The following is a 72,089-nucleotide window of genomic DNA, read 5'->3' as shown; positions in this document are numbered from 1 at the left end:
AACCCCCAAGGTTCACCAACACGGTGAGTCTTGGGGGTACTATTGATCATCATCATCCCGCAAAATGATACAAACAAGACAAAAACATAGAAAAACATATCATCCAACATACATGATAAACCCCCAAGGTTCACCAACACTAGGTGGCTTTGGGGGTCTAGTGTGTCATCATCCCGCAACAAGCAATACAAACAAGAAAAAGGAGTGCCAAATGACGCTTCCTCTAGCCACGGGTCTCCTTCCTTCAAATTGTGGTAAATCTCCCATTGAATGATGTTGCCTTCTTGCCTTGATAGTCTTGGACCTTGGGCTTGAATGATCTTCTATCTTCCTTGCCCTTCTTCTCCTTCCCAAGGTCACCCAAAATCTCCCAAGTGATCTCCTCAAAATCGGCCAAGAAAAGGTCCAGCCAAAAAAAGTCCCTTGTTCTACCCTAAAAGTTGGTATTTATATCCCCCCGAGGCATACTGGGTCGTATGGGGGTCTTATGGGGGTCGTATAGCACTCAAAAACCCTAGATTCACGATCCATACGGGGTGCATATGGCCACCATACTGGGTAGTATGGAAATCTGGGCAAACACTCCAAATCATTCCGCTGCTACAGTGTATATGGCCCCTATACTGGGTAGTATGGGGGTAGTATGAAATTCCTGTTTTCTTCTCTTTTCGCCCAAATGATATCTTCTTGTTCTCCATGGCTTCCTTATGACCCTACAAAGCAAATAATAGACGATTAAGCTCAAAACGGGCATTAAACCTCACAAAATACATGCAAAGTGAATATGATATATACATGAAAACATCTACATTTAGACACTTATCATGCATGTAGGGTTGTGGAGACAATTATGAAAGAATGAAACCAAAAGTATATCATGACTGCAAATTGTTGATGAAATATTGGTGTGAACAAACGTGAAGACACAAGTTGTGCTCAAAGACATGTGAGTGTGTGCCAACCTCCGTTGTGCTCGAGTGAATATGGAAATTGGAGGGGCACAAAGGTAGTCACGCTAATGTGTTTTGACTTGTGTAACGCTGGCAAGATCTTCGCCAAATATGATTTTATTGAAGACCCAACGAGATCTACATCATGGATGTGTGCCCATTCATGTGGCCTCGATCAAAAGTGTGGATTCGGGAGCATTTTGGTGAAGCACTGTAGCAAATAACTATAGCATTTACTATTCATAGTGCGCAGAAAATTCAATTCCTGGAGATTCACACGGGTGTGTGGCAACGGCGCCATTTTTTTATTTTATTTTTTTTTATTTTATTTTATTTTATTTTTCAATGAATTGAAAACAAGAAACAACTAAGTAGTCCCTTAAACGTCGAACTTGAGTTTCCACAAGGTTTAATGAGTAAGTAAGTAGTGCAATAATTGTCAATCAGGCAAAAATTCCTAACAATTCAAGTAAAATCTAGAGCATGAGAACATTCAATGTTAAAAATTCCCCTAAACTTAAGAATACAACCATTGCATCTAAGGTGAACCACCATTCGCTTACATGAGTATGAACAATGAAAGCATAAGTATAGAACATGTGTTATGTGAACTCCCTCCCACAGTTGAGATGTACATTACCCTCAATGTATGCATGCAAGCACAATAAAATATAACGCAATCAAAAACATATATGGTGGTGGGCAATTGAAACAATACTACCCTGAACTCCTAATGGTACATTTGATGGAGCTATATTCATTGAGAGTTGAGTTCCAATGGGTTGTGAAGCACACACAACCATGTGAATGTCACAATGACCGTGTCTATGACTAGTCCTCAATTTCCATACTTACACGACCACCTGCACGTATACACAAGGGGGTTCAGTGAAGCTAAATCAAAAACAAAATAAACTCGAGTATATATAAAGATATAGAAATGAAATACAACTCAAGACAACTGAAAATAAAAGATAAACTTAGAAGAAAAACCTTTCTAGTGGTACAAGTCCAAAATATAATACAGAAATAAAATACGAAAAAATAAAAGCAATTAAAGTAAAGACACATCAAGAGTGGATGTCATTTGCGGTCTCTGCTACTACTGCTGAAGAAGTAGTGATAAGTATCTAAATGTATGTATTTTAGTATATGTATTTGCTATTGTTAGCATGTACTTTTATAAGGATTGATGCCCGTTTTATGCTTAATCACATATTATTTGCTTCGCAGGGCATGAACACGCCATGGAAGACACTGAGATATGATTTGGGCAGAAAATGAGAAGAAAACCAGGTCACTGTACCGTAGTGTATTTAATGCAGCAAATACTATAGCCAGAGCACTGTAGCAGTGGCACTATAGCAAGATCACTGTAGCATCTGGATGATTTTTGAGGCAGGAATTAATCCAAGCCATACGGCCTCAATGTTGCCCGTGATTGACCCCGTGATGAACACTATAGCAAAAGAAGATGTGGTTTTGCTTGATTCATACTGCCTCAATTAGGCCATCATAGACCCCTTCATTAACCCGATATGGGCCCCCTCATTGACCCGCTATGGATGGCTTCTGGGGAATTTGGAGTCTCATTTTTGAGCCTCATACGGCCTCCACTTGCGCGGTATGCTTGGGGGGTATAAGGGAGCATTTGGAGGTTTATATTGGGGACTTTTGGCAGCCAACACTTGGGAGGAAGAAGGAGGAGAATGAAGACATCTTTAGAGAGCTTTGCTTGAGGTTTGGAGGTGATCAAGGGCTTAAATTTCAAGGGATGATCTTCATCATCAAGCGAGGAAGAGCATTCGGTATTCATTAGGCTAGAGAAACCATCATTCGGCCGACATTGCTCTTCTTCATCATCATTCAGACTAGGGAGTGCCGCTTATACATTTTCTTGTTTTTATTGAGTTTGTTATACTTTTTGGTATGATGGCACACTAGACCCCCAAGTCCACCGGATGTAGGTGAACCTTGGGGAGTTTATCATGTATTTTGGATGCTATACGCTTATATGAAATTCATTGGGTTGATTTATATTTGGCTTATTGTTCTTCATATCTAGAACTAGTAAATATAGAGATCCTTAGTTTTTTGTTGAGTTGTACATGTAGATGTGACCTACTCACACGTACTAGATCATTAATGAGCTAAAAGCGGTATTCTTGGATCGACATGCTGAGAAATTGGATGTCGGTAGCCCCTTCGAACCTTAAGGATAGAGTTAGGGTAAGTATGTCCTTATTGCGGGATTTCCCTAGACTTAATGCGATCATAGGAATGTGATTAGGGAGAGATCTCTATTGACATTTGTATGGGATTAGGGTTCAGTCACCGAGAAATTAGGATTGGACCAATCTTGAGATCCTTCGGTATAAATCACCCATGCCTTGCTTTTACTGTGCATCAATATATCATGATGACCCCTGAAGGGGATCCTCATCCCTAGACCTCTGTATCTCATTATTGCTCTTGTGATCTCTTATGTTGACTGTACTATTTATTCTTGCAAGTTGTTTATATTATTGCACTTGTTATAGTAGTAAAAGATGCTTAAATTGTAAGGTCAGAATAGGTGATGGAGGAGTAATAGGAGCTCCTTAGCCCCATGGAATACGACCCCTATGTCACTCATACGGGTATTACTTTGCGATCCCATACACTTGTGGGCAAGTAATCAAGTTTTTGTCACCGTTGCCGGGGACATTAATCAATTCTAGGAAACTTCTAGCTTATTGCTCTAAGCATTTTTCATTTCTTTTATTTCTTATTTTTATTTGTTTTATTTCATTTTGAGCTTAACTTTTTATATATTTCTTGACTTTGCAAAGGTATAGTGGATGACACGAGCGAATCCATCAAACCTAGTCGCACCGGATAGTCAAATTGAAAGGAACTTGCATCGAAGATTAAGAGAAGTAGGTGAAGGCTCAAGTGAACGAAATATTGAAATTGAAGATAGAGAATCTATAATCATGGGTGAGGAAAGATGTCCACAGTTCATGGCCGAAGAATTCAGTGTTCAAGCACCATCCATCGCCACAAACAATTTTGAAATCAAGGCCAGCACCATTGGCATGATCCAGAATTCAGTCCAATGAAGACGCTCATGATCATCTTTTCCATTTTCACCAAATCTGTTCTATTTTCAAGATAAACGCGGTGACATACGACGTGATCCAACAGTGACTATTTGATAAATGTCTAAATGTAGGTGTTTTTGTATATATATCGTATTCACTTTGCATGTATTTTGTGAGGTTTGATGCCCGTTTTGCACTTAATCATCTATTATTTGCTTTATAGGGCATAAGGAAGCCATGGAGAACAAGAAGATATCATTTAGGCAAAAAGAGAAGAAAACAGGAATTTCATACCACCCCCATACTACCTAGTATGGGGGTCGTATGCACTGTAGAAGCGGAATGATTCGGAGTTATCTGCCCAGATTTCCATACTACCCAGTATACAGGGCCATATGGAGGCCGTATGCACCCCGTATGAAACGTGAATCTAGGGTTTTTGATTGCTATACAACCCCCATATGACCCCTATACGACTCGTATGTCATGGGGGGTATAAATACTGACTTTTAGGGTAGAACAAGGGACTTTTCTGGGCATTTTTTAAGAGACCACTTGAGAGGCTTTGGGCGACCTTGGGAAGGAGAAGTAGGGCAAGGAAGCTAGGAGATTATTCAAGGCCAAGGTCAAAGACAAGAAGGCAACATCATTTCAAGGGGAGATCTACCAAGATTTGAAGGAAGGAGACCCGCTTCTAGAGGAAGCATCATACGGCATTCCTTTGACAGGGAAAGCGCATTTGGCACATTTTCTACCTCCTCCTCCATTATTTCATCTAGGGAGTGTCATTTATGCTTATCTTTTATGTTTTACTTGATTGTATTGCTTGTTGTGAGATGATGACACACTAGACCCCCAAGGCGACCGGGTGTTGGTGAACCTTGGGCGGGTTTATCATGTATTTTGGATGATTACTTGTTAATTCCATGCTTGGGTAATTTTGAGATTTAATCCATTGTTTTCATGCTAAGTGCTACACTAAGGAGAAATCTGTAGCTCTTTTATAAGTGATGCATGTAGATGTGACTTGCTCGCATGTATTAGATCATGAATGGATTAGAAGGGGATACTTGTATCATCACACCGAGAAATTGGGTGTTGGTAGTGCTCCTTGTTAGGTTAAGATGAAGAAGAGTAGGTTTACTCCTATTTGAGATTTCCTTGTGTTTAATGCAATCGTAGGAATGTGGATTTGGAAGAAATTCCTATCTATGTTCTTATGCGATTAGGATTTAATCACCGAGAAATTGGGGTTGTTCTAATATAGAAATCTCTTGGCCCACTTTATCCTTGCATCGTTTTAATCATCATCCATGTTTCATGATAACCCCTCAAGGGGATCCACATCCATAGGCCTTTGCATTACATTGAATTTCTTGCTTGCTCTTTGCTTGTTCTGTCTAACTTGTTAATAATCTTGTTTTAGTTTTAATTCCACCTACTAAAGTAAATTCCATCACTTGAGATCTTAGGCTAGATAATAGCTCGAGAAGGAGTAATAGGAGATCTTTAGCCCCATGGAATACGATCCTCGTGTCTTCGCATGAGGTATTACTTGGTGATCCCGTACACTTGCGGGGAAGCAATCATTATTCACATTCAGTTTGAGAGATGGAGCATACCGGTGGCTCACATCCTTACCATCGGGATAGATCCAAACATAGAAAGATATGGTTGAAAAAAATTTTTTTGAGAAGATACTTTCCTCCTAGCAAAGTGGCGAAGCTAAGGCAAGAAATTTCAGCGTTTAAGCAAGGAGAGTCGGAAACATTATTTGAAGCATATGAGAGATTCAAAGACCTCCTTCGAAGTTGCCCCCATCATGGTTTTTGCTTCTTGGATGAGGGTTCAGATCATCTACAATGGGTTGAACTATGCAACTCGTCAATTAATTGATGCTGCTGCAGGTGGATCTCTTAACAACAAGTACCCCAACGAAGCCGAGCAACTCCTTGAATCAATGGCAAGCAATGAGTATCATTGGGCCTCAAGAGGTGCACCACATAAAGGGGCTGAAATTTATGAAGTTAGTATCAATGATGCTCTTGCCGTAAAGGTTGATGTGTTGTCTCGGAAGCTAAACATGCTCATGGATAGTAGCTCGAAGTCAGAGTTAGTGATGAGTTATAGCACTTATGGTGGAGGGCATGGAGTCGCCCAATGTCCTATTGCTAGCTCCTCCGTCGCCCCAATTGAGAATGTTGATTATATTGGGGGACAAAGGCCCCAAGGAAACCCTTACAGCTCAACTTATAATCCAGGGTGGAAATATTGCCCAAACTTTTCATGGAATCAGCGGCAACAACAAAAAGCTGCACCACCTCCACAAGGTTCCCAAATGCAACAACCAATATTGGAGAAGAGATTCACTACTAAAGACATGCTCGCCAAGTTCATGATTACCACTGAGTCAAGGTCTAACAACATAACCAGCAATATGGATACTCAATTCAGTAAGATGAATGCTCAGCTTGCTCAACATGCCGGACAGTTCAATGAGATAGGCTTCATTTTGCATAATCTTTAAGCTTCTGTACAGTCCCTTGAGCACCAAGTGGGGCAGCTTGCTAAAGCAAACTCTGAGGGACCTTCAGGCAGTCTTCCTAGCAACACTGAGGAGAACCCAAGAGAGCACTTGAAGGCCATTGCCCTTAGAAGCGGGAAACAGGTTGACACAAGGGTCGAAGTTGAGCCAAGTGTTAAGGAAACTAGGGTAGCCGAAGCGGAAGACCCTAACATAGATGAGAAAGTTACTGGGAAAGACAAGTAAGGTGAAAACAAGGAAATTCTACCAAGGGTTCATCAAAGCCACCTGAATACAGACCTCCAATTCCCTATCTGGCCAGATTGAAACAAGATAAGGAGGATGCTCAATTCATAAAATTTATCAATATCTTCAAACAACTCCACATAAACATCTCGATAGTGGAAGATTTAACTCAAATGCCCAAGTATGCCAAGTTTTTAAAAGAACTACTTACAAACAAGAGGAAACTGGAAGAAGAGGGCTCAGTTGCCCTCATAGGGAATTCTTCAACCATTTTGGAGAAGAATCTCCCATAAAAATTAAAAGACTCGGGAAGCTTCATAATTCCATGCGTACTTGAAGATGGAATTCAAGAAAATGCCTTAGCAAACTCAGGAGCGAGCATCAATGTTATGCCCTATACCATGTATTTGAAGCTTGGTCTAGAAGAACTTAGACCCACGAGAATGATTTTGCAATTGGCAGATTGATCAAAACGGAAGCCCCGTGGGATTGTGGAGGGTGTGATTGTCTGGGTGGAAAAAATTTTATTCCCAGTGGATTTTGTCATGATGGATATTGATGAAGACGTCGAGACACCATTGATTCTTGGTTGGCCATTCCTTACTAACTCCGGTGCTCTAATTGAACTTAAAGGAGGGAAATTAACATTAAGGGTTGGTGAGGAAGAAGCAGTATACACTCTACCGGCGGCCATGAAACACTCATAAGACCATGATGACATGCTTTATTTTATTGATGAAACTGAACTTTTAATTTCTGATTGTGTGCAGGATGTGCTATCATTGAACCCATTGGATGAGTACTTGGGAGAGCTAGGAAATGAAGATCAAGAAGAACCTCACCCTCCTCTTCCAAGCTCTAATTTAAAGAAGCCAAAGGAGAAGGTTATGTGTATAAATGCTAAAGAAAAAAAGAGAAAAAAAGATTCAGAAGAAAGGTATCACTAATTCTCATCCAACACCTCAAGAAAAGAAGATACAATCTTCACCTCCCTTTACTCATGAAAATTTTGAAATTCATTCATTGATGTCATTGAATTTACTGGGAAGAAACAACAATTCAAAGATGACCAGGGGCAATTTCAAACTATTCAAACCCCCATAGGGTAAGTGATAAGGTATGTCAAGCTCGTGACGTTAAACAAGCACTTCTTAGGAGGCAACCCAAGCATTCGGGGGTTTAATTTCATGTTTTTATGTTCTTTATGTTCATGATTAGCATGTTAGTGTTCTTTTCATATTTTCTTGAAAGTTTTGAATTTGAATAAATCCATGCTCTAATTACTTTGTATATTATCATCATCATCTATGTGGTTGTTTACTTGTGTTCATTGATGAGAAACACTTGTTTTGGCCATTATTTCATGCATTTGATCAAACTTTTGAACCATTATTTCATGTTGGAGATGTTTGTGGAACACTTTGTAGCCATGCCCATGTGTTTGGAGAAGTACTTGAAGCTTTAAAGCATGATTTCAAGGGTATACGTCCTCAATGAGGAGCTCATTGAGGCCTTCTGCCCCACACAGAGAAAAAAAGCCTAGGGCATACGGCCTCAATGAGCTCCTCATTGAGACCGTATAGAGTCAAATTTATCATGCCAAACTTGCAACCTTGTCTCTCTCTTCACTACTCTTCTTCTCCAACCGAGCTCCAACCTTCATTATCCATCAAACCATGGCTGGATCTCACCATTTCATGCTCTAATTTATCTCCTAATCTCTTTGAGAAGTCTATCTAGTGATTTTCTCCAAGCTCCACTCAAGTTTTATCAAGCTTTTGTTGGTAAGAACCTTGATGGCTTAACTTTACTTTCTCAATTTCTTCTTGCTTTCTTGAGCTTATTTGTAGATTGTTTCAAGCTTTTAGCTTGTCTTGTGTGGTATGAGCATCATGGTTATGAATTTCCTTGAATTTATGTACAAATATTTCGAATTTCAAGATGATGGGAACCTCTTGCAATTTGAATAGTATCCATACGGCCCCCATATGGCTGTCTGGATCCTATTCAATTGTTTTTATCAATGTTTTACCCATTTTCATACCACATTTTGCATTCTTTTTGATTCCTTTAAGCCTTATTTGATTTATTCTTGATGTAGGAATGCCGAATATTAAGAACTTTGCATCCAAACTTCCAAGAAGCATAATGCCAACTCCGATGAACCTCACCTTAAGCGTGCTCATCATAAAGCAAAGTATGAAGTTTTGAAGACCAAACTTTGAAATCGAAACTCCTACCTATCGCTAACTAACCTTGGATGTTTTGAGCTCTTTCGAAGTGATAAGTGTCTAAATGTACGTATTTGAGTGTATGTATTTGTTACCTCTAGCATGTATTTTCACTAGAATTGATGCCCGTTTTGTGCTTAATCGTATGTTATTTGCTTTGCAGGGCACGGGAACACCATGGATGACACGAGGATATGATTCGGGTGAAAAAAAGAAGAAAACCAGGGCGCGGTACTGTAGGGTATATACTGTAGCAAGATTACTGTAGATGTCACTGTTGCACCTGGAGAGTTTCAAGTCAGGATTTGGATCATGGCATACGGCCTCAATGCTGCTCGGTATAGAGCCCGGGATGATCACTGTAGCTATAATAGAAGATATTTACTTGATGGAGTTTGCCTACCCCAAATATTGTCAATATTGAGCTCCATAGCGAGTGGTATGGCACTCAGGATGGAGGCCATAGCGAGTGGTATAGTACTCAGGATGGAGGCCATAGGGAGTGGTATAACACTTGTTATAGCACTCAGGATGGGCGCCATAGGGAGTGGTATAACACTCGGGATGGAGGCCATCAAGGGGGTATGATGAGTGGTATACAGAGGGATTTTTGGAGAAAGATTGGGGACTTTTTGGCTGGACTTCTTGGAGACTCTAGGGCAGACTTTTGAAGGTTTTTTTGGCAGCCATCACTTGGAGGAAGGGGAGAAACGAAGACACCATTCTTTGGGAGAGTTTGGCTTGAAGCTTGGGAAGATCAAGAGCTTGAACTTAAAGGGGAAGCCTCATCATCAAAGGAGGAGAAGCATTCGGCATCTCTAGGGCTAGAAGAAGCATCATTCTGCCGGTATTCTCTCTCCTCTTCATCATTCGGACTAGGGAGTGTCATTTATGCATTTACTTCTTGCTTTTGTTGTGTTTGAGATACTTATTTGTATGATGGCACACTAGACCCCCAAGGCCGCCGGATGTAGGTGAACCTTTGGGGATTCATCTTGTATTTTGGATGCTACATTTATATTTGATATGCATTGGTGTGATTTATGATTTGGCTCATTGTGTTTCATGCCTAGAACTATTATGTGGAGAAATCTTTAGTTCTTGTTTGAGTTGTACATGTAGACGTGACCTACTCGCGTGTACTAGATCGTTAATGAGCTAATAGGGGTATTTAATGACCAACATGCCGAGAAATTGGGTGTAGGTAGCCCCTCCGAACCATGAGGATAAACTTAGGTTAAGTGTGTCCTTGTTGCGTGATCTTCATTCACTTAATGCAATCGTAGGAATATGACTAAGGAGAGATCCTTGTCATCATTTGTACGGGATTAGGGTTTAGCCACCGAGAAATTGGGGTTGAACTATTGTTGAGGTCCGTCGGTCTAAATCACCCGTGCCATGTATTTTCATACATCCTTATATCTTGATGACCCCTCTTGGGAATCCTCATCCCTAGGCCTATTCTTATCATCATTGCTCTTGTGATTTTCTTGCTTGACTTGGAGTTGTTGCACATGTGTTTTATTTACAATCTTGCTTGTATTAGATTAGTATACCATGCTTGAATTGTAAGGTTAGAAAGTGAGTGATGGAGGAGTAATAGGAGCTCCTTAACCCCGTGGAATACGATCCTTGGGCTTTTGCTCAAGGTATTACTTGGCGACCCCGTACACTTGCGGGTAATCAATCAAGTTTTTGGCGCCGTTGCCGGGGACATTAAGGAATTCTAGGAAACTTCTAGCTTATTGCTCTAACCATTTTTTCTTTTCTTTTATTTCTTCCTTTCATTTGTCTTATTTTTTCTTGATCTTAACTTTCTTTATCTTTCTTGACTTTGCAAGGTACTGTGCATGACACGAGCAAATCGATCAAATTTAGTTGCACAAGACAGTGAAATTGAGAGAGGTTCATTATGGCAGATTTGGGCTTTACACAAGGGCATGAGCGAGCTATGGTTGATATCTGGAATGATTGGGTACCACCTATACATCATTTATTCCACATATAGGATAGTACAATATGTAGATTCAAACCATGGGAAGGCTCCATTACAGCAGCTGAAGACAATATTTGGAAAGCCATGCTTACAGACTTAATGAATTATGGAAGAGTTCCAACGAAAGAAGAAGTCAGTATTCCTACTGATCTAACTACACTAGACATAGCAAAACTACAAGCATATCAGTCAATTCCGGTACACGCACCTAGCAGAGATCAGGGAGAAAACACTAAGAAGATTGTGCAACCTGTGTATGGCATCAATGAGAGTTCCGATGAAAGCTCAGTATTTGCAGAAGAAGATGAACTAGAATATAGTGATGTACTGCTGAATAAAAATCTGCGACCGTCAACTGAGGAAGCACTTGAACTGGAATTGAAAAAGTTGCCTGAGCACCTCGAATATGCATTTCTTGGGGAAGGAACTCAGCTTCCTGTCATCATTGCTTCAAACCTTACGGTCAAACAAAAGCGAGATTTGGTGAATGTCTTAAAAAAACACAAGAATGCAATTGCTTGGAATATAGCTGACATTAAGGGGAAAAGTCCCTCATTTTGCACTCACAAAATTTTGATGGAGGATGATCATAAACCATCAGCTCTACCACAAAGAAGACTGAAGCCAAACATGAAGAAGGTAGTAAAGGCTGAAGTCATCAAACTTCTTGATGCAGGCATTATCTATCCAATTTCTGACAGTGAGTGGGTGAGCCCAGTGGAAGTAGTACCTAAAAAGGGGGGAATGACTGTGATCACTAATGAAAAGAATGAGTTAATACCTACTCGAACAATCACAGGATGGCGTGTCTGCATTGACTACAGGAAATTGAATGATGCTACCCGAAAGGATCATTTCCCGCTACCATTTATCGATCAGATGCTTGAGAGGCTTGCTGGGTATTCATACTACTACTTTCAGGATGGCTTTTCAGGGTATTTCTAGATTCCCATTACGCCAGAAGATCAAGAAAAAACCACATTCACATGCCCTTATGGAACAATTGCGTACCGCCACATGCCTTTCGGCCTTTGTAATGTCCCCGCCACTTTTCAGAGATGCATGTTAGCAATTTTCGAAGATATGGTGGAAGACTTCATGGAGGTGTTCATGGACGATTTCTCTGTTTATGGTGACTCCTTTGTGCTATGCCTCAAGAATCTAGAACGTGTTCTTGCTCGGTGCGAGGAAACCAACCTCGTACTAAGTTGGGAAAAATGTCACTTTATGGTTCAAGAAGGGATTATCCTGGGTCACAGAATTTCAAAAGAAGGAATTGAGGTAGATAAAGCAAAGATCTATGTAATAGAGAAGCTATCTCCTCCGACTTCAGTTAAAGCCATCAGGAGTTTTCTAGGACATGCAGGTTTTTATAGAAGATTCATCAGGGACTTCGCCAAAATCTCTAGACCCTTAACGAAGTTATTGGAAAAAGATGTATCGTTCAAGTTTGATGATGAGTGCATGAAAGCTTCTACCACCCTTAAGGAGAAGCTAACCCAAGCACCCATAATAATAGCTCTAGACTGGGATTCCCCCTTTGAATTGATGTCTGATGCAAGTGATTTTACGGTGGGTGCAATCCTTGGGCAACGAAAAAGACAAGCACTTTCATCCCATATATTTTGCAAGCAAAATGTTAACAGATGCTCAAGAGAATTACACCACAACAGAAAAGGAGTTGCTCGCCGTGGTCTTTGCATTTGATAAATTCCAATCTTATCTAGTTCTTTACAAGGTGGTGGTTTATACTGATCATTCAGCTTTGCGGTACCTACTAAGTAAGTCAGATGCAAAACCACATCTGATTAGATGGGTCCTTTTGCTTCAGGAGTTTGACCTTGAAATCAAGGATAATAGAGGGGCGGAGAATCTTGCAGCAGATCATTTATCCCGTTTGGAGAATCCTAGTCTCGAAACTTTGAGAAAGAGAGATATCAATGATTCATTTCCTGAAGAGCACTTGTATAATATTCAAGTCGTGGAAGAGTCCAAGCCACCATGGTTTGCTGATTTTGCTAACTACTTAGTTGTGGGTGTGATCCCAAAATGGTTCACGCATCAACAACGGAAGAAATTTTTTTCGGACCTCAAGCACTACTTGTGGGAGGACCCCTACCTTTTTAGAATTTGTTCAAACCAGGTCGTTCGAAGATGTGTTTCGCAGTCTGAGGGTCTAAGTATCTTGAAACACTGCCATTCAGGACCGATTGGGGGCCATTACAATGCAAATCGGACCGCAAAGAAGATTCTTGATTCAGGTTTCTATTGGCCGACAATGTTTCAAGACACCCAAAAGTTCATACAATCATGCGATAGATGTCAGAGGGTAGGTAACATTTCTCGCCGAGATGAGATGCCCAGAATTGGAATCAAGCTTGTGAAATTTTCGACGTGTGGGGGATTGACTTCATGGGGCCATTCCCAAGCTCACATGGTTGTAAGTTCATTCTCGTGGCAGTTGATTACATGTCTAAATGGGTGGAAGCTCAAGCCCTACCAACAAGCAATGCCAGGGCAGTGGTAAAATTCTTAAAGAAGCTTTTCTCCCGGTTTGGAACACCACGAGCAATCATTAGTGATCGAGGCACTAACTTTTACAATGCTCAGTTTGCAAAAATTCTAAAGCGCTACAATGTCTACCACAAACTTGCAACACCATATCATCCACAAACTAGCGGGCAAGTGGAAGTTTCCAACAGGGATTTAAAAAGAATTTTCGAGAAAAATGTTGCTCAGAATAGACGAGAGTGGGTAGAACACTTAGATGACGCTCTGTGGGCTTAAGAACAGCATATAAGACTCCTATTGGGACCACCCCGTATAGATTAGTCTATGGAAAAGCGTGTCACCTACTTGTAGAACTTGAGCACAAAGCTTATTGGGCTATTAAATTTCTGAATTTTGATTCCACTCTTGTAGGAGAGAAGAGGAAGCTTCAATTAAATGAATTGGATGAATGGCGCACCACGGCATACGAAAATTCCAAACTTTACAAAGAAAGAGTGAAGGAGTACCACGATAAGCATATCAAGCATCCTAAACAATTGTGAGCAGGGGATCAAGTGTTACTATTCAACTCGAGGCTAAAGCTATTCCCCGGGAAGCTCAAGTCACCATGGTCAGGTCCATATACAGTCACTCAAGTTTCCCCACAAGGAGCAGTCGAGGTAACTCACCCCGAAAAAGGTACGTTTAAGGTGAATGGCCAAAGGTTGAAGCTCTATTTTAACACCAACAATTCAATGATGACCGGGGGAAATTTCAAACTATTCAAGGCCCCATGAGGTAAGTAACAAGGTACGTCAAGCTCGTGACGTTAAACAAGCGCTTCTTGGGAGGCAACCCAAGCATTCGCGGGTTTATTTTCATGTTTGTGGGTTCTTTGTGTTCATGTTCTTGTTATTTTTCGTATTTTCTTAGAGTTGTTAATTTGAATAAGTCCATGCTCTCATTATTTTGTTTATCATGATCATTGTCCATGTGGTTGTTCACTTGATTTTATGGTGGAGTTGCACTTGTTTGGGCTATCATTTTATGTGTTAGATCATAACTTTGAGCCATTATTTCATGGTGGAGATGATTTTAGAACCTTTTCTAACCATGGCCACGTGTTTGGAGAAGCAAAGGAGCCTTTAAACCAAGTTTTTAGGGCCTCAAGATCTCTATGGACTGCTCATAGAGGCCTCGAGAAAATTCCAGAAATTTTTAACTACTCCTCGCGGGCTCTATGAGGAGTGCATAGAGACCATCAAAACAATTCAGAAATTTTACACTACTCCTCGCGGGCTCTATGAGGAGTGCATAGAGACCATCAAGACTATCCAGAAACTTTTCACTAGGGCTTACGGCCTCAATGAGCTCCTCATTGAGGCCGTATGCACTGTAGCATGTGCTATATCTTAGCTTTATGGCCACTTTTTCTCACTCTTCTCTCTCCACCTTTTTCACCCGATTTTCTCTCTTCTTTCCCCACCATTCCTTGGCCAAATACTCTCATTTATTCTCCTACATCACCTCCTAAAATCTTTGAGACTTTGATCTAATTATTTACCAAAGGTTTAACTCAAGTTTTCTCAAGGTTTTTGTCGGTAAGCTGTTTAATGCCCTAGTTTTATCTTCTTCATTCTTCTTGCATTATTGGAGCTTATTTATGGATTTTATCAAGTATTTGGCTTGGTTTTTGTGGTGTGATTATTGTGGATGATGTCCCCCTTGAATTTATGTAAAACTTTTTCGATTTTCATGTTTATGGGGAGGTTCTTTCAAAGTGAATAGTACCCATTACGGCCGTATGGATGCTATTCATCATGTTTTTCATTGTTTCTTCATCTCTTACACCAAATTTTGAATTATATTGGATTCCTCTATGCATTGATTGGGTTTTCCATGGTTTGTAGGAATGATGTGGATAAAGAAATTGGCAACAAACATGGAGATATATTTTCACCACATGGGTGACCACATTTTTGGACAAAGAACACCATAGAGCAAGATGTCATTGTGTGATGAGAAACCTAATTCTAAGGACAAGGGCTAGCATGGACACTTTGTTTTATTGTTTAGTCTTTATTTCTAGTTTTTGTGTTAGTGTTTGCATGATTACTCCCCATCTCTTCTTTGTAAATATTTGTGGAATGATGATGTCCCCTTTATGCCTTGCATGGCATTAAAGGGAGCTTGGTGAGCCCTCCTTCCATATTTCATGGAAGACGGACCCGACATGCAACGCTTGCAACACCTTTTGTTCGGGTCACATCTCGCCTGTGCACAAGATTTAACCGGGGAAGTTTGTTCCACCCTCTTCCATTATTTTCATTGCACATATTATTTTTTTTTTTCATGATTAGTGTACATTGGGGACAATGTACATCACTATGTGGGGGATGGGTGTATTTTATGATCTAGGTTATTATTTGCATGCTAGTTTACCCATGATGGCTTGTTCATTATTGTAAGACTCTTATAGCATGGATTAATGATTGATTTGAGTTACATATTTGTTGTTGTACTCTATTGAATCATGTTTCACCTCTAGTATTTTCTTGTGCACTGGATCTTGTGTTGATGCCCTGGGAATAGCCAACATGACTACTCTATCTCTCTTGATTGCTTAACACACAACTTTGACTACATGGCCTTAGAATTCTAAGTTCTTTCTTTTTATGAACTCTTAAGAACTTCCGAGTCCTGTTGAGCTAGCCCTAGTTTTGTGGCTTGTAGTGTAGTCTGAAGGCGTGATCTAGGGTGATTGTGAAAAATGAAAAAAAAATGAAAATGAAAGAGAAATGAAAAAGTGAAAAGAGTAAAAAGAAAAATGAGTCTATGTCAGTATTCCTCTGCTAATGAAGCATGAATGTGTCTATGTAGACTGTAATCGATTAGTTGGGTAGCTCTTGTGCCTAACCAGCATGTGCACCCTCCAGAAAGATTTTTAGGGCAGTCTATGTTAGTCGGACTCGAAAAAGAAAGAAAATAAAATGGAATGAAAATAAAAACCCTAGTGATCTTTTTGGCTACCTACTAGAGGTTTTGAGAAGAATAGGGAATTAATTCGAGTTCAAAACTTGGAAGGATCTTACTTGTTCATTGAAGTAGTGCTTAGCATTTTAGGACTTAATACTCTTTGAAAGTGGAGTGATTAGCATCTAGAGCTGTACTCATTGGAGTCAGTCGACTAGACCAAGTCAGGGTAGATGAAATACAAGGTTCACACACATGGCACAGACATATACGAGGTGAGACAAGATCTTTCTGTTGTGCTTACTGCGCGTAACTCATCATCTAGTTATCATTTTCAATGCTTGTGGAGTCTTGTATTTATTTGAGCCGGAGGTGATACACTTAGCCACTTATCATTATCTTTGTTTTTCATGATGTGTTTGCCTAGGGACAAGCAAATGCCTAGGTGTGGGGATATTTGATAAGTGTCTAAATGTACGTATTTGAGTGTATGTATTTGTTACCTCTAGCATGTATTTTCATTAGAATTGATGCCCGTTTTGTGCTTAATCATGTGTTATTTGCTTTGCAAGGCACGATAACACCATGGATGACACGAGGATATGATTCGGGTGAAAAAGAGATGAAAACCAGGGCGCAGTACTGTAGGGTATACAGTGGAGCAAGATTACTGTAGCTGTCACTATAGCACATGGAGAGTTTCAAGTCAGGATTTGGATCATGGCATACGGCCTCAATGCTGCCCGGTATAGAGCCCGGGATGATCATTGTAGCTATAATAGAAGATATTTACCTCATGGAGTTTGCCTACCCCAAATAGTGTCAATGTTGAGCTCCATAGCGAGTGGTATGACACTCAGGATGGAGGCCATAGCGAGTGGTATAGCACTCAGGATCGAGGCCATAGGGAGTGGTATAGCACTCAGGATGGGGGCCATAGGGAGTGGTATAGCACTCAGGATGGAGGCCATCAAGGGGGTATGATGAGTGGTATATAGAGGGATTTTTGGAGAAAGATTAGGGCCTTTTTGGCTGGACTTCTTGGAGACACTAGGGCAGACTTTTGAAGGTTTTTTTGGCAGCCATCACTTGGAGGAAGGGGAGAAACGAAGACACCATTCTTTGGGAGAGTTTGAATTGAAGCTTGGGAAGATCAAGAGCTTAAACTTAAAGGGGAAGCCTCATCATTAAAGGAGGAGAAGCATTCAGCATCTCTAGGGCTAGAAGAAGCATCATTCGGCTGGCATTCTCTCTCCTCTTCATCATTCGTACTAGGGAGTATCATTTATACATTTACTTCTTGTTTTTGTTGTGTTTGAGATACTTATTTGTATGATGGCACACTAGACCCCCAAGGCCGCCGGATGTAGGTGAACCTTTGGGGGTTCATCTTGTATTTTGGATGCTACATTTATATTTGATATGCATTGGTGTGATTTATGATTTGGCTCATTGTGTTTCATGCCTAGAACTATTATGTGGAGAAATCTTTAGTTCTTTTTTGAGTTGTACATGTAGACGTGACCTACTCGCGCGTACTAGATCGTTAATGAGCTAATAGGGGTATTTGTTGACCAACATGCCGAGAAATTGGGTGTAGGTAGCCCCTCCGAACCATGAGGATAAACTTAGGTTAAGTGTGTCCTTGTTGCGTGATCTCCATTCACTTAATGCAATCGTAGGAATATGACTAAGGAGAGATCCTTGTCATCATTTGTACGGGATTAGGGTTTAGCCGCCGAGAAATTGGGGTTGAACTATTGTTGAGGTCCGTCGGTCTAAATCACCCGTGCCATGTATTTTCATGCATCCTTATATCTTGATGACCCCTCTTGGGAATCCTCATCCCTAGGCCTATTCTTATCATCATTGCTCTTGTGATTTTCTTGCTTGACTTGGAGTTGTTACAGTTGTGTTTTATTTACAATCTTGCTTGTATTAGAGTAGTATACCATGCTTGAATTGTAAGGTTAGAAAGTGAGTGAGGGAGGAGTAATAGGAGCTCCTTAACCCCGTGGAATGCGATCCTTGGGCTTTTGCTCAAGATATTACTTGGCGACCCCGTACACTTGCGGGTAATCAATCACGAAGCAAACCAAGATCACCACATCAACAACGTCTACCGATGACTAGTTTGACATTTGAGCATGGATGCTTGCTTTATTTTTGTAGTTTGTTATTTTGCTTTACTTTCAGCATGTGTGTTTGTTTGATTTTAATAAGTTGAAAAGGGTTATGCCCTACCAACCTTGTGTAGAGCCTTCTTTACTTTATCTAGTTTGTGTGATTGACTACTCCCTAATTTTTAGTTTTCTTGCATTTAAATTTTTGTTTTGAATGATGATGTCCCTTTATGCCTTGCAGGGCATTAAGGGAGCTTGGTGAGCCTCTCCACATTCCATGGAAGCCGGACCTTACATGTATCACTCGCCATACCTTATAATCGGGCCACATCTCGCCATTTACACAAGATGAATTGGGGAAGTTCATTTTCATTCTCCACTTTTGTTTTCATTGCATATATTGTCATGCTTTTAATGATTAGTGTACATTAGGGACAATGTACAACACTAGGTCTGGGGATGGGTGTATTTTGTGTATTAGGGTCATTATTTGCATGCTAATGTTACCTATGATGGCTTATTCATTATTGTAAGACTCTTCTAGCATGGTTTAATTATTGATGTGAGTTACATGTTTTTTGTGCTCTATTGAATCCTGTTTCACCTCTAGTATTTTCTTGTGCACTGAATCTTGTGTTAATGCTCCTGGGAATAGCCAACAAGACTACTCTAACTCTCTTGTATGCTTATGACACGTCCGAATATGCATGTAAACCACAAGTGCATGGGTGTCGAAGTAATGATTACCCCGGTGAGTGGGTAGTCGAATCCACATGGAATGGAAGTATTAGTATTAACCAATTCTTAGTTATCTAGTAGAAATCAATGGATGTGATGAAATGAACTAATTGCAAGAGAATTAATAAGGAAGCAAACAAGCAAGAAAACAAGTAAAGGAGATCTCTATCAATAAAGATGAGGTACCCGGACAATGCTCCCCCTCAGATCTAACATGAAGCTCATGATTCACTAAATAATTCTAAACCGAGTCTAATGAGTCGAGGTAATCCAAGAACTATCGGCCTTTGCCTCTAAACCACCGGTACTAGTCCCCTACAAGGTCCCGGTGGAGAAATCTTTCAATCTCACGCCTCACACCCCATATAACCGCAATACGCTCTGGGGACAACTAAGACTGAAACCTATTTCTAAAGATAGATCCAACCCTAATTCCCGATGAAGGATCTCTAATCCCCTACAAGGTCCCGCTGGAGAAATCTCTCAATCTCACGCCTCACACCAAATATGGTTGCATAGAGTTTAGGGAATATGGAGATAGGAAACACTCAATCGGAAGGGAAAGGGGACACTCCACTATCTCATGACTCACCCTCTCAACCCTCTTTAACCTTGAAGTTCTAACTCTAATGGAGACCTCTCTCACATCAAAGTAACAATTCATGTGAATCCAATCAACCACAAGGATTAATTAAAGAAGCAAGCAATGGGATCACAAGATTAAAACTCAAATCAACTCGGATTTAATAAAAACATAAAGCAAATCAATACAAAAACATAGATCCTAGGGTTCACATGCACAAATACCAACTAAGGTTTAGCCCTCCATGGAGCAAGTTACAAAACAATGATTAATACAATGAAAAGCAATGAAAACCATGAAGTAAAAACCCCCTTAAATTCGTGATGATGGCCTTGTTGGGTCGCCCAACATCTTGAAGAATCCTTCTCCGAAGCTAGGTTGCCGAAGGCTCCCTCTATGCTATGACAGAGAGAAGATCGATCAAAGTTGGTGATGGAAGCCCCCCAATATCGCCAAAGACCTCTTCCAAACCCCTAGCCGCCTTGCTTTCAAAGTGCTGCTGAAAACCCTCGCCAAAAGTCCCTCAAAAATAGGGCAAATGGCCTATTTAAAGCCCAAAAGCGCGCCTGTCATGTACCCTCACGCGCTCATGTGGATTTTCCACATGGCCGCGTGGGCTGCAGGAATTTCCATGCGGACGCGTGAACAGTAATTTTGCTACAGTGCTGCTACATTAAAATTGCTACACTACTTTTCACAAAATGCGATCCAAACACTCTTCTCTTGAGGCCACATGTCCGGGCACATGTCCATGTGGTAGGCTATAAAACTTTTCTTCATTGACGTATCTTTGAGAGGTCTTGCAATCTTCACAAAGAGAAGGAACATGAAGATGTGACTGCTTTTGTGCCCTTCCAACTAGTGAATTGACATGAATCTTCTTGGAAGTTGGCACACATCTCCATGTTTATGAACTCCTCTCATGTCTTGGTCTTTTAATTGAACAAGAACTCCCAACATTGTGTCTTTATAGCCTATATTTGCTTCCTTTTTACTCTTCAAGGTATTCACAACCTATATGCATAAAAGAACACCAAATACACAATATGAGACAAAAACCATAGTAAAAATGATGCTCAATGCATGTAAAACATATATAAAAATAAGTCTACTCAAGCACTTATTAGCTTAACACACAACTTTGAGCACTTGGCCTTAGAACACTAATTTCTATCTTTGGTGGCTATTATGCCTAACCAGCATGTGCACCCTCCAGAAAAATTTTTGGTGCAGTCTATGTTAGTCGGACTCGAAATGAGAAAAAAAGAAAAAATGAAATGAAAATAAAAACCCTAGTGATCTTGTTGACTACCTACTAGAGGTTCTAAGAAGAAAAAGGGAGTTAGTTCAACTTCTTGAATTAGAAGGATCTTACCTGTTCATTGAAGTAGCACTAAGAACTCTAAGACTTAGTACTCTTTGTTTGTGGAGTGACTAGCATCAATAGTTGTACTGATCGAAGTCAGTAGGCTGGACCATATTAGGGCAAATGAGATACAAGGTTCACACACATGGCACAGACATATAAGAGGTGAGACAGGATCTTTCTGTTGTGCTTACTGTATGTAACTCATTATCTGTATATCATTTTCCAGTGCTTGTAGATTCTTATATTTATTTGAGCCGAAGGTGATACATTTAGCCACTTATCATTATTTTTGTTTTTCACGATTCGTTTGCTTAGGGACAAGCAAACACTTAGATGTGAGGATTTTTTATAATTGTCTAAATGTATGTATTTTAGTATATGTATTTGTTATTGTTAGCATGCACTTTTATAAGGATTGATGCCCGTTTTATACTTAATCACGTATTATTTGCTTCACATGGCATGAAAATGCCATGGAAGACACGGAGATACGATTTGGGCGGAAAAAGAGAAGAAAACCAGGTCGCGATACTATAACGTATATAATGTAGCAGATTACTATAACTGGAGTACTGTAGTAGTGGCACTATAGCAATATCACTGTAACAACCTCTGTAGCACCTGGATGATTTTCGAGGCAGGAATTGATCCAAGCCATACAGCCTCAATGTTGCCCAAAATTGACCCCGGGATGAACACTGTAGCAAGAGAAGATGTGGTTTTGCTTGATTCATACTGCCTCAATGAGGCCATCATAGGCCCCCTCATTGACCTAGTATGGATGGCTTTTCGGGAGTTTGGAGTCTCATTTTTTAGCCTCATACGGCCTCCACTTGGGTTGTATGCTTGGGGGATATAAGGGAGTATTTATAGGGTTCTCTTGGGGACTTTTGGCAGCCAACACTTGGGAGGAATAAAGAGGAGAATGAAGATATCTTTAGAGGGCTTTCCTTGAGGCTTGGAGGTGATCAAGGGCTTGAACTTCAACGAGAAATCTTCATCATCATGGGAGGAATAGCATTCAGAATTCACTGGGCTAGAGTAAGCGATATTCGGCCGACATTGCTCTTTTTCATCATCATTCTGACTAGGGAGTGTCACTTATGCATTTGTTTCTTGTTTTTATTGAGTTTGTTATACTTGTTTGTATGATGGCACACTAGACCCCAAAAGCCATCAAATGTAGGAGAACCTTAGGGGGTTTATCATGTATTTTGGATACTATACTCTAATTTGAATTGCATTGGGTTGATTTATATTTGGCTCATTGTTTTTCATTTCTAGAACTAGTAAATGTAGAGATCCTTAGTTCTTTGTTGAGTTGTACATGTAGATGTTACCTACTCACATGTACTAGATCATTAATGAGTTAAAAGGGGTTTTCTTGGATCGACATGTCGAGAAATTGGATGTCGGTAGCCCCTCCAAACCTTAAGAATAGACTTAGGGTAAGTGTGTCCTTATTGCGTGATTTCCCTACACTTAATGTGATCATAGGAATGTGATTATTGAGAGATCTCTATTAGCATTCGTATGGGATTAGGGTTCAGTCGCCGACAAATTGGGATTGAACCAATCTTGAGATACTTCGATATAAATACCTCCTGCCTTGTTTTTACTCTGCATCCATATATCATGATGACCCCTCAAGGGGATCATGATCCCTAGGCCTCTGTATCTCATTGTTGCTCTTGTGATCTCCTGTGTTGATTGAACTATTTATTCTTCCAAGTTGTTTATATTATTGCACTTGTTAGAGGAGTAAAAGTTGCGTAAATTGTAAGGTTAGATAATAGGTGATGGAGGAGTAATAGGGGCTTCTTATCCCAGTGGAATACGACCCCTGTGTCACTCATAGGGTATTACTAGGTGATCTCATACACTTGTGGGTAAGCAATCAGGTAGGTGGTGCTGGTGAAGATGCTGGTGTTACTGCTGGTGATGAGTCCTCGGTCTCATCACAAACGGGGAGGTCGCTTCTCACGTTAGTAATTGTTGTAGTGTGTCGAGACGAGCCATCACCTCTGTGTGGTTCATTGCATGTAGCATGCGAACCTCAGCTAAGTAACTCTGTAGCATGCCCACAGCACTCTCGAGCCTCTCAAAATGATCGTGGGCTCAAGTTAGAAAAAATATGCGCACTAGAGGTGGCTCCTGTGCTGTAGGAGATGCCTCTGTCTGAACCTGCTCTTACTCTGGCTCAAGTGCAGGCTGTGAGCCATCTGCTGAATCTCCCTCGGCCTTAGCTGTCTCGGGCGGGGGTGTAACCATCACATAAACCGTTGGCCGGTATCTCCTCACTATGCCTATCAAACGTATGGTCTCTAACTTGTTATTTTATTTATAAAGTATCATATATGAAGATTTATGTTATCATTGCAATATAATTCTATTAGGGTTGTGTTAACCACCCCTCATTGAGTAACATCAGTTGCTCTACCCCTTCTTTCCTCTTCCCATCTTTTTTTAGGTAGTAAATGCGGCGGTGAGGCAGTGTGCTGAGGATTTGCTACTGTTCTCTCTATTGTATTTTCTTTTAGATCATGTATATTCATTTTGTTCATGCATATGTTGTTGAGGTTTGGGATCCACTAGTATGTAGACAACCTTATTGTTGGCTTGTAGTATACAGCTCTTAAACCCTTGGTGTATCAGCTATGCGTTGTTGTTGTTGTTGCTTCTCTGTGCATTTGTGAACCCCTTTAATTCTGTCTATTATTGTGGTTGTTGTTGTTGCTACTTCCGCTATGTATCAGTGTAAATGTTGTTGTTTTCTAGGTTGTTAGTTAGCCTTGTAGCTCTCTAAGGGTTGAGTGGTAGAGTGTCCCTCCTCGGGATCATTGCAGCGGTTGTCATGGTCCATGTGCCCATGGTTCGAGGTCTGACATTATAAGACATAAACCATGGTAAAAATGATGCTGAATGCATGTAAAATATATAGAGAAATGTCTACTTAAGCACTTATCATGTAACTTTTAGGAAAATTAGGATTCAGGTGATCTAGTCTTGTTTATATTGTTCATATTTGTGAATAGCTTGATAAGTGTCTAAATATATCACTTTTATAGCATATATTTTATGCACTTTCATGCATACTTCGATGACTCTGATGCCCTTTACCTATTTTATTGCTATAATTGTTTGAGGACATAGAAGAACCATAATTACAAGGATGAACCACATTTGAGTCATTTCAGAAAAGATTAATGAAGAAATGAAGCTTACACGAGCTCCCAATGCAAACTAATGCCCGAAAAGCATTTCATAGGACACTACGTGGGTACTGCAGTGACCACACACTTTTGTGCAGCCACTGTACAGGCCGCACAGTGCCCACACAGCCTAGGCAGTGAGCTGTATGGCCTTGTGTGTGGTCCGCACACCACCCATACACACACGGGCAGAACCATTATTTTGAGGTTATATAAGGCAACCTATGGCTTTTTGGGAGCTGTCTTTGGTCACTATCTCTTCCACCATTCTCCACCATCTTCTCTACGATTCTCCACCATCATCTCCATCATTCTCCACCACCATCATCGGATTGGAAGATAATTTGAAGAGCAAGAACTCAAGGGGAGAAGAAGGTACCACTCAAAGAGGTCATCAAGGATCTCACCGACGCGAATCGGGCAAGCCTTCATCGTCACCTTCTTTTCTACATCTAAGGGGGATTTTTATGGGCTTTGTCATCGATTATATTTTGTTTTCTCTCTTTATGATGTGGAACTAGCCTCCCAAGGCCACCAGCCTCTTGTGAACCTTGGGAGAGGAACTTGTTTGTATGGATGGATGATATTTATTAGTTTTAATTGATTGTTGGCATGTTTGTTGGTTTCAATCTATTGTTTTGATGTTTAACCTACAATGGATGGATTCTGTAGGTTTTGATTCATGAATTGTACATGTATGACGAGATCTTGCATGTATTAGGTCATACAAAGATAGAAGAGGGATTCAATATACCGGTACACCGGAGGTTCCGGGTGCCGGTAGCTTCCTGTGTGCATTAGGGTAGTCCTATCCAAGAGCGAGTGCCAAGATCCCCTTGCGTATATCCCGTAAGTGCACGGGTTTGTCAAAGTAATAATCCCGGGTGAGCGGGTATCGAATCCACATGGTGTAGGGAATAAAAATATTTAATTCGATTCTTAGCTATGTAAACGATCAATGATAATGAGTGTGAGAATGATTTAATTCTCAACAGTAAAAGCAACAAGTAAGAGAGCAAAAGTAAAGAAGGGGGTAAGGCAATCGATAAAGACGGGGTACCCGGATAATGCTCCGCCTAGGATAATTGTTTTAAGTGCAAGAACCCTCTATTATGCTTCCTAATCAATGCAATGGTGAGTTATGGAAATCCTTAATTACATAGTCCCAAATCTAAGGTCAACTCTGCCTAACTCTATACATGTCCCAGAGGAGAAATCGAAGAATCTCAACACCTCGCACTTGCATAGAGTTGCAATGAGCTCTAGAGATTCCAAGTGATAAATCTCTTCCTTATTATAGACCTAACCCTTTGGGTCCAGGTGGAAGATCCCTAACCACAATTGAGCCCTAGATACTAAGATCACCTCAACGCTTCACTCCGTTGCACGCGCAACTAAGCCCCAGGAGAAGTTCATCCCTTAGACCATTCACTCTATTATGACCGCAAAGAACTCGAGGAACGGAGGTAGAATCTATCATGCCAGAGGGGAAAGGGGACGCTCCTGTACCTCTCAACTCACCCTCTCAACCCTCTCCAAGCTAGCTTCGTCTAACGCTCATGTTGTGTCACTCACTCACAAGGTTACCAACAAGAACTCTCAACCCTAGTGTCACTCTAGTTGAAATGTTCATACAATCAAGCATTCAAGGTTGGAACTCACAATAAACATCAATTTATTGAAAGCATAATAGAGAGGTTCAAAGAAACAAATAGATCATAGGGTTCACAAAACCCGAGTACCCACTAGGGGTTTAGCTTTCCATGGAGCTAAGAACAATCAAAGAAATAGAATGTAAAAGCAATGAATCCATAAAGAAACCCCCTCGATAGTCGTGTCAATGGTCTTGTGGAAAGTCCTCTACTCGTCGTCCAAGGATTCCCTCGTCCGGTATAGGATACACCTCGACAGAAGCTCTCCTACCAACCTTCTTCCTAAGGAATGACGATGTGAGAACCGTAGAACCTCTCCAAAAATACTATGCCAAAAATACTCCCGAATCCAGTTTTCATCGAGGTAACATAAACGGGCACACGTTTATGCCGTGGATCGCTTTGCTTCTTCAATGACGGTTAAGTTGATGGAGATCTTGTTCTATGTGCATAAGTCGGAATGCTTGAGTGTGACTGCCCTTGTGCCCCTCCAAATGGTTGTGCTAACTCAAATACGGGGAGGTTGGCACACACTCTAGCATCTCGCACCCGACTCATATCTTCGCGTTTGAACTTTAGCAAGATTTCCTCCAAAATCGGTGCATTGTGATCCACATTGGCTTCTTTCCTTGATAATTGGTTTCACAACCCAACCTGCATAAAAGTAACATAAAAACACACATATTAGTGTAAAAACCCAAGAAAAGTAATGCTCAACATAAAGAAAGAATGCTTCGCATTCATATCACACAAGCACTTATCATCGAGTATTAGAATTACCCTATGCAAGACTCCGTATTCCAAAAGACATCATGGGGGTATCTTCCTAGAGGAACCCATATTGGATTAGGGCTACATTACAGAGGTTCCGGGGTAGTCAACATTCGAGTCTAGTGGACCAACCTTATGCTTAAATTCCTAGATTCATCCTAACTTGTTCTTCTTCCGAGGGGATCCTTGCCCTAGGCCTCTAGTTCTCATTACTACTTACACTTTAGATTGCTTGTATGGTGTGCCTTAGTCCATTTTGGTTATAGTTATTTCTTTTATTTATTTTTGTTTTCGTGATTTGAAATAACAATCTCTTTGTTTGGTCGACTAGATAGTGGTACCTAGGAGGAAGTAATAGCAAATCTTGGGCCCTTGGAAATATGACCCTCTAATGATTGCGCCAGAGGTGATTACTTGATGGGTCACTTCCGGCGGGGATCGTATGCCCCCTTTTTAGAGTGTTGTACAATGATCCATCATGTTTTTGGTGCCATTGCCGGGGACATCCAAGAATGCTAGGAAAACTTCTAGCTCACTACTTAAGTTATTTATCATCTCTTTTGTAAATATTCTTTGTTACTTTGATACCTTACTTTTTCTAATTTGGTTATGTGCATAGGGCAATGGATTTTAAAGAAGCCTCAGATGGTTTTAACTTTCATCTTCAAGAATGGAAGATCAATGAGTACCAGGCCTTGAAAGCAAGCCAAAACAATCAATTCTGACATGTATATAATCCATACTGGAGAGGACACATAGATTCTTTACTTCGGTATGATTGTGGACAATAATGGGATCCCCCTCAGCATGGATTGCTACAAAAAATGAGAAGGAAGTTTACCACTGAAGATATCTTTACCAAGTTCATGCAGGTGATGGACTCTCATTTGAAGTTGGTGGAAACAACCATGCCAACCGTCCAAGCATCTCTTCATAGACTTGAGGATCAAGTGGTAGAACTTCTAAAGACAGTGAATGAAAGGAAAAAGAGAAATGAACAAGCACTAGGAGTTCCACCTGTATATGCAATTGAAGAAGAAAATTTGGGGGGAGAAATCATGGCCATGGAAAATTTTGAGGAAGTAGAAGCAACTCCATTGATCATAAGTGAAGAAGCTACTTGCCTCAGCATTGATCAATCAATCAATTTGCCCATTTTGGTTAAGTGGACTAAAAAATTCCTGGAATGGTATTTGAAGATGTGGGCAAGAAGCTAAAGCCATCCATGAACCCACCTATGCCAGGACTAGACAATTCCCAGCCAAAACTTTTTCCTTGGCAGCCCAAGCAAAGTTTTTGGGCAATTGAAAATCCTCTAATCATAGTTGAGACAACAAAGTTTAGGAGGAAATATAAACCAACCAATAACCCACTTATGCCATGCTTGACGAGTTCTCAACCAAATTTGTTCCCTTGGAAGCCCAAACGACTCTAGTGGGTAGTTCAAGGAAATGTGTACAGTGTCGATGAAGAAGACATGGGTAGGAGGTTGAATCCATCCAAGGACCCATCTATGCCAAACTAGGATAATTCTCGACCGAAGCTCTTTCCCTAGAGACCTATACAATTTGGTGGGATACTCAAAGGAATTCATGTTGGGAATCAAGAAGAAGCGGGGAGGAGGTTCAAGCCATCCAAGGATCCGCTCAAGCTCAAATTGCACAATTACCCGACCCAAGCTTTTTCCATGTAGGTCGAAAGGTAGTTCTTGCTTGACCTCCACACTTACTCAATCCTGGCAGGTATGTGTTATATTTTTCAGTAGCTCTTATACGATGACTAGCTGGGAGGAGCATACCATTTTCAAGCCTCCTTGAGGTAAGGAGAGTTACGTCATGCTCGTGACGTTAAATAAGCACTTCTTAGGAGGCAACCCAAGGTTTAAAATTTTGTAATTTGTTTTTATTTTCTTGTGTGCTTTAGTTTTTCTTAGCTTTATGTGCATGCTATGTGTGGATGCTTAAATTCATGTTTTTATTGCATAATATGCTTGGTTGTATATTTATATTGGTGTTAGTGATTCTCGATGTGTTCTCCATTGTTTCATGATCACAATTTGTTTTTTGATGAGATTTGTGCATGAAAAGTCTAATTTCTTTTGGGATGTTGATGATAAGTGCTTGAGTAGTCATATTTTTATATATGTTTTACATGCATTGAGCATCATTTTTACTTTGATTTATGTCTCATATTGTGTATTTGGTGTTCTTTTATGCATATAGGTTGCGAATGCCTTGAAGAGTAAAAAGGAAGCAAAGATAGGCTATAAAAACACAATGTTGGGAGTTCTTGTTCAATTCAAGGACCAAGACACGAGAGGAGTTCATAAACGTGGAGATGTGTGCCAACTTCCAAGAAGATTCAAGTTAATTCACTAGTTGGAAGGGCACAAAGGCAGCCACATCTTCATATTCCTTCTCTTTGTGAAGATTGCAAGACCTCTCAAAGATACATCAATGAAGAAAAGTTTTATAGCCTACCACATGGACATGTGTCCGGATATGTGGCCTCAAGAGAAGAGTCTTCGGACCGTTTTTTGTGAAAAGTACTGTAGCAATTTACTGTAACAATTTCAATGTTCATGCGCCCGCGTGGAAATTCCTGCAGCCCACACGGCCGCGTGGAAAATCCACACAGGCGCATGAGGGCACATGACAGGCACGGTTTTGGGCTTTAAATAGGCCGTTTGCCTTATTTTTGGAAGACTTTTGGCAAGGGTTTGGGAAAGCACTTTGAAGGCAAGGCGGCTAGGGTTTTGGAGGAGGTCTTTGGCGATATTGGGGGACATTCATCACCAACTTTGATCGATCTTCTCTCCGTCATAGCATAGAGGGAACCTTCGGTGACCTAGCTTCGGAGAAGGATTCTTCAACACTTTGGGCGACCCATCAAGGCCATCATCACGAATTTAAGAGGGTTTTTACTTCATGGTTTTCATTGCTTTTCATTGTATTAATCATTGTTTTGTAACTTGCTCCATGGAGGGCTAAACCTTAGTAGGTATTTGGGCATGTGAACCCTAGGATCTATGTTTTTGTAATGATTTGCTTTATGTTTCTATTAAATCGGAGTTGATTTGAGTTTTAATCTTGTGATCCCATTGCTTGCTTGCTTGTTTAATTAATCCTTGTGGTTGATTGGATTCACATGAATTGTTACTTTGATGTGAGAGAGGTCTCCATTAGAGTTAGAACTTCAAGGTTAAAGAGGGTTGAGAGGGTGAGTCATGAGATAGTGGAGTGCCCCCTTTCCTTTCCGATTGAGTGTTTCCTATCTCCATATTCCCTAAACTCTATGCAACCATATTTGGTGTGAGGCATGAGATTGAGAGATTTCTCTAGCGGGACCTTGTAGGGGATTAGAGATCCTTCGCCGGGAATTAGGGTTGGATCTATCTTTAGAAATCGGTTTCACTCTTAGTTGTCCCTAGAGCGTATTGCGGTTATATGGGGTGTGAGGCGTGAGATTGAAAGATTTCTCCGCCGGGACCTTGTTGGGGACTAATACCGGTGGTTTGGAGGCAAAGGCCGATAGTTCTTGGATTACCTCGACTCATTAGACTCGGTTTAGAATCATTTAGTGAATCATGAGCATCATGTTAGATCCTAGGGGGAGCATTGTCCGGGTACCTCATCTTTATTGATAGAGATCTCCTTTACTTGTTTTCTTGCTCGTTTTCTTGCTTATTAATTGTCTTACAATTAGTTCATTTCATCACATCCATTGATTTCGACTAGATAACTAAGAATTGGTTAATACTAATACATTCTTTTCCCTGTGGATTCGACTACCCACTCACCGGGGCAATTATTACTTTGACACCCGTGCACTTGCAGTTTACACGCATATTCGCTACTCTTGCGCATGTGGTGCCCAGTTTATACTGTATTCATGCCGAACTATTGTTTTTAAGTGTTTTCTTCGTAGTTATAGCACCACGGACCAAGAGGTTTAGCCAAGAAACGTTCTCGGCATGATAGGGAGCCAACCCCACAACCGGTAATCGAATTTCCTGACCCGTTCATCAGTTGAGAAGACCATTTGATGGGCATACATACACTTGTTGCGGGTTTGCGGGCTGTACGCAGCCCACACAGGCCAGACAGAGCGTTGTGCGGCCTGTTATGAGGGCCGCACATCACCCACACACACTAGATAGAAGGGTGTGAGGCCTAGTGTGTGGGCTGCACACCATGTGATAAACGTCTAAAAGTATGTATTTTGCATGTATTTATTTGTTTTGTTATAGCACCACTGTTATGAGGGACCGCACATCACCCACACAGTACTGTTGCGGTGTCACTGCAGCAATCACTATAGCTCATCATGTGCTTCTCAGCAGAAAACTGAAATTCCTGAGTGGTCGGCATATGGCCGGTATACTGACCCATTTACTGATCGGGATCTGGGCATATATAAGGCTTGTTAGGGCATCAATTAAGGGACTTTTAGCCACCACTTTCCACCATCATCCTCTAGAGCTTCAAGGCTGCTGGAGAAAGCAGATCTGAGAGGCAAATCGAAGGGAGAAGAAGGTTACACTCAAGGAAAATGATCTAGGAGCTCTCCGTCACGGATCCGATGAGTTCTCATCACCACCTTCTAGTATTCATCTTAGGGGAGTTTGTTATGAACTTATCTTTGTATCTCTTATCTTCTACACTTGGTCCTTTGTTGATGACGAACTAGACTCCCAAGGTCACCGGGCATCCGGTGAACCTTGGGATGAACTTGCTTGTATAGATGCTTTGATTTACATTTATGGCATTTGTGTGGTTTGTGATCCTTGCTTGGTGCTCTTTGATGTGTTGTTTTGCATGAGAACTTTGTGATTCAACTTCTAGGTTGTATTTGGTGCGTGACCATCACCCTTATACTAGACACACCTTGCTTGGAAGGGATACTTGTATGAATACACCATGACCATTGGGTATTTCATACCCCTCCAACCATTAGAGCTGTACCTAGGTTGAGTTTCGGCCCTAATTTGAGATTCCCCTAATTGTAATGCGATCGTAGGAGGATTTAGTCGGAAGAGATTCTGAGCCAATACTCTTATTGGATTAGGGATTACTGCCGTGACCATCGGGGTCATCTATTTTTGGATGTCTCTTGGTCCAACCACCGTTGCCTTTGTAATTCTAGCATCCATCTAGCTTTAGTAGTCCCAAGGGGATCCTAGCTCGGAGACCTCGCACTTTCATTGTTACTTGCTTCCTTAGTATGCTTGTGTGGTGACCCTTAGTCCATGTGTTTATAGTTTCTTTTCTTTTGTTATTTTTTTCCTTATCTTGTTTTAATCCTATATTTGGTAGACTAGACAGTGCCGTCTAGGGGAGAGTAATAGCAGCTCTTGGGACCCCAGGGAATACGACCCATGTGTCTCGCATAGGGTATTACTTGATGATCCGTAGCTTGCAGACTCATCACCAGGCCACACACAGGGGCCAGAATGATGTGCGGGCTATCTACAGCCCGCACACATACACTTCACAACCATTTCAGCCCATTTTCAACACTATTTCAACATAAACGGGGCTGATTTCTTCGACTTCCTTTCGCATGATTTTTTTCCTCCAATTTTTTTCAATTTCTCCTCTTAGATTACCCCTTCATTTGGTCATCCTTTCATTGATCTTAAAGTTTCTCATCATATTTGAGTTTTAATTTTGTCGATCTACGTTTTTCATTGAGTTTTCACCGACATTGTTGAATTTTTCATTGAGCTTTGGGTTTGAGCTTCTCTTTCATCTTTACTGATTTGCATTGTTCAAATTTGTTGGAAATCCCAAAGCTTCATATGCTTTGAATGTTTTAAACTTGAAATTTGCATTCTCTTATATATTTTATTTTCAAGTTTTGCCAAGCATTGAGTTGGAATGGTCACCCCCACTTATGCTTTGTGTCTCTTGTTTCCTTTGTTCTTAGTTTTGTTGGTTGTTTGTTTATTTTCATTTTATTTTTGTGTGTGTGTGATGGATGCTTTGAGATGATGTTCCTTTCTACCTTTGCATCAAACGAGACTTTCTTCCCCGACCTCTACAAAAATCATTGGCGGTCACCCTGATCTCATGGACTCCAAGAACCATGATTTGAGACTCAGGGAAGTTCATGAAAACCTCTTACTTTACTTTAATTGCATATATTTTTACATGCTGCTGAATTAGGTACATTAGGGACAACGTACAACTTTAAGTAGGGTGGTGGATTTGTATGATTTTGGTGAACTTTGGAAAATGTTTGAAAATTTTGCTTATTAGTGAACCAAGGATGGCATCAATGATTCTAGTAGGAGGATGATAGTGTAGAACCATGATAGATGTTAAGCTACTCACAACCATGCACTCTTAAGATTTCTGTGTCATTCTCAGCATTCCATCACTTACCCCCTACGTAGGACCTTGGACACCTAGGTTAGGAAAGGCGATAACCTATATGACCCTCTTAGTTGATAACCCATTTGAGTGGTCTCGTGCCTTGATTTGTTAGACATCTCTTCTAATAGGCTCTCAAGGACTTTCTTCTTTGTTTTTTTTTCTCCACGAGGCCAAAAAAAGAAAAAAAAAGTGGAATATTGTAAATTTGGTAAATAAGAAGGACAGTGCTCCTCTACTTTACTAGTGAAGTAACTAGGGGTTCTTGCTCCTAACCAGAGTGTGTCTCTAGCCAAAAGCTATAAAAGCATCAGCACATAGATGTGAATGCACAAAGTTCTAGGTAATGTGGATTTGCAGTTCTTATTAGTCCCAAAAAAAAGGAGAGAAAAAGAAAAAATGTGGAATAAAATAAAGTATTTTGACCGGTGGTTGTTAGAATAAAAGAAAAAAGATCATTGGGACTCTACTAGGGAACTCTCTACCATTTCATGGCCGAACTTCACTAAGTGTTGTGATTTGCATCAAGATGTAGTCCTTGGGGTTTTGCTTACCATACCTAGACTACTGACAAGGTCCCCTTGCGTACATCCCGCAAATGCACGGGTTTGTCGAAGTAATAATCCCGGATGAGCGGGTATCGAATCCACAGGGAGTAAGGAATAAAAACACTTAATCCGCTTCTTAGCTATGTGAAAGATCAATAGTCATAAGTGTGACAATGATTCAATTCTCAAAAGTAAAAGCAACAAGTAAGAGAGCACGAGTAAAGGAGGAGGTAAGGCAATCGATAAAGATGGGGTACTCGGATAATGCTCCACCTAGGATAATTGTTTCAAGTGCAAGAACCCTCTATTATGCTTCCTAACCAATGCAATGGTGAGTCGTGGAAATCCTTAATTACATAGTCCCAAATCTATGGTCAACTATGCCTACCTCTATACATGTCCCGGAGGAGAGATTAAATAACCTCTCAACCTCGCACTCGAATAGAGTTGCAATGAGCTCTAGGGAATCCAAGTGATAAATCTCTTCCTAATTATAGACCTAACCCTTTGGTCCAGGCGGAAGGTCCCTAACCACGATTAAGCCCCAGATACTAAGATCGCCTCAACGCTTCACTCCGTTGCACGCGCAACTAAGCCCCAGCGAAGGGTCATCCCTTAGACCATTCACTCTATTATGGCCGCAAAGAACTCGAGGAACAGAGGTAGAATCTATCACGTCGGAGGGGAAAGGGGACACTCCTGTACCTCTTGACTCACCCTCTCAACTCTCTCCAACCTAGCTTTGTCTAACGCACGTGGTGTGTCACTCACTCACAAGGTTGCCAACAAGAACTCTCAACCCTAGTGTCACTCTAGGGGAAATGTTCATACAATCAAACATTCAAGGTTGGAACTCACAACAAACATCAATTAATTGAAAGCATAATAAAGAGATTCAATGAAACAAATACATCCTAGGGTTCACAAATACCCAAGTACCCATTAGGGGTTTAGCTCTCCATGGAGCTAAGTACAATCAAAGAAATAGAATGTAAAAGCAATGAATCCATAAAGAAACCCCCTCGATGGTCATGTTGATGGTCTTGTGGAAAGTCCTCTACTCGTCGTCCAAGGATTCCCTCGTCTAGTATAGAATACGCCTCAACGGAAGCTCCCCTACCAACCTTCTTCCTAAGGAATGATGATGTCGGAGTCGTAGAACCTCTCCAAAACCTTAGCCAATACCCCTCAAAACATTAGCCAACGCCCTCTCTCAAGTTGGGGAAAAGATGGAGAAAAGAATGCTGAAATCGGGGCTGAATCGGCTTTAAATAGGGCTGTAATCGGGCGACCATACCGGCCTGTGGATCTTTCACATGCCCATGTGGAATTTCCACACAGGCGTGGATAATTTCCACACGCCTGTGACTGCCCTTGTGCCCCTCCAAATTTATGTGCCAACTCGAATACGAGGAGGTTGGCACACACTCTAGCATCTCACACCCGACCTATGTCTTCGCGTTTGAACTTTAGCAAGATTTCCCCCAAAATCGGTGCATTATGATCCACATTGGCTTCTTTCCTTCATAATCGGCCTCACAACCCTACCTGCACGAAAGTAACATAAAAACACACATATTAGTGTAAAAACCCGAGAAGAGTAATGCTCAACATAAGGAAAGAATGCTTTGCATTAATATCACACAAGCACTTATCAACTACAAGGTTTCAAAATAAACGGGTTGCACACACACATCAATTTATTGCAGTTGAATGCATAAATCCTCATAAGTGGTCGTTGCTTAGTGTCTTGAGTTTTACTATTGCTATTATATTCCTACATCTAAGCAGGAGGTTGTGCATTTAGCCACTTATCAATCTCTCTTGTTCTTCATGTTTGATTACTTGGGGACAAGCAAACGCTTAAGTAGGGGGAGTGTTTGATAAGTGTCTAAAAATATTACTTTTATCAGGTTTTAGTGCTAATATGTGTGCATTTATGTTACTTTCAAGCGTATAGGGTTGTGAAGCTGAATGTTAAAGAAAGAAGCCAATGTAGGTCTTAAATGCACCATTTGGAGGAAATCTTGAGAAGCTTCAAATGTGAAGTCATAAGTCAGGTTCAAGATGCAAGAATGGGTGCCAACCTCCTTATATTCAAGTTATCACAATGATTTGGAGGGGCACAAAGGAAGTCACATTCGAGTATCCCGGCTTGCGCATTGATAGCAAGATCTTCACCAATGAAGCTGTTTATTGAAGAAGCAAAGCGATCTATGACGTAAACACGTGCCCGTTTATGTTACCTCAAAGAAAATATGGATTCGGGAGTGTTTCGGGTCTCTACTGTAGCAGATTCTGTTCACAGCCAGCCGAAAAAGTGAAGTTCAGAGAATTCACACGGGCATGTAGACATTATCCACGCCTGTGTGGAATTTCCACAGGCCCGTGTGGAAAATCCACAGCGGTGTGTGGATGCCCGATTCCAGCCCTATTCAAGGCCGATTTAAGCCCTGATTTCAGGATTCTTTTCTCCATATGTTCCCCAACATTTCAAGAGTATGGCTGCTAGGGTTTTGAAAGGTATTGGCAAGGAGTTTTGGAGTGGTTCTATAGCTTCGACATCACACTCCACTTGGAAGAAGGTTATTGGGGGAGCTTTCATCGGCACCGATCCGGCAAGGTGTGTCCTAGGCCAGACAAGAGGACCTTTAGAGGAGACAAGGCCACTGCACAAGACCATCGACATGACTATCGAGGGGTTTTTCTATGGATTACTTGTTTTTACATTTGATTTCATTGTTGATTGTAACTAGCTCCATAGAGAGCTGAACCCCTAGTGGTTACTTGAATTTGTGAACTCTAGGATGTATTTGTTTCATTAAACCTTCTATTATGATTTCATTAATTGATGTTTTATTTGAGTTCAAATCTTGAATGCTTGATTAATTGAATCCTCCCTTAGAGTGACACTAGGGTTGAGTGTTTATATTGGTAACCCTTGTGAGTGAGTGACACACCACAAGGGTTAGAGAAAGCTAGATTGGAGAAGGTCGAGAGGGTGAGTCAAGTGGTAGCGGAGCGTCCCCTTTCCCCTCCGATCTGATTTATCCTACCTCCATTTTCTCGATTTCTTTGCTGTCTTAGTAGAGTAAATGGCCTAAGGGATGACCTTCCGTTGTGGCTTAGTTGTAGAGGCAACAGAGTGAAGCGTTGAAGTGATTTTAGCACCCAGGGTTTAATTGTGACTAGAGACCTCTCACCTGGACCAAAAGGCTAGGTCTATATCTAGGAAGAGGGTTTATCACTTGGAATCCTTAGAACTCCATGCGATTCTATCCGAGTGCGAGGTGTTGAGATTGTTCGATTTCTCCTCCGGGACATGGTATAGAGTTGGTCACGATTGACCTTAGATTTGGGACCGTGTAATGAAGGATTTCCACGACTCATTAATGCCTTAATTAGGAAGAATAATAGTTGGTTCGGCACTTGAAATGATTGTCCTAGGTGGAACAATATCTGAGTACCCCATTTATATCGATTGTTTTATATCTCAATTTTATTGTGCCTCTCGTTCTTATTTCTTTTATCTCCTTTTATAAAAATCTCATTCATCATACCATCTATTTATTCTCATCATAGTTAGATAGTAATTATTGTGTTTCTATTCACTATTCCCTATGGATACGATACCCACTCAACTGGGATTTATTACTTCGACACCCTTGCACATGCGGTTTACATGCATATTCGGTCGTCTCAAGTTTTTGACATCGTTGCCAATTAATAGGCGTTTTAGAGACACTTTTCACTTTGCTATTTTAGCTGTTTATCATTCATTCTATTTCACACATTCTTATTCTTCCATCATTCTCATTTTTTTTCTTTTGTCTTGTCTTACTTTTTCTTGCAAGGAGTTTAAATGATGATTGATCCGCTCATTAATCTGTATTCTCAAGTTGAAGCTCTGAGTGAACCAGTTGATAGAATCATTGCTTCACAACAACAGAGCATTCCTTGTTGCAACACAAATCATCCAATTGAAAAGGGCTACCCAAACTTCTTATGGAATAGTGATGGACAATATTGGGAAGCACCTCAAGAGGATTGCCAAAAGGGTGAGATACTCGGAGAGGATGCACTTCAGTTGCAGAGAGTATTAGCTAACTTTATTGAAGCATCCGATACCTGCATCCAAAATATGGAGACCACACTAAGATGTCATGAAGCCTCCTATAAAAACCTTGAGCATCAATTTGGAGGGATACTTGACACACTCTCCGAGGAACAACAAGCATTTGAGTAAGCAATTCAAGTTCCTTATAGAGATGATGTGGTAGTGATCAGCAGTGAAGAAGTTGGGCAGAACGAGTATGATGTTGTTGAGATTGAGTGGATGCAAGAAGAACCTTTCATTCAATGTAAGGATTGTTTGAATGGACAGTATGTTTGTGAGCTCATCAAGAGACGGCATAGGGACTCGCCCCTGTGAGAGACCTTGTGATGGTCCACCACCGTGTGGAATTTTTGCACGGACATGTATTTCCATGCAGAGACTTAGAGATTTTTCCCGAAGAAGACACAGGGCCGTAGACTCGCCCCTGTGGATGATTCTGTCAACGAACGCACTGGTGTGGGTAATTTCCACATGCCCGTTTGGTTCTCTGCGAAGAATTTGTCCTCTATCCTGAGATAACACAGGGGCGTGCGTCTGCCCTTGTGAATCGCCCAGTAAGGATCGACGCAAGTGTGGAATTTCCGTACGGGCATGTGAAAAACTTATAGAATTTTCTCGGTTAGACAGGGAAGCTACAAGGGAGTGCGTTTGCCCCTGCGGGTCGGGCGCACATGCATATGAATTTTCTGCACACCAGTGTCATCCCGAGAAACCACAGGGGCATGCATCTGCCCCTATGGGTCTCTCCTGTGGAGTCACACAGGCGTGGGTAATTTCCACACGCTCATGTGGATATACATAACTCAAAAGGATGCGTTTTCTCTTTATAAATTTATTTTGCCTTTTCATTTTTTCACTGCCAAACATTCTCAGAACACATCCTTGCACTCTCTCGACTTCTCACCGTCATTTTAGAGGGTTGTTACTTGAGTTTTCCGGCCATTTTTTTCTATTCTTTCATTCTCATTTCGTCAATAAACTTCTCTTTCTCTTTTCTTCCCCTAATCTTCATTTATTTTGCAGCACCAGCATCATCTTCACTAGCAGTGGCAACAAATGCACCATCATCATCTTCATTAGCAGCGGAGCAGAGACCTGATGACACGTCCAAATATGCGTGTAAACCTCAAGTGCACGGGTGTCGAAGTAATAAAATACCCGGTGAGTCGGGTAGTTGAATCTATAGAGAATAGGGCTACGAGTACTAACTTCTTCTTTGCTTTCTAGCCTAATCATAAATGGAAAGGTATGGTGATCTAATGTGGAGAGAAATGAATAGCGGAGACAAATATGCAAGGGTGAAATGGAGGAAGAATCTCAATCAATAAAGATGAGGTACCCCGACAATGCTCCCCTAGGATATAACATTAAGTTCAAGATTCGCTAAATGCTTCTAAGTCGAGTCTAATGAGTCGAGGCAATCCAAGAACAACTGGCCCTTACCTCCAAGCCACCGGTACTAGTCCACTACAAGGTCCCGGTGGAGAAATCGCTCAATGTCAACACCTCACACCCCATATGACCGCGATACGCTCTAGGGACACCTAAGAGTGAAACCGATTCCTAAAGATAGATCCAACCCTAATTCCCGGCGAAGGATCCCTAACCACCTACAAGGTCCCGGTGGAGAAATCTCTCAATCTCACGCCTCACACCAAATATGATTGCATAGAGTCTAGAGAATACGGAGATAGGAAACACTCAATCGGAAGGGAAAGGGGACGCTCCACTATCTCATGACTTACCCTCTCAACCCTCTTTAACCTTGAAGTTCTAACTCTTATGGAGACCTCTCTCTCATCAAAGTAACAAATCATGCATATACAATCAACCACAAGGATCAATTAAACATGCAAGCAATGGGAACACAAGATTAAAACTCAAATCAACTCGGATTAACTAGAAACATAAAGCAAATCAATACAAAAGAATAGATCCTAGGGTTCACATGCCCAAATACCAACTAGGGTTTAGCTCTCCATGGGGCAAGTTACAAAACAATGATTAATACAATGAAAAACAACAAAAACCATAGAGAAAACCCCCTTGAATTCGTGATGATTGGCCTTGATGGGTAGTTCAACGTCTTGAAGGATTTCTCTCCGAAGCTAGGTCGCGGATGGCTTCCTAAATGCTATGACGGTGAAGGAAACTATCAAAGTTGGTGAAGAACACCCTCCAAATCGGCAAAGACCTCCTCTCCAAACCCTGGCCGTCTCACCCCTCAAGATCCGCACAAAAGATGAGGAAGAATAGGGCAAAACAGATATTTATAGGTCTTAGACCATGTCTGTCACGTGCCCCCACGCGCCCATGTGGATTTTCCATGCGCCCGCATGGGCTGCAGGAATTTCCACGCGGGCACGTGGACAGTAATTTTGCTACAGTCCTGCTACATTACAATTGCTGCAGCGTTTTGCTACAGTACTTTTTCCACAAAACGCGGTCCAAACACTCTTCTCTTGAGGCCACATGTCCGGGCACACATCCATGTGGTAGGCTATAAAACTTTTCGTCATCGACGTATCTTTGAGAGGTCTTGCAATCTTCACAAAGAGAAGGAACATCAAGATTTGGCTGCCTTTGTGCCCTTCCAACTAGTGAATTGACTTGAATCTTCTTGGAAGTTGGCACACATCTCCACGTTTATAAACTCCTCTCGTGTCTTGGTCATTGAATTGAACAAGAACTCTCAACATTATGTCTTTATAGCCCATCTTTGCTTCCTTTTTAATCTTCAAGGCATTCACAACCTATATGCATAAAAGAACACCAAATACACAATATGAGACATAAACCACAGTAAAAAAATGATGCTCAATGCATGTAAAACATATATAAAAAAATATTTCTACTCAAGCACTTATCAAACTCCCCCACACTTAAGTCTTTGCTTGTACTCAAGCAAAATTAAAAACATTATACCTCATGGAAAGAAAAGAGAAGTGCTTGGCCTTAGGTTCACCAAAAGAGTACAAAAATAAAATTCTAAAGTTATGGAGAGAGTCAAACATTAGACAAAACAATCAATGCTCTTCCAAAACAATCCAATCAAAAATGAAAGTGATAAAATCCGAATGCGCGTGTGTGTGTGTGAAAAACTCAACTCATGTCAACACTATGTCCACTACTAAGTTCTTATTAACACGTGACTTATTTACAAACACAAAGAATAGGTAGTAGCTTCACACAACCTTTAAGGTAGCCCTTTCCCAAGATGCCTCCTGAGTGGCTTTCACACTTTCGAGGTGGTAGCTCTTTCAACCAAGGATGGTAGCTTTCACACATCCCATGCGATAGCTCTTTCTCTCATTAGGGCATAGCAAGTGTCCGACTTATGAGAGTAGCTACATACATCATGGGTGGTAGCTCTTTCCACCCCCTATGTACAAACAACAAACAATTTCCAATTCTTATTTTTTTTTTTTTGATTTTATTTAATTTTATTTTTTCAAATAAAAGCTATCACACTAAAGTCCCAAACATTATGAACTAGAGTCTTCATAGGTCTAATGAGTGGAAAATCCATGGGCCCGTGTGGAATGCCCATGTGGTCGCGTGGATTTTCCACGCGCCCGCGTGGGCTTCCTGGGCATGATTTTCAGCCCACGCGGTCGCGTGGGCATCCCATGCGACCGTGTGGGAGCCAGACTATAGCCAAAAATGCCATGCCGGTCCTCAACGGTGCTCCAAACTCTTATAAAAGCATTCTCAAGCATATTAAGGTGATTTCCATGAAGAACAATGCATAAGAACCAAGATATCCACATAAATTTTGAAGAATAGAGGCATGGAGAAGGTTAAAAAAATGAGAGCGCACCGGTGTGAATTGAAGAATAAAGTATGGTTAAATGGCCGGCAAAACCCTTCTAAACCTTTTAATGACCAAGGAAAAATGTTTGGGAGTGTGGGTGTGTGAGAAAGATGAAGGGATGTGAATGAAAATTGTGAATAGTGGTCCTCTTCATCAATTTACCCCACATGGGGGGTGTGAAAACACCACATGGGGGCATGGGTACTGTACACGGGCGCGTGGAAATTCCACGTGCCCGTGTGGGCTGCAGAAATTCTGCAGAAACACATCCATAGAGATATTTACATGAAATTAAGTCCAATTTCCCAACTAAAAACATGAATTTCATCCTAAACCATGCCACACACATACATTTAAACTAAAACACCAAAAATCTTCATGAAGAACTCAACACCAATAAAAAATTAACAAAGCGCACACTCATGATTTTATTACTACAGAAATAAAAATTTAAGCTATAAAACAATTAAAAACTTGGGTTGCCTGCGAAGAAGCGCTTAGTTTACATCACTAAGCTTGATGTACCTCTTCCTTACCTTATGGAGGCTTGGAAAGAGTGTGTTCCTCCTGACTAGACATTGCGTAGCTACTTCCTTTAAACCAAGAATCTAGTTGTCGGGGTGGAATATTAATTGGAAATTTAACCATCTAACTTTTGGCCTCTATGGAAACAATTTGGGTTGGGAATTGTCCAAGCTTAGCACAAGTGGGTCATTGGATGGCTTCAATCTCCTACCCACATCTTTTTCCCTTCTCAAAACCTTTTTCTAGCATTGTATGAGTTGATCAATTTCAAAGAGAGATGGTTGTCCCATTACCTTAGGATTTGCTTCTTCTTGTATATTTTCAACTTGAGAAGAGCATGACAGTAGCAAATCCCTTTGAAAATTTTCTCGCTCACAAGCACAATCTTCATTCACACAATATAAAATCTCAAAATGGTATTAAACTTCTTTCTTTTCATTTTCTGCACCAATGTACTCCATTTGCCTAACTTCTTCAATGTTGTTCATGGCCTCATCATGTCCCGGAGATACTTGCCTTGCTTATTCAATTTCTTCTTTTTACTTAGCAAGCATGTCCAAGATCTCTCCTAATTCACGCTCAAGGTTTTTGATGGAGATCCCGTGACAACCTAATGTGGCCTCAATATTTTGGAAACGGGCATCGGTTGCTTCAATAAATCTTGGTAACACTCTTTCCAACCGAAGTACATCCTCTTCAACCTTCTCATCTCATTGAAGTTCTTGTTGAGGTGCATCCCATTGTTGTCCATCAATATCCCATAGAAGATTTGGGTAGCTACTTCGAGTTGGATGAGATGTGGTGCAACATGGATTGTATTGTTGATGAACACTAACAAGTCGATCAATTTTTCTAGTGACAGCATCAACCTGTAAACATAATTCTATAAGTGGATCAATCATCATTCAAGTTCCACACAAGAAAAACGTAAATAAGACAAAATAGAATAGAATAGAACGGTGGAAGAAGATAGATTGAAATAGATAAAAACAAAGTAAAAATCGATGAGAAATGGAAGAAAAAGAAAGTGTGGGTATAGACAAAATAAATAAAAAGATAAGTGGCTAGAGCAACAAAGTCCTAGCGTTCCTAGTATCTTGTTCCCCAGCAACAGCGCCAAAAACTTGACACTTGTCTGAATATGCGTGTAAACCGCAAGTGCATGGGTGTCGAAGTAATAAAATACCCGGTGAGTCGAGTAGTCAAATCCACAGGAAATAGGGCTATGAGTACTAACTTCTTCTTTGCTTTCTAGCCTAATGATAAATGGAAAGGTATGGTGATCTAATTTGCGAAGAAATAAATACCGGAGACAAATATGCAAAGGTGAAATGGAGAAAGAATCTCAATCAATAAAGATGAGATACTTTGGCAATGCTCCCCTTAGGATCTAAGATGAAGTTCAAGATTCGCTAAATGCTTCTAAGCCGAGTCTAATGAGTCGAGGCAATCCAAGAACAACCGGCCCTTGCCTCCAAGCCACCGGTACTTGATAAGTGCTTGTGTGATATGAATGCGAAGCATTCTTTTCCTTATGTTCAGCATTACTTTTCTCAGGTTTTTATACTAATATGTGTGTTTTTATGTTACTTTTATGCAGGTAGGGTTGTGAAACCAATTATGAAGGAAAGAAGCCAATGTGGATCACAATGCACCTATTTTGGAGGAAATCTTGCTAAAGTTCAAACGCGAAGATATAAGTTGGGTGCGAGATGCTAGAGTATGTGCTAATCTCCCCGTATTCGAGTTTGCACAACCATTTGGAGGGGCAAAAAGGCAGTCACACTCAAGCACTCCGACTTATGTACATAGAACAAGATTTCCATCAACTTATCCGTCATGGAAGAAGCAAAGCGATCCACGGCATAAACGTGTGCCCGTTTATGTTACCTCGATGAAAAGTGGATTCGGCAAATCATTGTAGCGAACACTGTAGTAGTTATTGTTCACAGCCGGCAGAAAATGACAGTTTCAGAGAATCCGCACGGGCTTGTGGAAATTATCCACGCCCGTGCGGAAATTCCACAGGGGCGTGTGGATTCTCGATTCCAGCCCAATTTAAAGCCGATTCAGCCCTGATTTCAGTATTCTTTTCTCCATCTTTTCCCCAACTTGAGAGAGGGTTTCGGCTAGGGTTTGGAGAGGTATTGGCTAGGGTTTTGGAGAGGTTCTATGGCTCCGACATCGTCATTACTTTGGAAGAAGGTTGGTAGGGGAGCTTCCGTCGAGGCGTATTCTATACTGGACGAGGGAATCCTTGGACGACAAGTAGAGGACTTTCCACAAGACCATCGACACGACCATCGAGGGGTTTTCTTTATGGATTCATTGCTTTTACATTCTATTTCTTTGATTGTACTTAGCTCCATGGAGAGCTAAACCCCTAATGGGTACTTGGGTATTTGTGAACCCTAGGATGTATTTGTTTCATTGAATCACTTTATTATGCTTTCAATTAATTGATGTTTGTTGTGAGTTCCAACCTTGAATGTTTGATTGTATGAACATTTCCCCTAGAGTGACACTAGGGTTGAGAGTTCTCGTAGGTAATCTTGTGAGTGAGTGCCACACCACGAGCGTTAGACAAAGCTAGGTTGGAGAGGGTTAAGAGGGTGAGTCGAGAGGTACATGAGCGTCCCCTTTCCCCTCCGTCGTGATAGATTCTACCTCCGCTCCTCGAGTTCTTTGCAGCCATAATAGAGTAAATGGTCTAAGGGATGAACTTCCGCTGGGGATTAATTGCACGTGCAACGGAGTGAAGCGTTGAGGTGATCTTAGTATTTAGCGCTTAATCGTGGTTAGGGATCTTCCACCTGGACCAAAGGGTTAGCTCTATAATTAGGAAGAGATTTATCACTTGGAATCCCTAGATCTCATTGCAACTCTATTCGAGTGCGAGGTTGAGAGGTTATCTAATTATTCCTCCGGGACATGTATAGAGTTAGGCATAGTTGACCTTAGATTTGGGACTATGTATTTAAAAATTTTCATGACTCACCATTGCATTGATTAGGAAGCATAAAAGAGGGTTCTTGCACTTGAAACGATTGCCCTAGGTGGAGCATTATCAAAGTACCCCATCTTTATCGATTGCCTTACCTCCTCCTTTACTCGTGCTCTCTTACTTGTTGTTTTTACTTTTGAGAATTAAATCAATGTTACACTTATCACTGCTGATCTTTCACATAGCTAAGAAGCGGATTAAGTGTTTTTATTCCCTACTCCCTGCGGATTTGATACCCGCTCATCCGGGATTATTACTTCGACAAACCTGTGCACTTGCGGGATATATGCAAGGGGATCTTGTCAGTACTAGTCCACTACAAGGTCCCGGTGGAGAAATCGCACAATCTCAACACCTCACACCCCATATGACCGCGATACGCTCTAGGGACACCTAAGAGTGAAACTGATTCCTAAAGATAGATCCAACCCTAATTCCCCGTGAAGGATCCCTAATCCACTACAAGGTCCCGGCGGAGAAATCTCTCAATCTCACGCCTCACACCAAATATGGTTGCATAGAGTCTAGGGAATATGGAGATAGAAAACACTCAATCAGAAAGGAAAGGGATGCTCCACTATCTCATGATTTACCCTCTCAACCCTCTTTAATCTTGAAGTTATAACTCTAATGGAGACCTTTCTCTCATCAAAGTAACAAATCATGCATATACAATCAACCACAAGGATCAATTAAACATACAACCAATGGGAACATAAGATTAAAACTCAAATCAACTCGGATTAACTAGAAACATAAAGCAAATCAATACAAAAGAATAGATCCTAGGGTTCACATGCCCAAATACCTACTAGGGTTTAGCCCTCCATGGGGCAAGTTACAAAACAATGATTAATACAATGGAAAGCAACAAAAACCATAGAGAAAACCCCCTTGAATTCGTGATGATTGGCCTTGATGGGTAGTTCAACGTCTTGAGGATTTCTCTTCAAAGCTAGGTCACCGGTGGCTTCCCAAATGCTATGACGGCGAAGGAAACTATCAAAGTTGGTGAAGAACACCCTCTAAATCGGCAAAGACCTCATCTCCAAACCCTAGTCATCTCACCCCTCAAGAGCCGCACAAAATATGAGAAAGAATAGGGCAAAACGGATATTTATAGGCCTTAGACCATGTCTGTCACGTGCCCCCACGCGCCCATGTCTTTCACAAAACGCGGTCCAAACACTCTTCTCTTGAGGCCACATGTCTGGGCACACGTCCATGTGGTAGGCTATAAAACTTTTCTTCATCGACGTATCTTTGAGAGGTCTTGCAATCTTCACAAAGAGAAGGAACATGAAGATGTGGCTACCTTTGTGCCCTTCCAACTAGTGAATTGACATGAATCTTCTTGGAAGTTGGCACACATCTCCACGTTTATGAACTGCTCTTGTGTCTTGGTCCTTGAATTGAACAAGAACCCCCAACATTGTATCTTTATAGCCTATCTTTGCTTCCTTTTTACTCTTCAAGGCATTCACAAAATATATGCATAAAAGAACACCAAATAGACAATATGAGACATAAACCATGGTAAAAATGATGCTCAATGCACGTAAAACATATATAAAAATATGTCTACTCAAGAACTTATCATCTGATGACACTGACACTTGATTCTTCTTGTCATTTCTTTATCTTTGCATTTTATTTTGGACTTGTATACTCAGAAAGGACTTTTCATCTAAGTTTATTTTCGTTTTGATGTCTCGAGTTGTATTCATTGCTTCATTTTTTATTTACTCGAGTTTTTTTATTTTTATTGAGCTTTCACTGAACCCCAGTGTATGCGTGCAGATGGTCTTGTTAGTATGGGAACTGAGAACTAGTCATGGACACGGCCAGGGTGCTTCAGCACTTGCCAGTATGTGCTCCACAACCTGTTGGAACAACACTCCCAAGAATTGAGCTCCATCAAATGCAACACTAGGATTCAGGGGAGTATTAGTTTTAATTGCTTCTCCTATATATATTCTTGTTTGATATATTATGAGTGAGCTTGCATATGTACATTGAGGACAATGTACAACTTAAGTGTAGGTGGGGAGTTTCATAATGCACATCTCCTTTATATTAGTTTTTATTGATATACATGCTCACATAGCCAATGGTGGTTCACCTTAGTTTTAATGATTGTATTCTTGAGTTTTGGAGAATTTTTAACATTGAATGTTCTCATGCTCTAGTTCTTGCTTGAATTTCTAGGAATTGTTTTCCCGGTTGACACTTGTTGAACTACTCACTCTTTACACTATTTTGGAATCTCAAGTTTGATGTTAAATGGGACTAATTATAGTTGTTTCTTTTATTAACTCTTTCAAAAAAATGGAAAAAGGAAAAGAAAGAACAAAATAGTTTAATTTTTTTTTTTTAGTTGTGCTTGTTGGGTGGAAAGAGCTTCACCTATGAAGTATGAAGCTACTCCCATATGTCGGATACTAGTTATGCCCTAATGAGAGAAAGAGATATCTCATAGGATGAGTGAAAGCTACCACTCTGGTAGAAAGAGCTACCACCTCGAAAATTGTGAAAACTGCCTTAGCGGTCGCTTTGGAAAAGGGCTACCTTAGAGGACGTGTGAAGAGATAAGTGCTTTTGTGATAAGAATACGAAGTGTTCTTTCCTCATGATTAGCATTACCTTTTAGCGGGTTTTAACGCTAATATATGTGTATTTATGATACTTTCATGCATATAGGGTTGTGAAGCCGAATCTTAGAGAAACAAGCCAATGTAGATCGTGAGTGCATCATTTGGAGAAAATCTTGAGAAGGTTCAAACGCGAAGACATAAGTCGGGTTCAATATGCTAGAATGTGTGCCAACCTCCTTGTATTCAAGCTAGCACAATGATTTGGAGGGGCACAGAGGCAGTCATATTCTAAGTATTCCGGCTTGTGCATGTGTAACAAGATCTCCACCAACGCCACCGTTCATTGAAGAAGCAAAGCGATATACGACATAAATCTGTGCCCGTTTACATTACCTCGATGAAAGCATGGTTTCGGAAGTGTTTCGGACCGGTACTATAACAGGGCATTGTAGCATAAATACATGTAGCAGGTACTGTTCATGACCGGCCGAAGAAGGAGTTATTCAGAGAAACCACATGGGTGTGTGGAAATTCCACACGCACGTGCTTTAATTCCACACAGGCTGTGTGAAATATTCACATGGGCGTGTGGATTCCCGATTCCAGGCCTATTTCAATCCGATTTCAGCCTCGATTTCAGAATTTTTTTCTCCATCGTTTTTCCCAACTTGAGAGAGGACTGCGGCTAGGGTTTTGAGAGGTATTGGATAGGGATTCATAGAGGTTCTATGGCTCCGACATCGTGATCCATTTGGAAGAAGGTTAGTGGGAGAGCTTTTGTCGGCACCGATCCGTTGAGGTATATCCTAGGCCGGACAAAGGGACCTTTGGACGAGTAGAGGACTCTCAACAACACCATCATCATGACTATTGAGGGGGTTTTCTATGGATTCATTGCTATTACATTCGATTTCATTGATTTAATTAGCTCCATGGAGAGCTAAACCCCCTAGTGGGTACTTGGATTTTGAACCCTAGGATGTATTCGTTTCATTGAGCCTTGTTATTATGCTTTCATTAATTGATGTTTTTATTGAGTTCCAATCTTGATTGCATTGATTGTGTGAATACTCCCTTAGAGCGACACTAGGGTTGAGAGTTCTTGTTGGTAACCCTTGTGAGTGAGTGACACACCACGAGAGTTAGACAAAGCTAGATTGGAGAGGGATTGAGAGGGTGAGTCGAGAGGTAGCGGAGCGTCCCCTTTTCCCTTCCGGTGTGATTTATACTACCTCCAATTCATCGAGTTCTTTATGGTCATAATAGAGTGAATGAGCTAAGGGATGACCTTCCGCTGGGGCTTAGTTGGAAGTGCAATGGAGTGAAGTATTGAAGTAATTTTAGCATCTAGGGCTTAATTGTGGCTAGGGACCTTCCTCCTAGACCAAAAGGTTAGGTCTACATATAGGAAAAGGATTTTTCACTTGGAATCCATAGAATTCATTACAATTCTATATGAGTGTGAGGTTGAGGGATTGTTCAATATCTCCTATGGGACATGTATAGGGTTAGGCATGGTTGACCTTAGATTTGGGACCATGTATTAAAGGATCTCCACGACTCATTAATTCATTAGTTAGGAAGCATATTAGAGGGTTTTTTGCACTTGAAATGATTGTCCTAGGTGGATCAATATCTGAGTACTCCATTTATATCGATTGCCTTAATTCTCCTTCACTTGTGCTCTCTCTTGTCTCTTTTACTTTTGTTTGTATTACATCTTACCACACAAATCACTATTTATATTTTGCTTAGTTAAGAAAAAACTTAAGTATTTTTACTCTCTATTCCCTGTGGATACGATACCCACTCACCTGGGATTTTATTACTTCGACAAACCTGTGCACTTGCGGGACATACACAAGGGGCATTGTCAAGTTTTTGGTGCCGTTGCCGGGGACTAGTCGTTTAGAGATACTTTGCACTTTGTTTTCTTAGCTATTCATTTATTCATTCTATTTCACATATTCTTTTCTATCATCATTCTGATTTTTTTTCTTTCTTTTTGTGCAGCTTCAGGTTCATAACCTGAGGGAACCCCTCCTTATTGATTGAAGCAGATCCCGAGCTCGAACGTACACTTAGAAGAAATGGGAAAGAACCTGTGCAAGAATAGTCTAATCTAGCTGATTTGGAAGTTGAAGGATTGGATAATATGGCGTAACAAAATGTTCAACAAAGGACATTGTCCGATTATGCCAGACCTTTAGTATTGGGGACACAATCGAGTATTGTGCGTCCCTAGATTACAGCTCAGAACTTCGAGTTGAAGCCGGAATTCATCCACATGTTGCAGCAATCCGGACAATTCAATGGTTTAGACGATGAAGATCAAAACAGTCATATAGAGAACTTTCTCGAGGTGTGTGATATGCTCAAGATAAATGGTGTGACGGATGATGCCATCAAGTTGAGAGCCTTCCCATTTTCCTTAAAAGGAAGAGTGAATCAGTTGTTACACTCATTACCTAGAGCATCAATTACCACATGGGAGGAGATGGTAGAAGCTTTTCTTGCTCATTATTTCCCTCCCAAAAAATCTGCAAAGCTTAGTAATGAGATCTCGTCCTTTATACAGTCAGAATTGGAGTCTCTATTTGAGACGTGGGAAAAGTTCAAGTAGCTCCTGAGAAAGTGCCCGCAACACGGATTCCCAGAGTGGATGATTGTTCAGAACTTTTACAACGGATTGAATTCGAGCACAAAGCAATTCTTCGATGCGGCAGTAAGAGGTACCTTAGGTAGCAAGACCCCCGGTGAGGCCCATCAACTAATTGAAGAAATGGGGTTAAATGGCTACCAATGGAATGCTAGGGAGAAGAAGAAAGTGGCCGGGCTTCATGAGATAGATGCAGTAACTTCATTGGCGGCTCAAGTGGAATCACTGAGTAAGAAGTTAGATGTTGTAACTTCGAATAGAGTAGCGGTCATGATTAATTGCACCGGGTGTGGTGGAGGACATGCTCCCTCTGATTGCCCGATCTCCATTGGTGATGCATCTTCGGTTGAGAATGTTGATTTTGTGGGTAATGCGATGAGGAATCAAGTGAATCCATATACTAACACCTAGAATCCGGGTTGGAAGAATCATCGCAATTTCTAGTGGAGTAACCAAGGTCCACAAAAGGCCATGGGGCCATTGGGTTTCCAACAACAACAAGCCCAAAACATGGAGAACTGAGTTTCCGGTTTGGAGACCCGAATGGCCGATTTGGAGAAGGCCTTAACTAGATTTTTGCGATCATCGGATACAAGGTTTCAATCAGTTGAGGCTACACTTCGCAACCACACCACTTCTTTGTACAACCTTGAGAATCAAGTGGGGCAGATTGCGAAGTCTTTATCGGAGAGATCACAAGGAAGCTTGCCAAGCAATACCGAGACCAATCCTAGAGAACATGTGAAGGTGATCACTTTGAGAAGTGGTCGTGAGGTTAAAAGCAGGTTTTCGAGTAAGAAGCCCAATGAACATGCAGCCGAGGTCATAGTGGTTGAAGAGGGAACGAGCAAAGAAAGGAGGTGGCACCCCCACCTTTCAAGCCAAGAATCCCTTATCCCTCTAGGTTGAAGAATGACCAAGCGGATGAACAGTACAAGAAGTTCCTGAGTTTGTTCAAGCAACTCCACATCAACATTCATTTTGTTGAGACATTGTCTCAAATGCCTAAGTATGCAAAATTCTTGAAGGAATTGTTAACAAACAAGAGGAAATTAGAGGAGAGTGCTTCAGTGATCTAAGATGCTTCTTGCTCGGCGGTTTTGCAAAAGAACATGCTGAATAAGAGGAAAGACCCAGGAAACTTCATCATTCCGTGTAACATTGGAAATTTTGGTGAAGAAATGGCATTAGCGGACTCAGGGCCGAGTATCAACGTCATGCCATACACCTTCTTTAAGAAGCTAGGCTTGGGCGAGCCTAGGCCTACTTGGATAACTTTGCAATTGGCGCACCGAACGGTGAGACATCCGAGGGTTATCATTGAGGATGTGATTGTCAAGGTCTACAACTACATATTTGCTATTGATTTTGTGGTCCTAGACATCGATGAGGATGCGGATGTACCCTTGATACTTGGGAGGTTGTTCTTGCGGACTTCCAAGGCATTGATTGACATGGATGGCGGGAAGCTAACTTTGAGAGTTGGAGATGACAAGTTCACATAGCTCCTTGCTGAAGCCATGCGGCATTCTCTTGATTTTGATGATACTTTTGTATTTTGTAGACACTACGGATGAGATAGTTGATGAATATATGCAAGAAATGTTCAATCCTCATGATGAGCATTACTTTTATCGGGTTTTAACGCTAATATATGTGTATTTATGATACTTTCATGCATATAGGGTTGTGAAGCCAAATCTTAGAGAAAGAAGCCAATGTAGATCGTGAGTGCATCATTTGGATAAAATCTTGAGAAGGTTCAAACGCGAAGACATAAGTCGGGTTCAATATGCTAGAATGTGTGCCAACTTCCTTGTATTCAAGCTAGCACAATGATTTGGAGGGGCACAGAGGCAGTCATATTCTAAGTATTCCGGCTTGTGCATGTGTAACAAGATCTCCACCAACACAGCTGTCCATTGAAGAAGCAAAGTGATCTACGACGTAAACATGTGCCTGTTTACGTTACCTCGATGAAAGCATGGTTTCGGGAGTGTTTCGGACTGGCATTGTAGCAGGGCACTATAGTAACACTGTAGCAAAATAATGTAGCAGGTATTATTCATGATCGGCCGAAGAAGGAGTTATCCAAAGAAGCCACACAGGTGTTTTAAATTCCACACGCCCGTGCATTAATTCCACACGGGCCGTGTGAAATATTCACATGGGCGTGTGGATTCCCGATTCTTGGCCTATTTAAGGCCGATTTCAGCCTCGATTTCAGAATTCTTTTCTCTATCTTTTCCCCAACTTGAGAGAGGGTTGCGGCTAGGGTTTTAAGAGGTATTGGATAGGGATTCATAGAGGTTCTAAGGCTCCGACATCGTGCTCCGTTTCGAAGAAGGTTAGTGGGAAAGCTTTCGTCGGCACCGATCCGGTGAGGTGTATCCTAGGCTGGACAAAGGGACCTTTGGACAAGCAGAGGACTCTCGACAAGACCATTGTCACAACTATCGATGGGGTTTTCTATGGATTCATTGCTTTTACATTCGATTTCATTGATTGTAATTAGCTCCATGGAGAGTGACACGTCCGAATATGCGTGTGTAAACCGCAAGTGCACGGGTGTCGAAGTAATAATTACCCCGGTGAGTGGGTAGTCGAATCCACAGGGAACAGGGCTACTAGTACTAACTTCTTCTCTGCTTTCTAACCAAATGATAAATGAATAGGTGTGGTGATCTAATGTGCGAAGAGATGAACACCGGAGACGAATATGCAAGGGTAAAATGGAAGGAGAATCTCAATCAGTAAAAGTGGGGTATTCGGGCAATGCTCCCCCTAGGATTCAGGTATTAGGTACCGGATAAGCAAAGTGTTTCTATGATGAGTAAGTTAAGTCGTGGAAATCCCAAACATAATCGGGTCTATCTCTAGATCACCGAAACTAGTCCCCTACGAGGTCCCGGTGGAGAAATCGCTCAATCTCAACACCTCACACCACATATGACCGCAAAGCACTCTAGGGATTCCAAACTGTGTATCCAATTCCTAAAGATTGATCCAACCCTAATTCCCGGCGAAGGATCCTAACCCCCTACAAGGTCCCGGCGGAGAAATCGAGCAATCTCACGCCTCCCACCAAATATGGTTGCATAGAGCTTAGGGAATGGAGATAGAATACACCAATCGGAGGGGAAAGGGGACACTTCACTATCTCATGACTCACCCTCTCAACCCTCTTCAATCTTGAGGTTCTAACCCTAATGGAGATCTCTCTCCCACCAAGGCAACAAATCATGCAAACCAAATAACCATAAGATCAATAAGGCAAGCAAGCATTAAACAATCAAGAATGAAACTTAATCAAACTCGGATTAAATAGAAACACTAAGCAAATCCACAAAAGATGAGAATCCTAGGGTTCACAAGCCCAAATACCCTCTAGGGTTTTAGCTCTCCATGGAGCAACATACAAAACACACCATCAATGAATGAAAGTACATTAAAACCATAGAAATAAACCCCCTTATATATGAACGGATGGCCTTGATGGAGAGCTTCGACGTCTTGAAGGACCCACTCCGAAGCTAGGTTCACCGGTGGCTTCCTTGATGCTATGACGGAGGAGGAATCGATCAAAGTTGGTGACGAAGCGCCTCCAAAGCCGCAAAGACCTCCTCTCCAAACCCTAGTCGTCTCACCCCTCAAGAGCCGCACAAAAGATGAGAAAGAATAGGGCAAAACGGCTATTTATAGGCCTTAGATCGCGCCTGTCACGTGCCCTCACGCGCCCGTGTGGATTTTTCCACGCCGCGTGCGCGGAAATTTTCACGCGCCGCGTGAGCGAATGTTTGCTACTTTGCTACAGGTGAAATTACTACAGTAGTTTTCACAAAACGCGATCCAATCACTCTTCTCTTGAGGCCACATGTCCGGGCACACGTCCATGTGGTAGGCTATAAAACTTTTCTTCATCGATGTATCTTTGAGAGGTCTTGCAATCTTCACAAAGAGAAGAAACATGAAGATGTGGCTGCCTTTGTGCCCTTCCAACTAGTGAATTGACTTGAATCTTCTTGGAAGTTGGCACACATCTCCATGTTTATAAACTCCTCTCGTGTCTTGGTCATTGAATTGAACAAGAACTCCCAACATTATGTCTTTATAGCCCATCTTTGCTTCCTTTTTAATCTTCAAGGCATTCACAACCTATATGCATAAAAGAACACCAAATACACAATATGAGACATAAACCACAGTAAAAATGATGCTCAATGCATGTAAAACATATATAGAAAATATGTCTACTCAAGCACTTATCAGAGAGCTAAACCCCCTACTGAGTACTTGGATTGTGAGCCCTAGGATGTATTTATTTCATTGAACCTTGTTATTATGCTTTCGTTAATTGATGTTTTTATTGAGTTCCAATCTTAAATGCATTGATTGTATGCATACTCCCTTAGATTGGTGCTAGGGTTGAGAGTTCTTGTTGGTAACCCTTGTGACTGAGTGACACACCACAAGAGTTAGACAAAGCTAGATTCGAGAGGCTTGAGAGGGTGAGTGACACACCGGTGTGATTTGTTCTACCTCTAATTCGATGAGTTCTTTGTAGTCATAGTAGAGTGAATGGGCTAAGGGATGACCTTTCGCTGGGGCTTAGTTGCATGTGCAATGGAGTAAAGCGTTGAATTGATTTTAGCATCTAGGGCTTAATTGTGGCTATGGGACCTTCCACCTAGACCAAAGGGTTAGGTCTACATATAGAAAGAGGATTTATCACGTGGAATCCCTAGAACTCATTGCAATTCTATACGAGTGCGAGGTTGAGAGTTTGTTCAATATCTCCTCCGGGACATGTATAAGGTTAGGCATGGTTGACCTTAGATTTGGGACCATGTATTAAAGGTTCTCCACAACTCATTAATGCATTAGTTAGGAATCATAATAGAGACTTTTTGCACTTGAAACGATTGTCCTAGGCTGATCAATATCCGAGTACTTTATTTATATCGATTACCTTACCTCTCCTTTACTTGTGCTCACTCTCTTGTCTCTTTTACTTTTGTTTGCATTACATCTTACCACACAAATCATTATTCATATTTCGCTTAGTTAAGAAACAACTTAAGTATTTTTACTCCCTATTCCCTGTGGATACGATACCCACTCACCTGGGATTTTATTACTTTGACAAACCCGTGCACTTGCGCGACATATGCAAGTGGCGTTGTCATAAAGCTACTACCTTCTTTTTAACTTTTGTTACTTTTTTGTAGATAAATAAGTCCCTTATACTTAGAATTTTGAGGAGTATACCTTGGGTTGACTTGAGTGAGTTTACACACACTTACATGACTTCAGGTTTGTTGTCCTTTTTTATTCAAATTTTTAGCTAGAGCATTGATTTTTCATATTTAGTGTTGAATTTTTCTTACTTATAGAATGCTCTCTTTGCATGTTTTGGTAAACCTAAGGCCAAGCACTTCCAATATTTCCTTTGTATATACTTCAATGTTTTAATTTTTGCTTGAGGACAAGCAAAAGCTTAAGTGTTGGGGAATTTGATAAGTGTTTGGGTGATAAGAATGCGAAGTATTCTTTCCTTATGATGAGCATTACTTTTATCAGGTTTTAGCACTAATATGTGTGCATTTATGTTACTTTCATGAGTATAGCGTTGTGAAGATGAATGTGAAAGAAAGAAACCAATGTAGGTCGTGAACACACTATTTGGAGAAAATCTTGAGAAGGTTCAAACGTTAAGTCATAAGTCAGGTTCAAGATGAAAGAATGTGTGCCAACCTGCTTGTATTTAAGTTAGCACAATGATTTGGAGGGGCACAAAGATAGTCACATTCTTGTATCCTGGATTGTGCATTGATAGGAAGATCTTCACCAATGAAGCCATTTCTTGAAGAAGCATGGTGATCTACAATGTAAACGTGTGCCCGTTTATGTTACCTCGATGAAAACATGGATTCATGAGTGTTTTGGGCTGCTACTGTAGCAGGTTATGTTCACAGCTAGCTGAAAAAGTGAAGTTCAGAGAATCCACACAGGTGTGTGGACATTATCCACACCCGTGTGGAATTTCCACATGCCCATGTTGAGAGTCCATAGGGGCGTGTGGATGCCCGATTCCAGCCATATTTAAGGTCGATTTCAGCGCCGATTTGAAGATTCTTTTCTCCATCTGTTACCCAACTTTTAAGAGGATGGAAGCTAGGGTTTTGAGAGGTATTGGCAATGTTTTTGGAGTGGTTCTACGGCTTTGACATCGTGCTCCACTTGGAAGATGGTTATTAGGGGAGCTTTCGTCGGCACCGATCCGGCGAGGTGTGCCCTAGGCCAGACAAGGGAACCTTTGAAAGAGACTAGGCCACTGCACAAGACCATCAACACAACTAACGAGGGGGTCTTTCTATGAATTACTTGTTTTTACATTCGATTTCATTGTTGATTGTAACTAGCTCCATGGAGAGCTAAACCCCCTAGTGGTTACTTGGATTTGTGAACCCTAGGATGTATTTGTTTCAGTAAATCTTCTATTATGCTTTCATTAATTGATGTTTTATTTGAGTTCCAATCTTGAATTCTTGATTGATTGAATCCTCCCTTAGAGTGACACTAGGGTTGAGAGTTCATATTGGTAACCCTTGTGAGTGAGTGACACACCACGAGGGTTAGACAAAAGCTAGATGGTTCTGCACTTGAAACTATTGTCCTAGGTGGAACAATATCCGAGTACCCCATTTATATCGATTGTCCTTTTCTCTCAATTTTATTGTGCCTCTCAATCTTATTTATTTTATCACTTTTTATATAAATCTCATTCATCATACCATCGATTTATTCTCATCATAGTTAGATAGCAATTATTGTGTTTCTATTCACTATTCCCTGTAAATACGATACCCACTCACCTGGGATTTATTACTTCGACACCCGTGCACTTGCGGTTTACACGCATATTCGGTTGTGTCAAGACTTTTCTTACAAGATACTTTCCTCCTGCATAAATTGCCAAGTTGAGGAGTGATATCTCGTCCTTCATACAATTGGAGTCTAAATCCTTGTATGACACTTGGGAGAGATACAAGGAAATGTTGAGGAAATACCCACAAAATGAAATAGTAGAATGGATGCAAATCCAAATCTTCTATGACGAGGTTGAACTGTGCTACCAAGTAGATGCTTGAATGTAGCTTCTAGTGGATCTTTATGTAGTGAACAATCAAGTGCAGCATACAGTTTGATTGAGAAAATGGTAAACAATGATTATCAATGGAGTTCTAAAAGGAACAGGCTAGTGAAGACAAGCGGGATTTATCAAGTGAATGCCATTACTACTTTAGCAGCACATGTTGAAGCTATTAAGAAGAGGTTAGACACTATGTTGTCGGGTTTTTAAGCACCAGTACCACCTTGTGAGAATTAGGGGTCCCGAGACCTATCCTGGTGTTTTTCTTTTAATATGGGTGTCGGGCAGACTAAATAAGTTGATTTTGTTGGACAGAATAGTCAATATAAAAACAACTCATGAAGTAACACTTACAATGCGGAATTGAGGAAACATCCAAATTTTTCTTGGAGATAACATGGATAGGTTCAAGTAGCACAATAACACCCTAGGCCTCCACAACAGAATGTTCAATCAACTTCTCCTCAGCCAGAACCTTCCAACAAACTTACAGTTTTGTTTACTCAGTACATTAAAGATAATGAAATTCATCTTTCAAGGAATAAAGAAATGATGAGGAATACCAATGCCACCATAAGGAACTTACAACATTATATGGCTCAGATGTCAAAGTTAATTGAGCAAAGACTTCTGGTTTCTCTCCCTAGTATCACGGAAAGTCAATCCCAATGAATCTCTCAAGGTTGCGACCCTGAGAAGTGGCAAGCAACTTCCAAGCCCTACAAAGAATGAACTCGAGATTGAGATTGTCGAACCTCAGTTAAGAGCAAGGTAAACAGTTGAACTAGATCCTAAAGCTCTAGTTGATAGTGAGGAGAAAGGAAGAGCAATAAGAAGTGCAGTACAAGAAATTTCTGGATGTGTTCAAGACCTTGCACATAAATGTTCCATTCATTGAGGCTCTTACACAAATGCCAACATATGCAAAATTCTTGAAGTAACTACTCAGTAATAAGAGGAAGCTTGAGGAAGTGTCTTCAGTGAAACTTAGTAAAGATGTTTGGCTTTGATCACCAATAAGCTTCCCAAGAAAGAGAAAGACCATGGGAGATTTATCATCCCATGCACAATTTAATGGCTTATGGATGAAAAAGTTCTAGCCAATCTTGGGGCAAGCATCAACCTTATGCCCTATCTAATCTTCCAAAAACTCAAGCTAGGAGAACTAAAATAAACCACAATGACATTAGAACTAGAGGATAGGTCCATCTGGCAAGCAAGGGGCATTATCGAAGACGTGTTCGTAAAGATGGACAAGTTCACATTTCCGGTAGACTTTATAATCCTAGATGTGAATGACAAGATGGAAGTACCTCTTATTTCTAGATGACCATTCTTAGCAACTTCAAATTCTTTAATTGATGTGAAGGATGGTCGGATGGTACTTCGAGTAGGAGAGGAAGAAATTATTTTCAAACTCCGGGATTCTATGAGACACTCTATGGATTTTAATTATATTTGTTATTGTGTCGATGTGGTTGATGATTTTGTTTTTAAATATGTGTAGGACACATTCATGAAAGATGAACTGTTAGAACTCCTAGAAGATAAACCCCTTGAAGTTGATGCACTCGAATGATTTGGTGGAGGAAGTTTGCTACCAAAAAGTAGTGGTTTCTGAAGTACCTTTGCCTTTGTAATTGCCCAATAAAAAGTCTCCCTTTGCCAAGAGATGGTTGAAACAAGTGATCTGAAGAAAAAGACCCATTCCATGATGGTCCAACTTCTAGACTTTTGGTAAGATCAATTTAATTGACACCCTAGCACCATATTCTTGCAATTATTTTTCAGGTGGTAATGAGAGGTCTCGCTTTCACGAACCACCTTGAATGAGCAGAACAGGTATGTCAAGCTAGTGACATTAAACAAGCACTTTTTGGGAGGTAACTCAAGGCAATGTAGTGCTATTTTGTTGTTTTAATTGTTGTTTTTGGGACTTATCTTAATTTAGTCATGTTTCTATTTTCTACATGTGTTCTTGCTATTGTTTGGTTTTACTCTGTGTGTTTTGGTGTGTTGGCTTTACGTGTTTCTTTTGTGGCAACTCGAGAGCGTAATTTGTTTTATTGAGTGACGCATAGAAAAAACTAAGTCCTCGTGTAATTTTCTATATTTTGATCTTCATATAAATTCCAGGTTGAGCATGGTCTCTAAGGCCCTTGCAAGACCATGCTTCCAAGTAAGCACAATTTGTGGTCTCCTTACACAACCATGCTTCCTTGTTTTGGGTTTTGGGGTATTATCCAGAGATAATCATAGCTAGAAAGCATGGGGATAGCACGACTGTGCTTCCCCCTGATAACTGCTTGAGTAGACATATACATGCATTGAGCATCATTTTTACCATGGTTTATGTCTCATATTGTGTATTTGGTGTTCTTTTATGCATATAGGTTGTGAATGCCTTGAAGAGTAAAAAGGAAGAAAAGATAGGCTATAAAGACACAATGTTGGGAGTTCTTATTCAATTCAAGGACCAAGACACGAGAGCAGTTCATAAACTTGGAGATGTGTGCCAACTTCCAAAAAGATTCAAGTCAATTCACTAGTTGCAAGGGCACAAAGGCAGTCATATCTTCATGTTCCTTCTCTTTGTGAAGATTGCAAGACCTCTCAAAGATACGTCGATGACGAAAAGTTTTATAGCCTACCACATGGATGTGTGCCCGGACATGTGGCCTCAAGAGAAGAGTATTTGGACCGTGTTTTGTGAATAGAATGTATCAATTTTACTGTAGTAGTACTGTATCAAAATTACTGTTCATGCGCCCGCGTGGAAATTCCTGCAGCCTTCACGGGCGCGTGAGGGCACGTCACAGACGCGGTTTTTGGGCTTTAAATAGGCCGTTTGCCTTATTTTTGGGAGACTTTTGGCGAGGGTTTTTGCGAGCACTTGGAAGGCAAGGCGGCTAGGGTTTTGGAAGAGGTCTTTGGCGATCTTGGGGGGCGTCCATCACGAACTTTGATCGATCTTCTCTTCGTCATAGCATAGAGGAAGCCTTCGGTGACCTAGCTTTGGAGAAGGATTCTTCAAGACGTTGGGCGACCCATCAAAGCCATCATCATGAATTTAAGGGGGTTTTACTTCATGGTTTTCATTGCTTTTCATTGTGATAATCATTGTTTTATAGTTTGCTCCATGGAAGGCTAAACCTTAGTAGGTATTTGGGCATGTGAACCCTAGGATTTATGTTTTTGTAATAATTTGCTTTATGTTTCTATTAATTCGAGTTGATTTGAGTTTTAACCTTGTATTCCCATTGCTTGCTTGTTTAATTAATCCTTGTGGTTGATTGGATTTGCATGACTTGTTACTTTGATGTGAGAGAGGTCTCCATTAGAGTTAGAACGTCAAGGTTAAAGAGGGTGAGTCATGAGATAGTGGAGTGTCTCCTCTCCCTTCCGATTGAGTGTTTCCTATCTCCGTATTCCCTAAACTCTATGCAACCATATTTGGTGTGAGGCATGAGATTGAGAGATTTCTCCATCGGGACCTTGTAGGGGGTTAGAGATCCTTCACCGGGAATTAGGGTTGGATCTATCCTTAGGAATCGGTTTCACTCTTAGGTGTCCCTAGAGCGTATTGCGGTCATATGAGGTGTGAGGTGTTGAGATTGAGCGATTTCTCCGCCGGGACCTTGTAGGGGACTAGTACTGGTGGCTTGGAAGCAAGGGCCGATTGTTCTTGGATTACCTCGACTCGTTAGACTCGGTTTAGAAGCATTTAGTGAATCGTGAGCATCATGTTAGATCCTAGGGGGAGCATTGCTCGGGTACCTCATCTTTATTGATTGAGATTTCCTTTACTTGTTTTCTTGCTCGTTTGCTTGCTTATTAATTCTCTTGCAATTGCTTCATTTCATCACATCCATTGATTTCAACTAGATAACTAAAAATTGGTTAATACTAATACTTACGTTCCCTGTGGATTTGACTACCCACTCACCAGGGTAATTATTACTTCAACACCCGTGCACTTGCGGTATACACACGCATATTCGGACGCGTGTCACCCCCATTTTAATTGCCCTACCCTATGCATGCACTGAGCATGGCCATGATGCGGATGTGTTTCTACGCTACTGTTCACCTTCTCTTCTTTCACTTAAAAAAACCAACCATCGTGATTCACTTTTCTTTGATGTTGACTCATTTTCTCCTTCTTCCTTTCTCTTATGTATGAGATCCTCGAGAGTTCATCATTTCTTTGGTAATTCTCTGCCGGCTTCCTCCTCATTTACTTGTTATTTTCCTCAACTCTGGTATGCCTCCTCGCTTTATTCGAAGGATTTATTTTGATGAAATCATGCTCCTTATATTGATTAGATTAGATGTATATTGATGATGTTGATAGGTTCGTGAGCATGTTAGTTCTTAGTACTTAGTGATACCGGGGAAGATGGTTGCCTCTGAAGCACGACCATGCTTTTTTTAAAGCATGACCGTGCTCTTGTGTTTTACCTTGAGCCTCAAGGGAGAGCATACTACTGTATTCATGCTGAGCATGGTCTGCGTGCTCCTAGCACAACTATGCTTCCCTTGAAATTCTCAATCTGTGAACTAAAATGAATTGTTTTATCTTGTAGATCATGTTGAGAAAGCACACATCATCTAAGCCATCATCGAAGAAGCCCAGATTTGACACCTGTCCTTCACACGCAGGTATATCAGGGTTGTTATACTTGACTGATAAGTGCTTGTGTATAAGTAATACGAAGTATTCTTTTCTTACATTGAGCATCACTTTTATCAGATTTTATCACTTATTTGTGTGTAGTTTGTGTTCTTTTTTGTATGTATGGCTGTGGAGACAAAGTTGGATGAAAGAAAACAAAAGTAGATCGTTGATATGATTGTGATAAAGTTCTTAGATTGAACAAAGGTGAAGACACAAGCTGTGCTCGAAGATATGTGGGTATGTGCCAACCTCCATTGTGCTCAAGAGAATACACAAAGTGGAGGGGCAAAAAGACAGTCACACTCATTTGTTCCGACTCATGCAACATTAGCAAGAGCTCTGTCAATGTCATTTCATTGAAGACACGATGCAATCTACCGCATGGATGTGTGCCCATTCATGTGGGCTCGATGAAAAGAGTGGATTCGGGAGTGTTTTGGTGGAGTACTGTTGCAGTTTATTTTAGCAAATCACTGCAGCAGTTACTGTTCATAACTCGTAGAAAATTGATTTTTGGAAATCCAAACAGTCATGTGAAATTCCACACGCCCGTGTAGATGCCCGATTTTTAACCCCTATAAATACCACGTTTTGAGGAGTTTTGGGGATCTTTTTCCCATCTATTGCCCATCTTGGGAGGCGCTCGTGGCTAGTGTTTGAAGAGGATTTGGCTAGGTTTTTAGAACGGTTCTACGACCTTCAACATCGAGTTCCTTTGGAAGTGAGCTATTGGGGGAGCTTTTGTCGGCATCGTTTTGGCGAGGTGTGCCCTGGGCTTGACAAGGGAACCTTTGGAGAAGACGAGGCGGCTTCATAAGGCCATCGCAATGGACTACAAGGTAATTTTATCTATGGATTGCATCCATTTACTCTTGATTTCATATTTGCTTGTGTATAGCTCCATGGAGAGCTAAACCCCCAATGGGTGCTTTGACTTGTAAACCTAGGATGATTTTATTTCATTGACTCTTATAATTGATGTTTTAATTGAGTTTCAACCTTGAATGCTTGTTGAATTGATTTTTACTTAGAATGACACTAGGGTCAAGAATCTATCTTGGTAATCCTTGTGAATGAGTGACACTTCATTAGGGTTAGACAAAGCAAGGTTTGAGAGGGTCGAGAGGGTGAGTCGAGAGGTAGCAGAACGTCCCTTATCCCTTCCGATGTGGTTTATCCTACCTCCACGTTCCAAGAGTTATTTGTGGTCATGATAGAGTGAAGTGCTAAGAGACAAACTTCGCTGAGGCTTAGTTGCGCAAGCAATAGAGTAAAGTGTTGAAGTAATCCTTAGTGCTTGGGCTTAATCGTGACTAGGGGTCTTTCGCCTGGACCAAAAGGTTAGATCTATGTTAGGTAATAAGGTTTATCACTTGGAGTATCTGGAGCTTTAAGCAATCTTATACTGTGTGAGGCGTCGAGCGCATGCCTTTCCACATGGGCATAGTGTAAGGTTAGTCAAAGTTGACCTTAGGTTTGGGACCGTGTGTATTTGGATTTCCACGACTGATTAAACATCAATTAGGAGGCATAATAATTAGTCTTGTACTTGAAACAATAGTCCTAGGATGAGCAATGTCTGGGTACCCATCTTTTTATCGATACATCTCCTTATTCCTATTGCAATCTCTTTTCTTTTCTTTATTTTCAATTACATTGATATTGTTCTCACAACTCATTAGTCGTTTTCACTATATTTAAATAGCAATACTTATGTTTCCAAGTATCCCTATGGATACGACTACCCACTCACCGGGGTACTTTATTACTTTGACAACCCGTGCACTTGCGATACACACACGCAATGGGTGTGTCATCGACTCTCTCATCATCACTTTAGTGAGAAGAGGAAGATTGATTGGGATATGCTATGTGAGGTTGGACTAGAAGAGGAGGTCCGACAGACGCTCAGTGTAGGGCATAGCGACAGCTTTTCCTCATCATTGACAACACTTACGAGCAGCTGGCGCCCAAAGTGTTAGCTATTTTTTAGCTGTCTCAAGGGACCGTTAGTGTCCATCAGGTCAACAACATTTTGTTCTAAGTGTTTGGCACACTATACCAGATAAGACTCACTAAGTTCTCTATTCGGCTGAGACTCTATGATGTGATGTTTACTTGAACTCCTGCATATTATATATTATTGATAAGTGTCTAAATGTAGGTATTTTTCATATATATATCATATTCACTTTGCATGTATTTTGTGAGGTTTGATGCCTGTTTTGCGCTTAATCATCTATTATTTGCTTTGTAGGGTCATAAGAAAGCCATGGAGAATATGAAGATATTATTTAGGAGAAAAGAGAAGAAAACAGGAATTTCATACCACCCCCATACTACCCAGTATGGGGGCCCGTATGCATTCTAGCAGTGGAATAACTTGGAGTTGTCTGCCCAGATTTCCATACTACCCAACATATGGAGGCCGTATGCACCCCGTATGAAATGCGAATCTAGGGTTTTTGAGTGCTATACGACCCCCATACTCTTTATGATAAACATATCATTTTGTAAGTTCATTATTATGGGTAGTTCCTACAAAGGATCGGACTAATGACGTGTACAATACTTGAATTATCGATGTAGATGCTACATAGTTAGTTCTCATCCTTCAGAGACTACGAGTGGAATAGGAGCATCCGTTGACGTTGACAAAAGGATCACCCTAAGATGATCATCTCATGGCTATTGAGAATGAATCAAATCAGATGGTTCCATTTCTCAATCTTTCTGACTTGCTCATACGGAACCAAGGTCTAAAAGATTGAAAAAGTCCCATATACGGCCCGTATGTCATGGGGGTATATAAGCTGACTTTTAGGGAAAAACAAAGGACTTTTGGCGGGGCTTATTTTGGGAGACCACTTGAGAGGCTTTGGGCAACCTTGGGAAGGAGAAGAAGGGCAAGGAAGCTAGGAGATCATTCAAGGCCAAGGTCCAATACTCTCAAGGCAAGAAGGCAACACCATTCAAGGAGAGATCTACCACGATTTGAAGGAAGGAGACCCGCGGCTAGAGGAAGCATCATTCAGCATTCCTTTGGTGGGGGAAGCGTCATTCGGCATATATTCTACCTCCTCCTCCACCATTTCATCTAGGGAGTGTCACTTATGCTTTTCTTTTGTGTTTCACTTGATTGTATTGCTTGTTGTGGGATGATGACACACTAGACCCCCAAGGGCACTGTGTGTTGGTGAACCTTGGGGGGTTTTATCATGTATTTTGGATGATTACTTGTTAATTCCATGCTTGGGTAATTTTGAGATTTAATCCATTGTTTTCATGCTAAGTGCAACACTAAGGAGAAATCTGTAGCTCTTTTATGAGTGATGCATGTAGATGTAAATTGCTCGCATGTATTAGATCATGAACGGATTAGAAGGAGATACTTGTATCATCACACCGAGAAATGAGGTGTTTGGTAGCCCTCCATGTAGGTTTAAGTAGAAGAAGAGTAGGCTTACTCCTAATAGAGATTTCCTTGTACTTAATGCAATCCTAGGAATGTGGATTTGGAAGAAATTCCTATCTATGTTCGTATGGGATTAGGGTTCAATTGCCGAGAAATTGGGGTTGTTCTAATCTAGGAATCTCATGGTCCATTTTAACCTTGAATCTTTTATTCATCATCCATGTTTCATGATTACCCCTCAAGGGGATCCACATCCACAGGCCTTTGCATTACATCGACTTTCTTGCTTGCTTATTGTTTGTTCTCTCTAATTTGTTCATAATCTTGTTTTAGGTTTAATTATATCGAGTACGGTAAATTCCATCACTTGAGATCTTAGGCTAGATTATAGCTCAAGAAGGAGTAATAGGAGATCCTTAGCCCCGTGGAATACGATCCTCGTGTTCTCACACGAGGTATTACTTGGCGATCACGTACACTTGCGGGGAAGTGATAAACGCCTAAATGAATGTATTTTATATTTATTGATCTTGTACTAATTGTGTATATTTTAATGAATTGATGCCCGTGTAAGTATAATTTGGTTATTTCGGTGTTGCAGATGTTAAAAGAGCCGAACGAAGCTCAAAAATGCAAATTGGATGAATTCGACACCAAAAACGGCATTTAGGCTAGGAAATAGATGAAAGGGAAGTAATAATAGCTCCTTGGGCCCAGGGAATATGACCCTCTCGTGCTCGCACGAGAGGTATTACTTGACGACTCCTTGCACTTGCGGATCTTGCATCAAGTTTTTGGCACCGTTGCCGGGGACCACAAGTAATACGGAAAACCTGTAGTCTATTGCTCTAGTCATTTATCTTTGTTGTTGTAAATATCTATCTTTGTAAATGTTTATTTTGTTTCTTTTATCTTTTCTTTGATAGCTTACTATTGTTAGTTTTATTCTTTTTATTACACAGGGCCATGGACTTCGAAGAAAACCTGTTGGTGGCCAAAATGTTTGCGCTTGAAAATGAGATGGAAGAATTAAGTGCCGTGAGAGCACACCGAAGCAATCCGGCCATGGATTTTCAAGAAAGATTATTGGCCGCTAAAATGTATGCACTTGAAAAGCAAATGGAAGAATTGAATGCCAAGAGAGTAAGCCATAGCAATCAGTACACTGATGTTTATAATCCATGTTGGGGAGGACACCCGCACTTTTCGGCACACGATCATACTCAACAATTGGAGTACCCTCACCAGGGATTGCTGCAAGAACCCTCCTTTCAAGAACCATGGCATTATCATCCTCCAATTGTTCATACTAAGTAACTTAATGAATGGGGATTCAATACGCATGATGTGTTTGCAAGTTTCATGATGCAAACTGATGCTGAATTTAATGCCCGACCATCTTTTCAAAGTATGGTGAACAGGATTGCTGAGTCTTCTAACATATCGACCGAGTTACCACGAACTATAGATGTCCTATCTGAAAATGGTACAATGAATGAAGAGAAAAATAGTGAAATTGAGGTGGAAACCAATATTGAGGTGTTGGAGGTTGAAGAAGCAAGTGATGTAGCATCAATACCTTTTGAGCAAATGGTAGAAGTTCCACCTCAATGGGAAATTGAAGAAGAAAAGGGGAAGGTTGGCATCATGGCTAAGGAAACATGTGAGGAAGTAGAAGAAACTCCATCGACCACATTTGAAGATGCTACTTGCCTCAACATAGATTTTTCCATCCATCCATCAATTTTAGTCAAGTGCAAAAAAAAATTACGGGAATTGTATTCGAAGATGTGGGTACCAAGCTAAGATCATCATTGAACCCACCTATGCCGGGCTTGGACAATTCCCAACCAAAGATATTTCCTTGGCGGCCGAAGCAAACTTTGTGGGCCATTGAAGTTCATCACAACATGGTTGAGAGAAAAATTATGGATAGGATGTTGAAGCCTCCAATTAATCCACCTATGCAAAGCTTGACAAGTTCTCAACCAAAGTTGTTCCCTTGGAGACCCAAACAACACTTATGGGTAGTTCAAGGCAATCTGACATTGGTCGAGGAAGAAGATTCGGGTAGGAGGTTGAAACCGTCCAAGGATCCGTCTATGCCAAGCTTGAATAATTCTCGACCGAACCTTTTTCCTTGGAGGCCAAAGCAACTTTGTGGTCGGGTACTCAAAGGAATTCTTGCCGGGACCAAAGATGAAACGGGGAGGATGCTTAAGCCGTCTAAGGAGCCACCCAAGTTTAAATTGCACAACTCCCGACCCAAGCTTTTTCCATGGTGGTCAAAAGGTAACTCGTGCTTGGCTTTCAACTTGACACCATCCCGGAAGGTAAGCTTTATTTTTCTTGGTAGTTCTTATGCCAATTCTAGCCGGGATGAACACACCATCTTCAAGCCTCCCTAAGTTAAGAAAAAGGTACGTCGAGCTAATGACGTTAAACAAGCGCTTCTTGGGAGGCAACCCAAGTTTCAAATCCTTAGTTTTCATTTTTTTTGTTTTCTAGCTACTTGTTGAGTTTAATTTGTTGTGTTTATTGTTGTGTGATGTTTGTATGTTTGTTTGTTTGAATGATCCATGCTTATCTTATATTTGTGAATCTTATCTAGTGGATTGGCATTGTTTGATTGTGTTTTAATGCATATTTCGGTGTTATAGATGTTGTAAATGAGTTATGCTCTAAGTTTCATGGGAGCCCATGCCAAAATTTTGCTTTTCCAGGTCTTCACAGGCTGCATACGGCCCGTATGGACCATTTTTGTGCTCCCCAGGGGCCTCAGAGGTGCCATGCGCCCTTGAGGCAGCCTGTGAGGCTTACAGCCTTAGGGGCTAGAGAAGGACAAAAACTTTCACGGGCTCCATGCGCCCGCATGGAGCCTGTATGGCTTACGGGCTGGAATTTCCAGCCTTAAGTAGCCATCTTTCTCTCCCTTGTTCTCACTCGTTTTCATCCGTTTTCTTTCATTCTTTCACCATTTTTCTTCATTTTTCTTCATTTTCCTTCCTCTTCACTCCTCTCCTACCTCTTCTAACTTAGATCTTATGGTTTAATTGAGGTTTTACCATCTATTTCACCGATCTTCATCGATTCAAGCTTTGAAGCCATAGTTTTTGTTTTGGAGCAACCTTGCCTCTTCTTCTTGATTGTGCATGATTATCTTACTTCAAACCATGAAGAGTGTTGTAGGGTTGTTTGATCTTGGATTTATTTGAATTTTGAGCCATGGTTTGTAAATTTTTTGGCTTCAAAAACAGGGGGAATTCTTGCAAAAAAATTCAGTCCGAGCTACAGTAACTTTTGAATGTTGCTTATATTGAATTTGTTTGACACTTGTAGCATCTTTGAAAACCCCCAGAAACACTTGCATTAGAGAGATTTAAACATCATCACATTAATTGAACAAAGCACTTAAATGGACTTTTGTTTTCATAGTTTTTAGAGTTTTTGTTAGTGTGTTCTCCCTATATATTAATTGGTGAGATGAACTATATTCTTTTTTGACATTTGCAGGACTATCAGGAAATGAGCTTCATTCTCACCACCCGTCAAGAATTAAACCAACCTCCTATTCATGCATATATTGCACAATCTTCATCAACCAAATGGGGCAGTGTCTTTACCCTTCCCTTTCATGCTTCATTTGATTATTATGAATTCTATACCATGTTCTGTTGATTAGTGTACATTGAGGGCAATGTACGATTCTAGGTGTGGGGATGGGTTATTAGCATGCTTACTTCACCAATGACAGCTATGATTTATTGTTAAGAACCTCCTGGCTTTAATGAATGATAGTAATGAGTTGTAGTGTTATTTGTGCTTTAAGGAAGTCATGCTTTCTCTCTAGTGCTTTCTTCATAACTTTGACACAGAACTTCTACCTTGTCTGCCCCAGCTAACCCACTACTTTGATTTAAAGTGTTAGAGTGGTAAATTCATTACTCAATGGTCGTTTAAGAGCTTTTGGTTCTTTTGTTCATTTTGCTTTATCCCTAAGTGAAGTTTTGCATGAAGGTGCTCAGGAGACATGTATATATTTGTTATCTAAAAAAAAATGAGTCTATGTCAGTATTCCTCTGCTAATTTAGCATGAATGAGTCTATGTAGAGTGTAATCAACTAAGTCGGGTGGCTCTTGTGCCTAATTAGCATGTGCATCCTTCTGAAAAATTATAAGATATTTTGTGCAGTCTACGTTAGGCGGACTCGAAACAAAAAAAAAGAAACAAAAAAAAAAATGAATAAAAAAAAAGAAGAAAAAAAAAGTGTGTTTTCTCCAGAACTCTAGCATGCATTCACTTAGTTACTAAGTGTTGAATGTGGACCGAAGGACTCTTGACTTACTATTGAGGGTGTCTTTAACATTTTAACACCAGTAATCATTGAATGTGGCGTGATTAGGGAGAGATCTACCACGGCTTGAAGGAAGGAGACCTGCGGCTAGAGGAAGCATCATTCAGCATTCCTTTGGTGGGGGAAGCATCATTCGGCATATATTCTACCTCCTCCTCCACCATTTTATCTAGGGAGTGTCACTTATGCTTTTTTTTTTGTGTTTCACTTGATTGTATTGCTTGTTGTTGGGATGATGACACACTAGACCCCTAAGGGCACGGGTGTTGGTGAACCTTGGGGGGTTTTATCATGTATTTTGGATGATTACTTCTTAATTCCATGCTTGGGTAATTTTGAGATTTAATCCATTGTTTTCATGCTAAGTGCAACACTAAGGAGAAATCGGTAGCTCTTTTATGAGTGATGCATGTAGATGTAACTTGCTCGCATGTATTAGATCATGAATGGATTAGAAGGGGATACTTGTTTCATCACGCCGAGAAATGAGGTGTTTGGTAGCCCTCCATGTAGGTTTAAGCAGAAGAAGAGTAGGCTTACTCCTAATAGAGATTTCCTTGTACTTAATGCAATCCTAGGAATGTGGATTTGGAAGAAATTCCTATCTATGTTCGATATGGGATTAGGGTTCAATTGCCGAGAAATTGGGGTTGTTCTAATCTAGGAATCTCATGGTCCATTTTACCCTTGAATCTTTTATTCATCATCCATGCTTCATGATTACCCCTCAAGGGGATCCACATCCATAGGCCTTTGCATTACATCGACTTTCTTTCTTGCTTATTGTTTGTTCTCTCTAATTTGTTCATAATCTTATTTTAGGTTTAATTATATCGAGTACGGTAAATTCCATCACTTGAGATCTTAGGCTAGATTATAGCTCGAGAAGGAGTAATAGGAGATCCTTAGCCCCGTGGAATACGATCCTCGTGTTCTCACACGAGGTATTACTTGGCGATCACGTACACTTGCGGGGAAGTGATAAACGCCTAAATGAACGTATTTTATATTTATTGATCTTGTACTAATTGTGTATATTTTAATGAATTGATGCCCGTGTAAGTATAATTTGGTTATTTCGGTGTTGCAGATGTTAAAAGAGCCGAACGAAGCTCAAAAATGCAAATTGGATGAATTCGACACCAAAAACGTCATTTTTGGGGGTTCCAGTACTGTAGCAAGCACTGTAGTGCTGCTGTAGCGGGATCACTGTTTATGTTGAGGGCATTCGGCTGGGAGCTTCACGGGCTCCATGCGCCCGCATGGGTGCCCGTGAGGTTTGCTGGAATTTCACAAACCCTCGGTTACTATAGCCAAAACACTGTAGCAAGAGAAATGTAGCGAAAATACTGTAGCTGAGTAATATAGCACCGGCATATTTTCTGGGCGAAACGACAGTGAGATTCATGGGCTCCATGCGCCCGCATGGAGCCCGTATGGACCTGACGGGATATAAAAGGAGGCTGATTTTCTAGGGCAAAGGGGGGAGCTTTTGGAGGGGCAGTTTTCTCTTGGGCCTCTTAGGCCGCCGCCCCACTCTTCCTGCCGGCGATCTACTATGCAAGACTTCACCAAGAGGGAGGCAAGCTTTGGAGGAGAAGATTGGGAGAAGATCCTAGGCATCCAAGGCATCATTTGAGGGGAGATCTCTTCAAATCTTCAAGATCTTCACCATCCAAGGGGATCTAAAGCTAGAGGGAGTAGTTCTTATTTCTTTTCTTGTTTATTTGTTCCATGGACATGTATGAGTGGTCCTCTATCATGAGGCACTAACTTATTTGTGATTTGGATATGATGAACTCTAGGGTTGATTGTTTGTAATTTGGATGATCATCTTTATTGATGCTTTGTTAGATGTTGTATTTCTTTTATGGAATCTTGTAGTTTGTGGTTCAAGCCTTGTGTACTTTGA

At 40.9% G+C, this 72,089-nt stretch overlaps 2 non-coding genes across 2 annotated transcripts; both read right to left on the bottom strand.

The window, feature by feature from the left end:
- Positions 1-5,755: 5,755 nt before the first annotated feature.
- On the bottom strand, positions 5,756-5,862 carry LOC120257679. Its single transcript, XR_005535770.1, has one exon. It is a non-coding gene; the product is annotated as a small nucleolar RNA R71 (small nucleolar RNA).
- A 44,600-nt stretch (positions 5,863-50,462) lies between these two features.
- On the bottom strand, positions 50,463-50,569 carry LOC120257690. Its single transcript, XR_005535781.1, has one exon. It is a non-coding gene; the product is annotated as a small nucleolar RNA R71 (small nucleolar RNA).
- Positions 50,570-72,089: the final 21,520 nt, after the last annotated feature.

This window comes from Dioscorea cayenensis, chromosome 3, assembly GCF_009730915.1.
Source record: "Dioscorea cayenensis subsp. rotundata cultivar TDr96_F1 chromosome 3, TDr96_F1_v2_PseudoChromosome.rev07_lg8_w22 25.fasta, whole genome shotgun sequence".
Taxonomy (NCBI): Eukaryota; Viridiplantae; Streptophyta; class Magnoliopsida; order Dioscoreales; family Dioscoreaceae; genus Dioscorea; species Dioscorea cayenensis.
Note: the sequence above shows the minus strand (reverse complement) of the source record. Positions and strands in the feature narration are given on the sequence as shown.